This window comes from Diceros bicornis, chromosome 14 (assembly GCF_020826845.1).
Source record: "Diceros bicornis minor isolate mBicDic1 chromosome 14, mDicBic1.mat.cur, whole genome shotgun sequence".
NCBI classification, from domain to species: Eukaryota; Metazoa; Chordata; class Mammalia; order Perissodactyla; family Rhinocerotidae; genus Diceros; species Diceros bicornis.
In genome coordinates, this window is record NC_080753.1 from 63,306,633 (window position 1) to 63,378,721 (window position 72,089).

At 42.6% G+C, this 72,089-nt stretch overlaps 1 protein-coding gene across 3 annotated transcripts; it reads left to right on the forward strand.

Moving 5' to 3' along the window:
* The first annotated feature begins 18,814 nt into the window (after window positions 1-18,814).
* On the forward strand, window positions 18,815-48,524 carry SERPINB6 (serpin family B member 6). Of its 3 annotated transcripts, none has more exons than XM_058555379.1 (7): window positions 18,815-18,880; window positions 29,880-30,054; window positions 32,810-32,959; window positions 36,259-36,376; window positions 37,145-37,287; window positions 47,622-47,777; window positions 47,983-48,524. In XM_058555379.1, the coding sequence occupies exons 2-7, from the start codon at window positions 29,890-29,892 to the stop codon at window positions 48,385-48,387; spliced, it is 1,137 nt and encodes a 378-aa protein (XP_058411362.1). In that variant the 5' UTR covers window positions 18,815-18,880; window positions 29,880-29,889; the 3' UTR covers window positions 48,388-48,524. The 3 variants fall into 3 exon arrangements, with proteins under 3 accessions (XP_058411362.1, XP_058411363.1, XP_058411360.1); XM_058555380.1 differs by lacking the exon at window positions 18,815-18,880 and adding an exon at window positions 18,991-19,058; XM_058555377.1 differs by lacking the exon at window positions 18,815-18,880 and adding an exon at window positions 19,140-19,190.
* The last annotated feature ends 23,565 nt before the right edge of the window (window positions 48,525-72,089 follow it).

Below are 72,089 nucleotides of genomic sequence, written 5' to 3' on the forward strand. Positions count from 1 at the left end.
ATGTTATACTGTACTGGATTTATAATGGTAATATCTTCATTTTGTTTCTGGTACAGAGCTCCTAAATCTCTTGTAATTTCCCATATAAGAAATATAGAGGCATCCTTTGTTATGATAAGCACTTTAGTCCTAAATTCCTGGAATAACTTCAGAGCAATAAATGTGAAATTGGTGTCCTTTGTTATTCCTAACAAGACCCTTTCAACCACACCTGACTTTGTGTTAATAAGGTGACTTTTGGATATCCCCTAAGGGTGGGGACTGGTTGTCAGGGGAACAAATTGTGTGATTTGGGGGTTGGAACTTTAAACCCCATTCCCCCTCCCCACACCTACTGGGTGGGGAGAGGGGCTGAAGATTTAGTTCCATTGCAAAAGCCAATGATCTAATCAACTATGCCTGTGTAATGAAGTCCCTATTAAAGCCTAAAAGGATGGGGTTCAGAGTTGGTGAACACATGGAGATTCGAGGAGAGTGGCACACCCAGAGAGGTTCTGGGAGCTCCACGTCACTTCCCCACATATTTTGCTCTATGCGTCTTTTCCATCTGGCTGTTAAGAAAAATGTTTTCCTGAGTTCTGTGAGCCACTCTATCAAATTAATCAAACCCAAGGAGGGGCTTCTGAGAAGCTCTGGTCTGTGGCTGGTTGGTCAGAAGCACAGGTGACAATCTGGACTTGCAATTGGCATCTAAAATGGGAGGCAAAGGGTAATCCTGTGGGACTGAATCCTTAATCTGTGGGATCTGATGCTATCTCCAGGTATACAGTGTCAGAATTGAGTTAAATATGTAAAATTTCTTAGCCAATAAGGGATATAAAGTGTCTAAAGGGAAGGCACAAATATCTAAAGAGACTGTAAAATATTTGGGGTCCATGAACAACAGGGAATAGCTATAGGAGTGTTAACCCAAATGTTGGGACCCCTAAAAAGAGTGGTAGCCTATTTCTCAAAGCAGCTAGACACTAATGGTGAAAGGATGGCCCCTATGCTTGAGAGCTGTAGCTGCCACCTGCCTCTTAATCAAAAAAATCATAAATAATTGCATTAATCAGGGCTTTGGAATTGAGAAAAGAAAAAAAATAATAACAATAACCTCAGGGGCAATCTGAAATCAATAAGGGATGGGAGTGGGTGGATAAATGCCCGGGCCTTGCCATCTGTAGATGGGATAATTATGAGATGTGTTCTACATGCTTTCTTACAGAGCACCGGGTGATGCTAAGGCCCATTGGCCCACTCCTACAAAACAATTTTCTTAACCAAATAGTTTAATCATCATTTAAAAAATGTAACGGCATATTATTCCTTATGCCATTTCTACATATTGCTGGGTCAACCTAGGATGCTAGCCTGTTTATCACTTTTTGATGCCGGGCCTGATATCAGTTCCCCTACATTAAACCCAGCATATATGGGGTTAAAACCAAAAGCACTCATCCCCTTTCTCTGCTTCTCTAAGTTACATTCACATGTAAATATCAGTTTTTTAAAACCTTTGTATCCCTGAACTTCACAAGGCAAATAGAAGTTACAAACTGTTAAAAGCCCAGGGGGTCTCACACTGGGCTCACAATGACTTTTTGGCTAGTTATGGGTCCTTAGAAGTTTTGTTACTGGGAAACTGATATCCAGAGACTATCAAGATGATGAGGCTTCCCAGACCCCAACTCCTTGGCTTCCTGGCACCAGAATCCACCCTCCACCACAGAGACAGGCAACCAAGGACACCCACCCGCGGATTCCCTTATCTCACCATCGCCCTCCCGGCAAGCAGCCGCAGAAGGCCAGACGCAGGCTGGTGGGAAGGCGCCCACCAGCAAGGCAACAGGCTGCCCCTCCCTACAAGCAGCCGCATTCCTCACAACCTTTAAAACCCCTTGCCTCCCATCTTTTGGGGAGAAAGGATGAATTTGAGGGCTCATTCTCATTTCCCAGCTGACATCACCCAAAATAAAAACCCTTTCCTTGCCATAAGGTGTTCTAGTTTTTATTTGGCCCCTCTTGTGTGTCGGGCAAAAAACATGTGTTTGTGTCTGGGAGCATTTTGGTTAAATTATACTCTTTCTCCAAGATTCATCTCTGTGAACGCTCCCAGGCTCAAATCAGGGAACTGTTTGAGCGTCCCTTTGCAGTCTGTAGTGTGACTGTTTTCTCCTCTCGTTTGGCTCTTGGCACACCAGTCTTGTAATGTACTACTCTCTCCATTGTAATGTCCTACACTTAATCTTTCAGGAATAGGGGCTCTGTTTGCAGGCTTCTATAATGCATATTCATTATAGAAAAATTAGTATATATAGAAAAGCAAAATGAAACTACTTTCTTATCATGCTGTTTAAAAATAGCCAAAGTTAAGACTTGAAATATTTTATTCTAGTCTTTCTCTATGCTTGTTTTAAACATTATATGTATAGATAATGATTCTAGCCATTATGGAAAAGATATCTTATACCTATGGCTGACAAAGGTCATAAGCACCCCATATATAAGAGAACTTATTGAAAAAAAATAACTGGATGATGCATTTATTGCCAGAAGAACAATGTACAAACCAGACCTCCTGTACCTTCCCTGGCCAAAGCAACTCAAATTCGGGGAACTTTACCAGGGGAAGACTGGCAAGTTGATTTCATTGTTATGCCCACGACCCCCAGAGGGCACAAATACCTCTTGGTGTTTGTGGATACATTTACTGGATGGATTGACGCCTTTCCTTGTAGGTCAGAAAGGGTGAATGAGGTAACAAAACTGTTGTTAAAAGAAATAATTCCCTATTTTGGGTTGCCTAGACCAATATAGAGTGACAATGGGCCAGGCTTTATATCGAAAATAATCTCTGAGGTAGCTAGAGTTTTAAAAATTAAAGGGAGGCTACGTGCCACATGGAGACCACAATCATCTGGAAAAACTGAGCAGGCAAATCAAACTGTAAAGAAAACCTTGGCTACATTGTACCAAGAGATACAGGAAAATTGGCTAAAATTACGGCCAAGAGCCCTCACTCGGATGAGGGTAGCTCAAAAGGGCAAACTGAGGGCCCGGCCCCTTGGGGTAGCAGTTAAGTGTGTGTGCTCCACTGCCGGCCACCAGGGTTCAGATTCTGGGTGTGCACCAATGTACCGCTTGTCAGGCCATGCTGTGGCGGCGTCCCATATAAAGTAGAGGAAGATGGGCACGGATGATAGCCAAGGGCCTGTCTTCCTCAGCAAAAAGAGGAGGATTGGCATGGATGTTAGCTCAGAGCTGATCGTCCTCACAAAAAAACAAAACAAAACAAAACAAATGCAAACTGAAGCCTAGCCTCTTTAAAATGACCTATGGGAGGCTGTTCCCTAAAGACTTAGATTTGCTGAAAAATTGAGACCCAGAGGTTTCCATGGCAATCGAACTCATAGTCAATCTGAAGCAGGTGGTAGATGCACTCAATAAGTATGGAAACTTCTGTCTTCCCTTGCCTATGGAGGTCAAACTTCACCCATATGTACCAGGAGATTGGGTCTATTTAAAGCTTGGAAAAGCAGTTCATCCCAAGATCAGCTAAATCCTATTTGGATAAGGTCTCACTTGGTGTTACTAACCACACACTCTTACCTAAAATTAGAAAGAGTCACCCCTTGGATCCACCACACATGGGTAAAAAAGGCACCCACACCTGAACATCAAGAGAGATCGTCACAGACAATTGATGACACCGAGTTTTCCTGCAAACCACTCTCTGATTTGAAACTCTTGTTGCAGTGACACTATGCAGATAAGTAATGACTGGCTATCCACCCCAGGCTCTGCCCTGGATCCTAACCAACCCTATACCATTTAGGCACAGTATGCTTCCAAGGAGGCTGCATATTCCTGGGCAGCAAGACTAGGTCCATCAGAGAAGGATGGGCAACCCTGTATCTATACTATAAAAGAGCTGGTGGCATCTGGAAGGGGGACAAGTATGCCCAGATCCTAAACATATAATAAATGCATTGAGGCTGTAAAATTACAAATGGTTACGAACAACTTAGGGCTATGCCTCTGATGACCCACAAACTTATTTGACATTAGCTGGGAATTCTGCTCCTTTACTGGTCCCTATGACATGCCCATGCTCAGCAGGAAGTAGTTACAGAAGATAGACCTTCAACCTGTGCCCCTCAAGAATGAGTAGCAGGATAAAACTAGAGGGGGGACTTGTCACCAACTAGGTGCCTCAAGAAACTCAAAGGTGGGTTTGGAAGCAATTAACTGTTTTTCCAAATTGTTTTTTCCCCCATTTTGTTATGTTAAGGAGATGCAACTACCAACCATCCTGACTCAGACCAAGCCTCACCACAAGAGCTATGCCCATGACCTTTGCCTTATTTTTAATGCTAAGATCTCTCCAGGAGAAGCTTAGGCCTTATCACCATAACCTGAAGTGTATGTGGAAGCATGTTCTCCATCTGAGCCTGTGCAAGCAAATACCTACCTCTCCCTTTTGAATATTCATTCCCCATCCAAAATAAAAGATCCTTGCTTCCCTTTGTTCTGGGATGCCATAACTTTGGAAATGATTCCTCATGGTCTCCTATTTGCTGCAAATACACTTTACTTTGTGAGACAACTTCCACTGGTGTAGAGTCTTATTTTACTCACCAGGAGGCAAAACCACTTGGTTTGGTACTGATATTTTAAAAATGTGAATAAACCCTTAGTCCCTCCAGAAAATAAGAAGAGAATCTTTGGTGGATCAGAAAAACTCTTAGTACAAACTAAAAAATGGAAAGCTGGGATTAGTGAAGAACACACATCAAAATGTTACCAAGCCCTAAGGGACGGGTGACCCGCAATTTGGTCCTTTGCCCAGACCCATCCCTGGCAATAGAACAAGACTGGGTTCAGAATAGCAAAGTAGAAACATTATTTATTGATCAATGAATGGAGGAGGCAGAGCTTATGCTCTAAAACACCTTCTCCAAAGGGAAGGTGAGCAGGGTTCTTATGAGATGTGAAGGGGGAGGGGCCTCCACGTCATTGCTAGGGATAGGGGCACTTGGGGCACGTGCAGATCTTCCCTTCTTGCACATGGCACGTTTTGCCTGTTACCGCACCAGGTCCGTTTTTGCCTGCTGCCTAGTAGGCCAATCACTGAGACAAAGAGATTGCAGAGAGAGAGAGAGGGTTTATTAATCACAAGGCAGCCAAGTGTGGAAACGGGAGAATGAATCTCAAATCTGCTTCCCTGAAAATAGGGACTCAGGTATATTTATGGGGTGGGGGCAAGGTGGTCTGAAATGATTGGAGGTGAGGAGAGATGAGGTAATTGATGATCTGCGGAAGCGTGGTCAGCCTTCATGCCTCTTTATAGGACGCATGTTCACAAAATGGTGGTGTTAGCACGCCCTGAGGGTGGAGTTCTAACCTCTTGATGTCAAAAGGTCGCTTATTGAACATATGTTTGCGTGGGCCCAGTTGATGGGTTAGTGGTCTCAATCTGGCCTTAAGTGGATAAGGGTTCAATTCCTGAAAAAAATAGCTCAAACACCCATTACCATGGTGACTCTGGCTCCAGGGGCATGTTATCTATAGGAACCTAGTGGGAGTCAGATAGCATATTGCCTAAACAGCACAGTTAACAATGGGTAAGTTTATCGTGTAGATTTAAATCCTCGCCTTCTGTTCTGATAAGTTTCTAGGTAAGGCCATCCCCCGCTTCTTCCTGGTATGGGGAAGAAGATACATTTACAAATGGAGATTTTCTTTACAAATGTAAATATTGTCTCTTACAACGGGTAACCAGAACTAAGAATGGGCTCCGCAAGGACCCTCCAGGTACCCGGAGATGTCTATGGTGATAGCCTGTTCTGGTGGCAGGCCTCCCATCCCAAACTCCATTGGTCAGTTAGTGGGAGTGGGGACCAAATTGTCTTTCAGGTAGAGACATATTTTGAGGTGGCCAATTCCAATCCCCTATTGCTACTGGGTGCTTAATCATCAATGGCTAACTGTTTGTCGGTTTCACATGTTTCCTTTTGCGCATGGCACCCCATTGCCATCTTGGACCTTTCTGGTTTGGACTGATTCTGCCATTTGGCCACCTGGCAATGTTCTGCCTTGGTTCCTACAAGGAAGCACAACTTAAAAACAAAGGACTAGACATGGAAAATGTTTTAGGGACTTCCCTGGGTGACAAAACATTCACGGAAGGATACTGCTACAAAAAGAACTTCTCCAAGAAAACCCTAGGTCTGCGCCAGGATGCAGGTAATACTGGCTCAATATAAAGCTGACATGAGGGAAGCCGTATTGTAGAAAAGAAACCATATTGTAACTTAGAATGACCTTTGACTGACTCTGGATTTTATGGCCCCTCCTAGCTGCTATAAGTTGGTAACTTTGTTCTTTTGAGTTCCTTAGGAATGTGATGACCCCCAGGCAGAGTCTATGCTGATAGCCATCATCAATGACAATTGAAAGATCAGGGTATAGGGCATTGCTCTGGTCTCTGATGCATATCCAGTAAAACAAAAGACTGCCAGGAACTAAGACCAGATGGATGCCTCCACCCAGTAATCAGATGGATGCCCCCACTCTGGGACCAGATGCCTCCCCCAATCAGAGACCAGCCCTCTATATAACTGGCCTGTAGTCTTTGTTCTGTAAGATAGTTCTTTGAGATATTAGTCGGCCATCCTCCCCTTGCTAGCAAGCTGTAATAAAATGCCCTTTCCCTACCACCATCTTGCCTCTTGACGATTGGCTTTTGTCCTTTGGCGAGCAGATCATGCCCTTTCAGCATGTACAGGAACAGCACCCTGGTCTCAGGCAACCCATCACAGGGTTGGTGACCCCCACAGGAGTAGACAGGAAGATCAGTTCTTGTACTGGGGGCTGCCAGTCCACCAACTGAATGGCAAAACTTGACACTATTTATTTGGACTATTTTGAGCAGTCTACAGGAAAGTAGGTGATCAGCGAAACTTGGCAAGATGCACCTAGTATTTTAAAGATTTGTGTAGGATAATGAAAACTCTACTTTTCCATTGAAGTTAAATTATTTATATTGTGGGAGATCAAGATTTGGCCACCCTGAAATCTATCTCTTTACCTTGCTTGTTTTCTTTAGGGACATTTGACCTCCCCCACTAACTGCCTAAAGAATTTGACATGGTGGCTCCTTCCTGGAACAGATCTTCTATCATGATGGCTGTAAAGATAATGTAGGATAAATGTTACAATAGGAAAGGCACCAACAAGCCCATCTTATCGGAAGTTCTGTCTCTCTGGCCACATTCTCTGGATGGCCCTGCAAGGAGTTGCCAGACAAACATTTACATTTATAAGGGAAATCTCCATTTGTAAAGGTATCTCCCTCTCTGTTTTGGGAAGAGGGGGGGATGGCCTCATTTCTAGAGGCTTATCAATGTGGAAGGTGAGGCCTTAAATAATCTTACTCTTGTTTACTGTGCTTTAGTGGTAATCTCCTGTAACTGACTCCCCCCACCCCCAACATCCTCCTTTGTCGTTGGCTGAACATGGTATTTAAGATGAGAATTTCTGCTATTGTGTGGAGAAACGCAGTGTCCCTGCTTTCTCCCATGTATACATGTTATTAAACTTGATATTATTTTCTCCTGCTAACCTGTCTTGTTAATTATTTGGCCAGCCATAAGAACCTTAAGGAAAAGGGCAGAGGGAGATTCTCTCCCTTCCCCGACAATATCTTGTGTTTATTTTGGAAAGTGCAGTAAAAATGGTCTAAGGTGTAGATAAGATCTCAAATATCTAGTGAAAAACTAGAGTGGCAAAAGAAAGCTGGGCCTCAGGACTTCTACGGACACAGACTGTACACACACTGTCCCAGTCCTGGTGTGACTTGGTGTGGATCTGATGGTCTGCGGGTCTCTGGCGGTGGCATCAGGGTGGATCGCAGGTCCGATGTGATGTGATGGAGTCTTCTTAAGGTAAGTTCTGCTTATGCGGGACCGCTGACACAGTCAGTGCCGGTACCCCACTCTGACCTTGCTCACCGGCCAGCGTTGTCCTCAGTCTGAGCTCCAGTCTCTTCCTCTTCCCCGGGTCTTCCAGCCTTCTCTGGCTGATCATCTTCCCCTCTATCCCTCGCCCCCATGTGCTGCCCACCTGGCGTTGTTCCATTGTTGAGGAACCCGTGGAGACTTGGCCCCCTTTCCAGGAAATGACCTTCTAGTGGAAACCGACGACACGAATACAACTAATTAGAGACGATGGCGAGTGCTGTGAAGGAAATGAAGAGGGCGCGGTGGTAGAGACTAACAGACCGGCCTCCTTGGGGTGTACGAGGTGTGACTTGACCCTCCTCTACCTGGCCACCTCAGGTGACCCTCCTCCCAGGCCCCTTGCCCGGTGCCCTGTGTTCCTGGGCTCCCGTTCCCCCCGCCCGCCTTGGTTCCTCCCGCCCCTCCCAGGCGTGCCAAGCGCTTGGGCGCCGCGGCGGAGACCTCGGGATGCGGACTCCTGGGAGCGGGGACGGACGGGATCCTGCCAGGCCCGGCGCAGCCGGTGCCAGGGGCGCCGCGGGAGGAAAGGGCGCCTCAAGAGTGGAGGGCAGTCGAGGGACCCAGGAAACGCGGACCCCGGGGAAGCGCCCCTGCAGCTCCGCCATGCTCTGCACCCGGGCGGGAGCCGAGCTGGGGTGGGCCTGGGATTCCACCACTCCGCAGCAGGGGCTAGCCCCTTGGAGGCCGAGCAGTGCCTGCAGTTTTCAGGGTCTCTGAGCCCTGTTATCTCAGTCCAGCTCAACTCCCAGCCCTGATAAGAGCCCTTCCCGGGCCTGTCTCCCCTCCCTCTTCCTGGGAGCCCCATGCCCTGCACTCCGTGACTCACTCCCGCGTGACTCACTCCCGTTCTCTGCCCTCTGACTCAGCTTGTTGCTTGCTCTGCTTGCCAAGCCACTCCCCCCCACCCCAACACACACCAGCCTCACAGAGGTCGCATGTTCTGATCCCTCAGCCCTGGCTGGGGAGGCACGGGTGGGGCTCTAATGGTAATTTTGGCCCCTCCCAGGCCACCGGGCCACACCAGCCTCCATCCTCCTTTCCTCCAGGTCATTGCATGAGTGGAGAATTTTGGCATCTGGCTCAGCTTCCTCACCATCCATCCCTCTACGGTCATCCATCCACACCTCTGCAGCCTTCGGTGTCCTCAAGAAGACCCATCAGACTGTAGGGGCTGAGAAAATTTTCCTTCTAGGTTCTTTGGCTGGTCTAATAATTAAATTGACATGACAGATTAACAGGAGAAAAACACATTTAATTTTGTATGTATGGGAGCCCCACAAAAACATGAGACCCAAGGGCAAGTTGGGAAATTGAGGCGTACATGCCGTCCTGAACTAAGGAATGGGATAGGGGTCTGAGGCTTCAAAGAGGAGGAAGGTAATTCAGAGGTGGATAAGAAGGGCAGATGTTTGATAATTAGAAGTTTGCCCTGCCATGCAAATAGGTCTTTCAGATAAAAAAAAAAAGTCATCTCTGGTAATTGCTCTCCTTCTGGGCCAGTCTCCCCATTTAAATTCTTTTAGGCAGTTAAGGGAGAGGCAAAAGTTCTTCCTGAATCTGCTGGGTCTTGATTTTCTTCAGCTCAAAATAACCCACATGCCAAAGTGGCATATTTTGGGGTGGCATATTTTGCTCCTCTTCAAGATCCTACCCCCACTCAGTTCTAAGGACCATTACTGCTGCTCGACCACGGCCACCCACTTCTGCCCCTCATGGGCTGCACAGCTCCTTCGTTAAACTCTCTCCTCCTTTGTCATTAGTAACAGTCTTTTCTGATTCTTTTCATGTCTCTCTGGCCTCTCCTTGTCTTGGTTCTTTTATCCTCTATTCACCCTTATGTATTGGCATTCCTGGGGGTCTCCCTGCAAACCTCCCCAGCCTACATCCATTTGCTAATGACTTCCATTGACATCTGGTGCCTAGGCCTCTCACTTGAGCCTTCCAGGAGGGAAATTCAACCTCACCATATCAAAAAAAAATTCATTTTCTCCTCTAAATTCATTTGCCTTTCTGTTTTCCCCATCTTGCTCATTGTCACAGTCATTCACCCACTGGTCCAAGTCAGTAATCTGAGTCATGCTAAATTCCTCCTTCCTCACCCACACATCCAACAATCCTATATCCTATCCTTCTTAAACAGCTCTTCCTTCCAGCCCTCCACCCCTACTGCCACTGCCCTGTTTCACAACTTGGTGTCTTTTATTTGAAGTATTGCAGCACCGGTTTCCATGCCTTCTGTCTTGTTCCCATCCCATTTGTCTGCATTGCTGCAGAGCAGTCTTCCCAATACATACCTCTGATTATGTGACCACACAGCTCCAAGTTCTTCAGAGACTCGCCGCCACCATTGCCACTACCTATACTCAGGCCCAATTGCCTGTGCTCTGGGCTCCTGAAGCCAACTCATAACTGGCCCCTGCTGCCACTCTCTTCTGAATCCAATCCATCCTGAAGACTGATGCTAGAGTCAGGAAGGAAGAACAGGAGAAGAGGAGAAGAAAGGGAGGGACACAGAGAGGGAGGTAAATGAATGAATGAATGATGAATCATGTTACTCCTCTAGTTAAAATACTGCACTGGTTCCCCATTGCTTGACTGATAAAATCCAAATTCCTTCGAATGGCTTAAGGCCTCTCTCCCAGTCCAGCCCTACCCTACCAATTCAACCCTGCTTGGTCTCACTGTGGGCCACTTCCCAGCCCATGCCCTCTACCCACCCCTCAAAGTACACTATACTTTGCCCACTGCAAGCCCTTTCATACCCATGCCTTTACACACCCTTTCCTTTGTCTAGTTTATTCTTTTTCCACTCTCCGTCTGGACGATCATTCTTCCCACAAGACCCAGCTCAACTGTGTTTTGCACTGTAGATGTCTGGTAAATATTAGTTTAATTAGATTGGGTTAGCTAAGCAATTAACCTAATCATGGAAACCTACTGGGGCAAGTTTTTTTACTCATCTAAGGTCCTAGTTGACTATTTGGACACTTAGCCTTTCTTGGCTCATTCACTGTGATCTGATTGTTTAAAGGTATGGCTAAATCAATACAAATCCATCTCTACCAGTGACAGCAAGGTAGAAATGTTATCTATGAGTCAGTCCATGTGATGCGGAGAACTGTACGTGGAGAACAATAGTAGTACATAACATAAATGTCACAGTGCAATGTTTGCAGTTGTGAGGGAGCAGCCTTTCTTCTCCTCTTCTATTAGAGCTGATGTCAGCAGGACAGAAGGCACTTATTCAGGGGGATGTGTCAGTCCCCGTTCTTTGATCTGGTCATGGGTGAGTTACAGTTTCCTGCTCTAATGTCAAACCTGACTTGTGTTAAATGAGCTGGATATGGGTTGCTACCTGCTTTTTGAATGTATTTTGTCAATCTATTATTTCCAACATTTGAAAGGGGGATTATTTTCAAAAGTGAAACACAGTAAGACAAAATATTTACCTGGGACAAGCCCAAATTCATAAGTAACATGAGCTGTGTTTAGTACTCATGATCAAGATCTTTGGTTAATCTCTATTTCCAATTTACTGATTGTAAATTCAGACTGCTTTATAAACACCTAAAAGGCTCTGTTTTATGTTACAGGGAGTACTGAAATCCTTTGAAACTGAAATTGAACCAGTCCCCCATCCGGGGAAGTTTGGGAAAAGAAAATGCCATATTATCGCTGAGTGAGAGCCATATGTTTTCAGTTAGGGTTAGCAGCAGGGGCCAATTAAACTGGGATCAGAAAGAACAAGACATTCTCTGGAGTTGGATCTTTTTGTTGACATCATTGCTATATTTGAAGTGAATTTTCTAAGCATTAGAAACCAATGAATCACCAAGTACTATTGAGCATTAACTATGTGTGTGGTCTCGGCACATAGACCTGGGTACTCTTGCCTTTCCACTCTTTACAGACCTCTGACACTGTCACTACCCTCTCCTACTCCAGCCATCACCTGGGACCAAAATAGCTTAGAGACCACCCCCAAACTCAGCTTCCAAGACAACCACCTTGGGACATTCTGTGAGTGAAGGTCCAAACACTGAAAAGCCTTGAGGAAAACTAAGATGCAGACGAGATGCAGGATTTCATTGATTCATCCCTGCTTGCCTTTCCACCTGTCTCTGTGACCTGGGGTCCAGAGAGAGAGAGAGAGAGAGAGAGAGAGACATTCTCCATCAGGGAATTAGCACAAAGGGTATATCTAATGATTGAACAATAGGAATGAGGAAGGAAAGATAAGTACAGAAGAGCTCTGAGTAATGGTACAATGATAACCTTTGGATCTTCAGCCCTGAGGCTGGAGACTGGTTTGCCAGAGGTCTTTATTAAAGATTGCCAGCTTCCTCTTCCCCTCTGTAAATCAGTGGCTAAAAGGAGGGGGAAGAGGCCCTGTAAGCATTTCTAGTGATGCTCCATCAATCTGATGTTTCATGTTTGGTTATAAAAAATTGAAACCCCAGGGCTTTGTCACATGAACTGTGATCAGAGTAGTTGTACTCATCTCATTTATTTTTAAATATCTGATTACTTTTGGTTTTGATTGTTTTTCATTATAAACCTGTAAGGATATTAAGTTTACATGTGATAAGCATGTATTCAACAACTTTATGCTAAAAGAAATCTCTCTAGGAGGATGCTGAGCCTAAAATTATTAACCTACATAATTTGGAAACAGTTCTTCAAACTAATTTAAGTCCAGGAAGGATGGTAGAAAATACTGGTCTACAGAACCCCTTCCTAGGTCTCCCTGCCAAGTAACCCTACTTTTAGAAAAAATAAATGAGGTTAGCAATGACTTGTTCTTTTGCGAAGCCATGATACCTTCTTATGTTCACCTTTTTATCTTGTAAATATTAACAACACAACTAGTAAAGTAATTTACTCTATTGGAAGTATTAGCCAATGCGATCAAACAAGAGAAAACAGAGACATGAAAATTGGAGGAAGAAGTACAATATCTATTTGCAGGTGATACGATAGAGCTGTAGGACTCAAAAGACTCAACGGAAAAAAAACTAATACAAATAATAAGAAAAGGGGAGAGGAAGTCAAGATGGTGGTGTAGGTGGACTCTGAACTCACCTCCTCCTGTGGACACAGCCAATTTACAACTACTCTTGGAAAAATTACCCCTCAGAGAGAAGTGAAAACTGGATAGGAGGAACCCCTACAACAAACGACAATCCTAATAGAGGTGGAAGAGGCAGAAATTCCCTTCTGGAGAGAAAAAATGCCACCTTCACAAGCTGCAGCACTTCATGGCTGCCCAGGAGCAGCCCAAAAGCTCCAGCCTTGCCTGGAGGAGTGGGGGACCTGAGCTGGGGAGTGTGCCTGCTATAGGCATTTTTTGGACCCAGACCTAGCTGAGTGGCATAATATCTGACTTTGCTTGCTACTAACAACATTGCAGAATAGTTGCAGAAAAGCTGGTTCACAAAGAAATTAAAGCCAGCTCTTAACGGGCCCACGCACAAATTCACCCATCTCAGAAAGCAACCTCAAATCACCAGAAACAAAGGTGCACAGTCCTTTGGTGAAAAGAGACTCACCTGATAGGCTGTGAGTGCATGTTGGTGAGAGGTGAGACCTCTCTAGGGACTGGGACATTGGTGGTGGCCGTTGCTGTCAGCTGGTGTGGGTGTGCTGACACAGATGCTGGCAGATGCCATTGGAGTTCTCCTTGTGGCCTGCTAGCCCAGGCTCTGCCTCACCCACTAGAGCACAGATTTAATCCAGCTCAGCCAGGGCAGGCAGCCCACCCTAGGGACTGGCCCTACCCAACAACAAACCCTCAGGCAACTTGTGGGCCTGCATAGCTTAGTGACTGGATTCTCTACAGCCTGGCGACTGGGTCCAACTCTGTGGGGCAGGGCACGCACAAGGAGCAGGTGGAGTATGTGGGGCATTGGTGGAGTGTGTGGGGGTCCTGCCTTGGAGAGGCTGGGTCCACTTCAGGGGTCAGGGCACAAACACGGGGCAGGACTGTGTTGACTGTGTGTGTGGACTTGTGGGCAGCAGGGCTGGTCAGCTGCAGAAGACTTGTGCTTCTCAAAGACCCACATAGGGGGTTTGCCCCACCTTCCAAAGCCTGAAACAACTGGGTGCTTCCATGCCTGAGGCCAGCCCCACCCAACTGCAATCATCAGAGAGCTGACAAGAGCCTTATAGGCTGGAGGCCTACAGCAATTGTAAGCCCCTGAGCCTAACAACCAGCCATGCTGGGGGCCTACTCACTTAATAGAAAAACTGCAACAGGAATGTGCTACTAGACCTTGCAGCAAACTGTGCTGGGGCTCCCCACACCCGAAAAAGAGACTAAAGGGCCCACAACAACTACACTTAGCTCAGCATTACAATGAGCTGGACAGGGGGACAGCTCAGCCTCCCTGGGCAACTATGGGAAGAGCAAACCTGCCACAACAGGACACACGTAGCCCACACAGGGGTCCCTCCTGGAACATTTGGAACTGGAGAGGAGAGGGAAGCACACTATTCGGCCTCCTAAGGCATCACTTACATAAGGTCACCTATCCAAGAGCAGGAGATGTAACTGACCTACCCAATACTTAGACACAAGCACAGGGAAAGAGGCAAAATGAGGAGGCAAAGGAATATGTTCCAAGTAAAGGAACAGGACAAAACCCCAGGAAAGGAACTAAGTGAAACAGAAATGAGCAACCTACCCGACAGAGAGTTCAAACTAAGAGTGTTAAGGATGCTCACTGATCTTGAGAGAAGAATGGATGAACTCAGTGAGAATGTCAACAAAGAAATGGAAGATATAAAAATGAACCAATCAGAAATGAAGAATACAATACTGGAAATGAAAAATTCACTAGAGGGACTCAAAAGCAGAGTAGAGGATACAGAAGAACGGATCTGTGAGCTGGATGAAAGACTAGAAGAAATTACCCAAGGTGAACAGGTAAAAGAGAAAAGAATTAAAAAGAGTGAGGACAGTCTAAGGGACCTCTGGGACAACATCAAGCACACTAACATCCGTGTTATAGGTGTCCCGGAAGGAGAAGAGCGAGACAAAGGGGCAGAGAATCTATTTGAAGAAATAATAGATAAAAACTTCTCTAACCTAAGGAAGGAAACAGGCATCCAGGTACAGGAAGCACAGACAGCACCAAACAAGATAAACCCAAAGAAGCCCACACCAAGACACATCATAATTAAAATGTCCAGAATTAAAGATAAAGAGAGAATCCTAAAAGCTGCAAGAGAAAGACAAGTTACATACAAAGCAAACCCCATAAGGCTATCAGCTGACTTCTCAGCAGAAACCTTACAGGCTAGAAGAGAGTGGCATGATATATTTAAAGTGCTAAAAGGAAAAAACCTACATCCAAGAATACTCTACCCAGCAAGGTTATCATTCAAAACGGAAGGAGAGATCAAAAATTTCTCAGAGAAGCAAAAATTAAAGGAGTTTTTCACCAAGAAACCAGTTCTACAAGACATACAAGACAAGGGACTGATTTAAGGGGAAAAGAGAAGACCACAAAAAGGAAAAGTTATCTATTTCCATGATAAGGGGTAACAGATACAAATGCACAAAAAAGAGGTTAGATATGATATCCAAAACATAAAATGTGGGAGGAGGGGAGTTAAAGAGTAGAGCTTTCAGATAGAGGTCAAACTAAAGAGGCCATCAACTTAATACAGATTGCTATATACGTAGGTTACGTTTGTATACATTCATATACATAGGTATATGAACCCCATGGTAATCACAAACCAGAAACCTATAATAAATACACAAAAAACTAAGAGAAAGGAACCCAAGCATGATACTAAAGAAAGTCATCAAACCACAAGGGAAGAGAGCAAGAGAAGAAGAAAGGAACAGAGAAGAACTACTAAAACACCGAGGGAAACAAAAAAGTTAAAAAATGGCAGTAAGTACATACTTATCAATAGCAACTTTAAACGTCAATGGACTAAATGCTCCAATTAAAAGGCATAGGGTGGCTGACTGGATTAAAAAACAAGATCCATGTATATGCTGCATACAAGAGACACACTTCAGACCTAAAGACACTCACAAACTGAAAGTGAAGGGATAGAAAAAGATACTCCACGCAAATGGCAATGAAAAGAAAGCTGGGGTAGCAATACTCATATCAGATAAAATAGACTTTAAAACAAAAATTGTAACAAGAGACAAAGAAGGGCACTACATAATGATGAAGGGAACAATCTAACAAGAGGATATAACACTTGTAAATATCTATGCACCCAATGTAGGATCACCTAAATATATAAAGCAATTATTAACAGACATAAAAACAGAAATAGACAGTAACACAATAATAGTAGGGCACTTTAACACTCCACTTACACCAATGGATAGATCATCCAAACAGAAGATCAATAAGGAAACATTGGCCTTAAATGACAGACTAGAACAGATGGACCTAGTAGATATATACAGAACATTCCATCCAAAAACCAAAGAATACACATTCTTTTCAAATGCACACGGAACATTCTCCAGAATTGATCACATATTAGGCCACAAAATAAGTCTACATAAATTCAAGAAGATTAAAATGATACCAAGCATCTTTTCTGACCACAACGGTATGAAACCAGAAATCAACTACAGGAAGAAAAACAGAAAAGCCACAAATATGTGGAGATTAAACAAATGCTACTGAACAACGATTGGGTCAACGAAGAAATCAAAGGAGAAATCAAAAAATACCTGGAGACAAATGAAAATGAAAACACGACATGCCAGAATTTATGGGATACAGCAAAAGTGGTTCTAAGAGGGAAGTTTATAGCAATGCAGGCCTATCTCAACAAACAAGAAAAATCTCAAGTAAACAATCTAATAGTGCACCTAAAGGAACTGGAAAAAGAAGAACAAAAAAAGCCCTAAATCAGTAGAAGAAGGGAAGTAATAAAAATCAGAGTAGAAATACATGAAATAGAGACTAAAAAAAATAGAAAAAATTAATAATACCAAGAGCTGGTTCTTTGTAAAGATAAACAAAATTGACAAACCTTTAGCTAGACTCACCAAGAAAAAAACAGAGAAGACTCAAATAAATAAAATCAGAAATGAAAGAGGAGAAATTACCACAGACATCTCAGAAATACAAAAGATTATGAGAGTACTATGAAAAGCTATATGCCAACAAATTTGATAATCTAGAAGAAATGGACAAATTCTTAGAATCATACAACCTTCAGAAACTGAATCGAGAGGAAGTAGAGAATTTGAATAGACCAAACACCAGTAAGGAGATCGAAACAGTAATCCAAAACTTTCCCAAAATAAAAGTCCAAGACCAGACAGCTTCCCTGGTGAATTCTACCAAACATTCAAAGAAGACTTAATACCTCTCCTTCTCAAACTCTTCCAAAAAATTGAGGAGGAGAGGAAGCTCCCTAACTCATTCTACAAAGCCAACATCACCCTGATACCAAAACCAGACAAGGACACCACAAAAAAAAAGAGTATTACAGGCCAATATCACTGATGAACATTGATGCAAATATCGTCAACAAAATACTAGCAAATCGCGTACAACAATACATTAAAAAGATTATACACCATGATCAGGTGGGATTCATTCCAAGGATGCAGAGATGGTTCAACATCCGCAAATCAATGTGATATACCACATTAATAAAATGAAGAATAAAATTCACATGATCATCTCAATGTGCCTGCTATTGCGGACCATAGGCAAATTCAATAATCAAAGGAGAGGAACTCATGGGGCCAAAAGGGGAAAATTGGGTTGTTTTGAAGGAAAGTTCATTGGAGAAAAGCAAGAGTCCAGGGTAGTGATGGTTTCTCATCTGCTGATTGCTGGGGCAGTCTTTTCTGTTTGGGACGCAATATACATTTCTTCTTGTAATTGAGGATTCTTTCCTATTGACGACTTCTGTTGGGGTCTGTAATTGACCATCTTTCCTGTAACTGACCTGCAGTGGTACTGTGTGGGAGCTCCCTTTTCTGACCTCCTGGCTCTATTTTAAATGAAGTTTCCCTTTATTAATTTTCACACTGTTAAACATTTTATAGCGCCAGGACAGCCCTCCCACAAAAAAGATCTATCTGGCTCAGATAGTGTCCATGCTGAGAAGCCCTGACTCAAGGTAAGGATTGAGGAGGCACTAAACAGCTCACTAAAACTGAACTCATTTTTAAAAACTGGCTAGCTTTTTCCCCATCTCAGAAACAGATTTCTGTTTCTCCAAGACTGCTCCGAGATGCCAGACAGGTATTTCATAGGTATTTGTGTAATGTGTCCGTACTCTGCAGTCTTATTCACACGAGCCAGAACAGTACTGGAATCTTTGAACACAGGCGATCGCGTAGGCTTTGTCCATTTTAAATTCCTGTTCTGCACTGTCCAACTTAACCTCATGTACCACCAGCTGGCACTTTTCTGATCTGGAGGACATAATTCACAGTCTCTACAAAGACACAGTAACGCGCAGGTGGGGTCGCGCACTGTCGCCCTCGGATTGAAAACCTCCAGACGGCCAGGTCTTCGTTGGATTCACCAACCTGGTGGTTCAACGGACGAGGTCACAACTAGGACTAGAAAAGACGCGCGGCCCCTCCCGCAGGGGGAGCCGGTCCGGACCCCGCGGATCGCCGGCTCCGGGCTGCAGTCAAGGTGCAGCGGAGTATCCAGCGCACACCTGTAACCTTTCTCCATTGTCCTCTCCGCCCTCGACTGCGGAGGGCCGCCCCGGGCTCGGGGCCAGCGGCGCGCTGGTTGGCTTCCCTGGACTCGGCCCGCCTCCCGACCCCGCCGGCCAGGGCGGTGTTCGAGGCCTGCAGCGGCTCCGACGCCGCCTGCCCGCCGCTCCGCTCGCTCGCGGCCGCGGCGCCACGCTCTGGGGTACGCGTCTCCGCTGGGACCCGCTCCGGCCGCAGGGGTCGGCCCGCCGCTCCAGGGCCAGGAGAGCGCCGGGGAGGGGGGAGGGGGGCGCCGGACGGAGGGCGGGGCGGGGGCTGTGGGGGTGGGCGTTCGGCTCGGGTTCCCGGAGCTCAGCGGCTGCCGCACGTGACGACGCCCGGTGAGTTGTGCATGGCCGCCGGGGCCGGCCGGTGACGCGGAGGATCGCCCGCACCCGGGACGCGCAGCCCCGCGCCGGCATGGGGGCGGCCCCGAGCCTCCGGGGCTGCTGCTCCCGGCCCCTAGGCCACAGGTGACCCCCGCGCCTAGGGGTGACCGGCCCGCCGCGGGCCGAGAGGCCGCAGGCGCGCGCCGCTGGACGCCGGGCGTTGGGAACCCTGGAGGGCTGGAGGCCGGAGGGGAGCCGAGAGGTCAGTGTTGAAGCCGGCGCCTTTGCACTGAACGTGCGCATTGGTTCCTGCCCTCCGGGTGTGGCGCGCTCGGGAGGTTGGCTAATTCCACAGCACCTCGAGGTCCCTCAGGCCTGTGAAGATAGTCGCGAGGACCATTCCAGATCTTGTTATTTCTCTGTTTTTGTTTTTTTAAACTTAGGCAAAATATTACAAGATTTGATATCTTCAGGGCTAAGAGGACACGGGGGAAATTTTAATCATACATGGGGTTTGCGTGCTAGATGAAATTGGCACTTAAGTTACTTTCTTCCCTTTTTTTCCCCATAAAGCTCGGTTTTGGAAAAAGAGAAGCATGGAAAGTTAATATTCATATGCTGCCAGGAATACTCAGGTGCTAGGGGAAGCTGGGTCGTGTTGGCACTTTTGCTTCCAGAGCCCAGTTGCACCTGACCACAGGAATATGACCGAGGCCGCCTGCTGCTTCCTCCTGGCTGTGGTTTAGCACTGCTGTGGTGAGATGGGATGGGAAAGTAACCTTTGGGTTCAGGTCCTGCAGCACTGTATTGCAGGGGCCATGCAGTGTGCCCTGTGATTAGAGTAGCGTGAATGACTGCTGTTATCAGTATTAGGGATGTGTCCTAGTATTTCAGGACTGCTCCTGAGTAATTGCATCCTTCACTTTATGCTATCACAGAGAAAGGGTGCAATTTTAGTCATACGTGGCCACTTAAACTCAGTATTTAAAATTAGATAAGGCCAATTCCAATCCAAGACCTTTTATTACAATTCAGCATATTGCAGTTAACTCGAACCGGTAACAGTAGAGTGAAATTAGAATGAATGGAATCACCATTCTTTTCTGTCATCCTACTTCACACCAAGCGTATAAGATCCCAGGGAAGACCACACACCTTAGATTTCCAAGCTTGTTGGACCTGAGATTAGGTCTAGACATCAGAAGAAATAAAATAATGTGTAATTCTACCCACCATTTACTGAATATGCAGTGTGCCAGGCATTAGTTTATTTAATCCTCACTGTAAACTTATAGAGAGAATCATCCTGTTTACATATTAAACAACTGTTGCTCAGAGAAATTACACACACACACACACACACACACACACACACACACACACACACACGCTACATCAGAAAACAAAGAGAAAGAAAAGCAGGAGCCAAGTCTCCATTAAACCAATCTTTAAATGATTAAATTCTGTATGAAATTAAGGCCTCCTTAATCCAAGAAGGCAAGAAGCACAATAAGTAGTGACACCTTAAAAAATTATTAAGACTTGATCAGTTGAATAAAATCAATTATGAACATTAACTGCGCAAAGTTACTGGTAATACTGCAGGGAAAAATATGGTGCTAGGATAGATTTGTTAGACTTGTTTTCCATATATACACGCACATACACATTTAAAATTGATCATGGAAACCTTAATAGTCAATGTTTATGTTTGTGATTAAATATTTTTGTTTTTAAAAGGTACACTGTTATTAAAGCAGTAAATTTGAAATATATAATGAATTTTTCACATATCTGTGTGTGCGTGTGTGTGTATGAAGGACATTTTGGCTATCTTACTGAAGCTAAAGAAGTAGGGATGTGGAAAGCGACTGATAGGTGCTGAGTTTGCAATGTGCTCTCCTGTGAAATATGCATCCTTATCACTGGTATGTTCATTGAATGGATGAGAGAAATCTCTCAATATAAATTCTCATTAGATTGTTTATAATTTTTTTGATATTTGGTATATCTTAGTGGTAAACTGTTTAAATTTGGGTTTATTTTTCTTTTTTAGGATTAAGATCTCTTTAATCTTTTCATGATTGATTATTAAGAATTTATATATTATTGCAAAATGATAATGAAAATTGTTTTATGATTATGTAGTAGTGGCAGATTATTTTCAAATTCACATTTCATGACAAACGAATTTTAATAAATGTTACTTAGTGCTTGGGAATTTATTTCACAATTAAAAGAAACTGGGTAATAACTGAAGAAATGGCTCTTAAACATTAAAATATTGTTTTACTCTGCTCACAAAAATAGTTTGAAATTTGTGACCCCGTGTGTTTAGCTCCTTTCTCTCATAAAACTTTGCTAAAATGAGTCAAGAAGTCTTGTAAAGCATTAAAAACATGAGGACAGGGAAAATGAGAGAGGAGACAGAGAGTAGACAGGAGATGTCAGAGATTTTTAGGGGAGAAAAGTGACTAGAGGGGGTGGCTGGGTGCCTGTGGAGGGGAAACAGCCTGGAAGGAGCTGACAGGCTCCACACCTGAGGTTCCAGTACCTGGAAAGGCAAGGGTGAAATGCAGGGCGACAGAACAGGGCCTTGGGGGAAAGTGTGTTGACAGATGGATTTGACCCCACCTGCCATCCCCGACCCTGGCAAGCGGACAACCACCCTCCCTGCCCTACCCAGCCACCCAGAAGGCGACCAGGTCTCACCCCTACAAGATCTGATGCTCATACTCAGGGACTCCCAGGCACTGGCTGAAATGAGGGGATTATGGATCCAGTAGAAACCCCCCAGCCCCTATCCTGCCTGTTTCCAGAACACCATCAGCAGCTGGACCAGAGGGTTCCTCCATTTGCTGGTTCTTCAAAAAAGCTACTGACTCCTTGATCACACTGCAGTGAAACAGAATTTTCAGCATTGTTTTGTTTTTTCCTCTTAAACATGACTGACATCCAAGAATTGTCAGGCATTTGTGGGAAGCCTGTGTGTGAAAGAGAGACCTAAATAAAATAAAGCAAACACCAACCACAATAACAAAGAGATCACAAAGAAAGGGAGATGATGTGGGGAGCAGAAGATAACTTGATGAAACTATAATTGACGTTCTCCAAGGAACTGGAGTGGAAGACTGTGAAGATGGAACAGCAGAGAACAAGAAGTCCTTGGAAATTGAAAATATAATAGCTGAAATTAGAAAAAAATCAGTAGAGAGAATGGAAGATAAAGTCATGAATGTCTTCCAGAAAATGGAACAAAATGTCATTGTGATGGAAAATGGAAGAGGGAAGCTCAGAGCAGAGCTTTCTGCCTCTGCAGCGGGCAGCCTTGCCCATTCCAAAGTGCCATACGAACGTCAGTTTCTGTGCCCGATGCAACGTCAAGAAGCTCGGGCAATGCCCAGTGAGATCAGTCCGGAAGCTCTAGTGCCTGACTAACAAAAGGGACAGAAAAGAGAACAGAGTCAGTTGGGAGGAAACTAACAAGTGCCTCAAAAACTTTTCCCAGAGAGGAAGGGAAATTTTCTTGAATTGCTAGATTGCAAGGGCCCACCAAGTGCACAGCAAAATGAATGAACTGGACCCCATCAGAAGGACAGTTATTGTGACATTTCAGAATATCAGGGATAAGGATAAGATTTCATAAGCTTCCAAAGAGTGAGAACGGGGGTGGGTGGGGGGTGCGGATATGGAACTGGGGTCAGAATGTCATCAGACTTCTCAACGGCAGGGCTGAAGACTGGGAAGCAATGAAGCTATGCCTCAAGAAGCTGGAGGGGAAATGATGTGCAGCCCATTCTAGACCCTGCCAAACTGTCAATCATCTGGAATGGTGGAATAAAGACATTTCAGACATGCAAGAAAATCAAAACGTATGTATTCTGTCTTAGAAAGTGACTGGACAATTTGCTTCATCAAAATAAGGGAGTAAACCATGAAGCAGGAAGACTTTGCGGTCCAACAGAAAGGATATTATTGGCAGAGGGATATCCCACGGTAGACAGCAGTGCTGCACGCTGAAGAGCAGGGGGTCCAAAGTGAATAGTGTCAGATATGTGGTTGATAAACAGTGAGGTCAACATGTAAGAATGAGGAAACAGGAGGGTGGTTCAGTTGCAGCCCAGATGAACACCTTTAGGTATAATTATGTTTTAGAAAAGTCAGGTGTATAAAAAGTTCATGTGGCGGTCTCATTTACGGCATGGTGTATGAGGGACTTGACAGGAAACATCTTTCCAGCTTTGTCAGTGGTGTGGCCTAACAACAGCACCAAAACTCATACGCTGCTCAACAATTCAGATTTTGTACTTTACAACTCTTTTCCATTAAAAGAAACCAGGAGAGAGGCTGATGCCTTGTGTCTTTGGACTGGAAAAAACATTCAAAATGGGTTTGTAAGATGTTGTTGCTAGAAAGCAAGGATGTTTGAGATCAATGTCTCAAGATAAAGTAACCAACTTCAAGAGAATCTCACTAGCCCAATTATGACAATTTGAGCACCAAGAAGAAAACAAAATCAGCTAATTGAAATATGTTGTTTGTAAAAAGCCATGAGTCCATTAATAAGTTCAGATGAGAAATCAAGATGAGCTTCAAAAAGATACAAAAGAGGGGCCAGCCTGGAGCGCAAGTGGTTAAGTGCGCAAGTGGTTAAGTGCGGCGGCCCGAGGTTCGCAGGCTCGGATCCTGCCTCCGGTTTGGATCCCGGGCGCTCACCGACTCACCGCTTGGCAAGCCATGCTGTGGCGGAGTCCCATATAAAGTGGAGGAAGATGGGCGTGGATGTTAGCCCAGGGCCAGTCTTCCTCAGCAAAAAAAGAGGAGGATTGGCAGATGTTAGCTCAGGGCTGATCTCCTCACACACACACACACAAAAGATACAAAGGAATTTTAGTAATGTTTGCGGAAATGCTGTGTGGTAATTCATCTATGATTGCTATGTAAGAAGATTGATTATTCCGTTAGTTATACAAAACAACCTAAAGGCGTGAAAATTAAACTAAAAGACTTATAGCCAAGTTGTATGATAGAACTCTGGGTTATACAACCCAGGTAGAGGAAAACTCAAGTAATACTTCATTTTCAGGAAAGATACTGGTTTACAAGAAACTAAGATTTGGTGTTTGGCTGAGGCCTTGTAAATGCCCAGCAAAGGGGACATTGAAGCTCACAGCTTCTTTTCCTGCTGGAAAGTGCTTGGCTATCCAAGAGTGAGTGCCAGGCTGCGAGAAGCAGCGGGGAGGGCACAGTGATGGAACCAGGCAGCCTGTGTGGGAGGGATGGGCCCTTAAGATTAATTTAGCCCCAGAAAACCATTAAAGTAAGCATTACTGTCACCTTAGGAAAGGTATAAAAAGATACAACAAAGATAAAATAAATTAAACCCATGGTATTAATACCTTTGTGCTAGACTTAAGTACAGGAGTAGAAATAAGTTTTGTAAACATTGTACTGTTTTGTGTATTTTTAAGCATGTAGGAAAGTCTTAGGTGATTCTAGCTTACTAGATTTGTAAGTCTTAATTTAGTAGGTTTATAGAAATTTAAATGTTTACTGAGGTTTGGCTGTGAAATGTATAAGTTTGCTTTAAAAGGTGTTTAAAGCATTAAAAAAAATCCGATATATTAGAATATGTAATCAATGCTTAAATATTTAAGAAAAAATAATTTCTTTGCTGTGTAAGCAGTGTGCTTTGGTTGAGAAAAAAATATATTTTTGCCAGACTGACAAACAATTAATTGACTATTAACTAAAGTATTTTAGTAGAAAAAGTTGTTCCCTGTCTGTGAAAATTCCTCTTTGGGGATGACAATCCCTGTGTTCACCAGTCATAGACTGTGGGCGAGGAAAAGGGAGCTAGCTGGTGGATTATTCCTTGTATCTGAGCATATGAAAAAACTACTGAAAGGGTTTGAGTGACCTGTAGAATGTTTGGGGGAAAGTTGCCATAGGTACATAGAAAACAAAAGAAATGGGGGGAAGCAGTATTAACATAAGGAAAAGCAGTGTTAAGTGAAAGAAAGGAAATGTGTTCCTAGTACTCTACTTGGCTTAGCAATGAGTACCATGTAGTTACGATAAAGCAAACCCGTGGATGGAGGAAGGGAGCAGGCAGCCGTGTAAGACAGCCTGTTGTCTTTTGTAATATCTTTTAGCACCATCTGATTTTAAACTTAGTGCATGTATATTAATTTCATTAAAAAAATTAACCAAAAAACCCCCTAAAAATAATATAGGCATGTTGTAGAAAATGTGAAAAATGCAGAAAAATATAAACAAATAAAAATTACCCATAACCATTTGGTGTATAATATTTCCTTCCACTCTTTCTGTCTATAAATTATGCTCATATGTACTTTTCCTAATTTACATAGATAAGATTAAAAATTGTATTTATAGTTTTATATCTTATTTTACTTAATTTTATATATTCCCATGGTATTACTATGATTTAAAAAAAATTAATACCTCTATTAATATCTCATCATGGAAGTGACAGAATCTAAGTGGTTCTCTGTTGTTGGGCATTTAAAGATTTTTTTCTGCCGCATATGAAGTACTTCAGTAGTTGTTTTTGTGCATAATATGTTTATCAGTACCTGTGAGTTTTACCGTTAGTGAAATTTCCATAAGTGGAATTTTTGGTTCAGACGGTATGAATGTTTTCATGGCATTTTCTTTTCTTCCTTCCTTTATTTTTTACATAATTCTAAGTTACACTCTAGAAATATCAGTGTACAAATTTACAGCATCATTTGCATAGTATAAGAAGGAATACCTATCTTAGTTTGTCAGTATTGGAAATTAATGATTTTTGAACTTTCAAAGTTCATGTTTTCAAAAAGTACTTTAATTTGGAAGGCTTTTTTTTGGAAGGCTTTTTTTTTGGAAGACTGTGTGCCATAGCAATTAAGAGAGGGGACTCCAGACCCACACAGACCTCGTTTGCAGCCCTCGCCCTGATCTTGCAGCCTTATGAGGGCAGAGGCAAGATACTTAAAGAACTAAGCCTCCGTGTCTTTGCTTGTCAAACGCTGATATTCTAACCTGCCTCACAGGATTGTAAGGATCTTTTCGGAAAAGTGCTACTGTAGGACCTAGTGCATAGTATATGCTCAAAAAAGGATGTTTATTATCTTCTCTGAAGTTAAAACTTTTAAATGTAATTCTTAGCTGTGTTTTTCTTTTTTGTAAATTTGCTAATGTCCTTTGGAGTCCATTTTATATCAGTTTTAAGAATATTTGTTGATTCTGGCTCCTTTTCAGGTAGACCATCACATAGTTTGCTAATTATGCTTATTCCTCTTATTTCTGATGGTTTTCCTTCTCATTATGTTTCGTGAGTTATATTTGCCTTGGCCCAAACTATCATAACAAAGTTACACAAGTGTCACATGACAGATACCCTGTTCCTGTTCCTGTTCCTGTGTGGGAAACCAGGGAACAGCCTCTGATACTTTATCATCTGTGGTGGTGATGGCAGCAGAAGTAGATAGTCCTTGTCACATTAAGAAGTTTGGAAGTATCATTTCCTGTTTGATTTGAGGACCTTTATTCAGTTCTTTCATTATTAAGATGTTTTCTGCTATAAGATTATCCTGCATATCTTGGATAACGCTCCAGGGCATTGTTGATTTATTGTTTCTTTTTTATTTAGCAGTTTTTATAGGACATGGATATAATTTTCCATTTAATGGCCAACAGCAGTCATTTTCAAGTGAGAGATGGAGTGCTATTACTGACTTCACTGTGGACTTTGAAGATTGAGCTAAAGTTTTGCTCTTCTTTCTGCTTTAATGTTAACAATTATGGGATGTTAAGTTGGGAGGAACACAGATGATCTGGTATAGCCCCTTATAGAGGGAGCAGAAATCTAGTCATTTATTCATGGTTCCAGAGCTGGGACTGTAACCCCCCTCTCCCTCCTGACTCCTACCTTTTCCTCTGAAGCTCCTGATTTGTTTTCCCACTCAGTGTTTAAAAAAGAAGACTGCAGGTGCTTCATATTGAGTAACTATTGATCTTTCAGCTTTAAATTCCCTTGACACAGGGAAATGGGAGTCCATCGGTTTCTCCTCAGCCCCAGTAGAGCACTTGGGCTGGCCAGGCTGCTGCTTACCAAGTGGGAGAGGGAGGCAGTGTGCCTTTTTGAGATCAGTGCCTGAAAGGTCAGAGCCCAGAACAAATTCGTTGGGGACGTTATCAGAGACAGAGTGCTTTATTAATGGCCTTTCTTAGGTTGGCATTTCCATTTGAATTAATACTCCTTCAACACTGGAGGGGACAATGTATGTGGCTGGTAAAATAGGATCGGGAGCTTTCCTTGGCCAGTTGAACTTGCAAGAAACCTGACATGCCCAGGGCCCTAATCCTCTGTCCTCTTCCAATTCACCGGGGCTGTGCAGCCTGGCAGCCTCTCTGTGTGGGCTGAGCCATCTTAGGGGCAAAGCCGCAAGTGTCCCTGTTTCCAGGCAAGAGGAAGACTGGTGCTGGGGGCAGGGGGTGGGGCGGGGGGGCGTCCACAGACACTTATCTGAGTCTTGACGTTTGATTGTGTCAGGAATGCTCAGGACTGTGCTCTGGTTTTGGAGTGCCTCCTCTTTTCCTAATTTTTGATTCAGCAGTTTCCCTGTTTTACCGCTTGTTTCTCTTAAAATCAGCTTTTGCTGATCTAAAATCCAAATAACCAAAAATGTGTGTAATTTTGTGTCAGTTTCATATAATGGCTACTTTTGTTTATATTGATGTTCCCAAGGCTCTGCAAAATGCTGAAGTTATTTCTGTATCATCAAAGAATCAGTTATATAAAGAAGAATTTTAGTAATGTGTACGTTCTATTGTACTTCCATTAAAAATTAGTAATCTAAGGTGTGTATGGAAAGTCTCAGCAAACCAGGGCTGCCCAGGACCCAAGATGTTGTCTATAATCAATAAAGAAGAGTTTGAAAATAAAATGTTTCAACAAGGACAGTATAGAAAATTTATCAGGTATATTCGTTATTGTATTTGTTTCCTACATCTCTCGTAATAAATTGCCACATACTCAGTGCGTTTATTCTCTCACAGTTCTGGAGGCTGGAAGTCTGAGATAGGTTTCACTGAGCGAAACCAGGGTCGGCAGGGCCTTGCTCCTGCCAGAGGCTCTGGAGATCTGTCCCCTTGCCTTTTCCAGCTTCTAGAGCTGCATTTCTTGCATGCCTTGGTTGTCTCCCCTTCCTCCAGTTTCAAAGCGGCAGGGTAATGTCTTGCTTCAGTCCTCACGGTGCTTTCTTGTTTGGTCAGATACCCCTCTGCTTCCTCTTCTAAGGATACATGTGATGACATGCAGGGACCGCTTGAGTAATCCATAATAATCGCCCCATCTCAAGATGCTGAATTTAATCACATCCGCACAGTCTCTTTTGCCATATAAGGGAACATTCACAAGTTCTAGGGGTTAGGACGCGGATTTCTTGGGGCCCTTCTTCAGCCGACCACAGTTATGACGTACAAGCATGCTCGGTGAAGAATGGGTAATTCCTCCTTCTCTTCTCAGGTCTTTCAGTTGGATACCTCCTTCCCCCTCCCTTCTGCTCCATGAAAATATTTACTCTTGCCTTTTCCTTTCCTTGTTCTGTAGGTTCCCACCCCTGCTCAGATGAGTCATTTCCTCCCCCTCTAACCGTGGACACAGTAGATTGTAAATGATCCCAGAGCAGACAGGCGCTGCCCCCCCAGAGTCACTTCCTTCCCAGCCGGCTCTGCTGCACCTGTGGCTTCCTGACAGATTGGGCCCTTCACTGCCTCCTGTCCTCTCACCTGATTCCTCTGTCCACACCCTTCAGGCTCTTCCTGAAGTAACGACTTTTAGAGCAGCAATCAAAAGACAGGCGTTGGCCCTGAGTTCAGCCCCTCTACTCCTTAGCTTGGATATGTCGCTGCACCTCTGTGAACTCCAGGTTCCCCACTGTAAAATGGGAAGTCGATAATGGGTCTCTTTGAAGACCTGTTTTGCTTTAACGGGCTTGAAGATTCCTCTACCCCACCCCATCCCCAACCACCCAGCAGTATTCCTGTTCTGGACCCTGCCAGATGCCCTACCTGGCAGGGGCGATAGACCCTGACCCCTGACCTCTGAGGCCTGTGTCTAGAGGTGGATGTGGGCATGCATCTGCTGCCATGCATCACCAGGTGCCCTCGTCAAGAACAGGGGGCAGGAGGGCCTGGGGAGCGTGGTCTTAGACCTGGGCTTTGTCACGTGCATAGATTTCCTAGAGGGAGAATTGAGGGTCAAAAGTACTTGTTTTTAAGGCTTTCATACACCTTTGTATGTGGTTTGAGTTATCTTTTATCTTAAGGCTTCAGGTCATCCTAAAATGGGGTCGTCTCTCCCACATTATAAAACATTCAGCCATCTTTTCTTGTATGATTTGGTGATTAGATTTCTCATTTTGAATAATTTTTAAATTATAAAATAATATGTATAGGCCCGTATAACACACCAAACAATACAGAAATGGAGAAGCCAATACCCCTTTCCTCATACCCCCGGCAGTAACTAGGGTGAGCAGTCGAGCATGTGTCCTTCCACGCTTTCTCTGTGTCACACACAGGTGTACAGATACAAGTCGCCCTGGTTTCCTCCCCCCACAAAACAGGATCATATTATCAACTTAATTGTTCAGTTTCTTTTCACTTAATAGTAGAAACACACAAAATAACCTTGAGGGTCCCAAAAAGAAATAGAGTTTTGTGTGTGTCCCTATTTCCTCAGTGAACCAAATAATGGAGTGAATTGCAGTCAACATGTAAGCCCCTATTTATGCGATACTGATTTTAAATCCATTGTTTCAGGCTCACCGTCATGGATACCCTGTCGGAAGCAAATGGCACCTTTGCCTTAAACCTTTTGAAAAAGCTGGGTGAAGACAACTTGAAAAATGTATTTTTCTCGCCCATGAGCATCTCCTCTGCCCTGGCCATGATCTTCATGGGGGCAAAGGGAAACACTGCAGCCCAGATGTCCCAGGTATGTACCTGAAGCCATTTCTGGGCAACAGTAAATGCTATTACTTTGTCAGTTGACCTGGTCCTGCAGGTTTTAAATCCCAAAGGACTTGCTCTTGCCAGATATCTCCGCTGGTGTTGCAAGGGTATGGACAGAGTTGTTAGGGAAGGACATTGAGCCCTGGGGTGGTCCGCCGGGTTGGGTGCCTCTGACATGTTAGGGAAGGAGGGTGCACTCCATTCAGAAGAATGAGTGGTTTCACCTCCTCCTAGTAGTAGCTGGTACCCAAGTTTGTGAGTAGATGTAGAGTCAAAAGGTCCAGCCTGAGTCCTGTGATATTCTTTGGATGTTGTCACCTGCTTTTCAATTGTTAGAAATTTCTATCTTAGTTTTCTCATTTAAGTGTAAAACCTTAGGCTAGCACTTAGCCAAAAATGTTTTCAGTAGTGTTTCAGTTATTTGTTGTTGAGTAACCAACAGGCCAAAACTCAGCGCCTATGATGACAATTTACGTAGCATGACTCTGGGTGGATTGGGCAGTGCTTTGCGCCTCTTGGCCCCGGCTGGGTCACTGGTGTGGTACCGTGGCCTCTGCCGTGTGGCCTCCTCCAAGTGCTGCCCCGTCCCCTGGGCCTTCCACATGGTGTCTCTTTGGCAGGGTGGCCTGGGCTTCCTTACAGCACAGTCCCTGGCTTCCAAGAGGACAAGCTTGAATGTGCAAGTGCTAATCAGGCCTCTGCTCTGTCATGCTTGTTAATGCCCCACTGGCTGAGGCCAGTCACGCCGCCAAGCCCAGAGTCAGCCCGAGAGGGGCTGCACGAGGGCGTGAATGCCAGAGGCATGGCTCCTGGGGACACTGATGACTGCCATAGTCTACCTGCTAGCCCCTAGTGATTCACAGTCCTCCCACGGGTGAGGTACACTTATCTCCTCCTGCAACCCCAGAGTCTCATCCCGTCCTGGGCCAGGCTCGGGCTTGAAGTCCAGGAAGAACAGGGCTCTCGAGGCTTTCAGATGCGGCTGCTCGGTATCGTTACTTGGGTGCAGAGCTTTGTAAACTAAAGAGGCAAATTATCTGCCCCGCCCCCGCCCCACCCTCCCCAACATACAAAGGTGAGATGGAGAGGGATAACCGCAGGGGACTCTCCCTTCAGAAATGATGGAGGAGGTCTCTTGGTTTGTTAGAGCTGCTGTAATGAAGTACCACAGCCTGAGTGGCCGAAACAACAGAAATTTATTTCCTCACGTTTCAGAAGGCTGGAAGTCCACAATCCAGGTGTCAGCAGGGTTGATTCTTCTAAACCGTTGTGGGATTTCTGTATGTCAACTTAGAATCCACTTCATTGGACAAAAGCACACGCACAGACCTGTGTAAGGCAGGACTCTCTGTGCGGGATGGGATGGGAGTCAGAGTGCTGGGGGACAAAGTCCTTAAGATGCTTAGAAGCCTCTTTGGCCGAGAGGGTTTAGGAGGCACTTCCTTAACCTTTTTAAGGTTTTAACAAAGAGGATCTGGATCCTGCTCTTGAGATCTGTGCCTGAGATTTGATCTCTGTCATGAGGCCATTTCTTATTTTTGGAATCATATGCCAGTGGGAGAGGCTGGGAATGAGAAACATTTTTATTTTCCACCCAGCAAGTCCTAGGTTGGAAATATTTCCTTTAAATTCTGCTTGAAAATGAAATAGTTCCTTCTTTAGCTCATCTTTCTCTTCCCATACTTTATCCCAGGCAGCTAAAAAGCCGCGTTCTTGCTGGACATCTCCTTAGCCAGATCCACGGTTCACTGGGGAAATGCCCAGCCTTCCCCTCACTGCAGGGGCCAGTCTCCGCAGTTATTCTGCTGGTTCATGCCGTGAGCTCCTTCTCTCCAGCCTCCAGTAGTAATTTCTTCCCTGTCCTTCCAGCCTCTGCTCACAGTCTCCTCACTCCCTCTCCTTCCCGTCTCTGCTAGCTGTCTGGGTCCAAAGCCAGCGCCACATGTTGTGGATTTTTGTTATGTTTTGTGAGAACTCCACATCTAGCTCGATGCATGGATCTTCTATGGCTGCAGAACAAACCTTCCCAAAACTTAGTGGCTGGAAATAACAATGATTGATTGTTTCTCAGATTCTGTGGCCTGACCCCATGGTGCCAGCTGGGAACCCTCATGATCCGAGAAGGCCTCTGTCACATTCTGAGGCCTTGGTGCTGGCTGTTGGCTGGGGCGTCTGTCCTCCCACAAGTGCTCTCCCCATATGGTGTCAACTCTCCAGGGCCTTCCACGAGGCCTCCAGCAGGATAGCTTGGACTTTCTTACACCGTGGTGGCTGGGGTTCAAGAGAGCGAACATGGAGCTCCCAGGCCTCTCAAGGCCCAGCCTGGAACAGTGTTACTTCTCCTGCATTTTGTTGGTCAGAGCAAGTCCCGGGGCCAGCTGAGACCTGTGAACAGTGGGTAGAGGCTGCACCTGTTGTGTGCAGGAGTGGCCTGTGTTTGCAGAGACGGGAGGCCCAGATGGCAGCCTTATTTGCAGACAGACTACAAGTAGTGAGCACACAGAGCCCAGGTTTGCGCAGGGGCATTTCTGCTCCTGCCCATGCTGTCAAGGCTCTGGCTCCCTCAGGAAGTGTTTAGGGAGGGAGACTGGGTGGCTTTCAAGATCTTTCGGTCTTTAATTGGATGAATCTTCTTTTAAGCTGTAGTGAGGATCTGGACAGATGTTAGGCTGAGTTCAGTGTGGTTTCTATTTCCTGACGTCGAGCGTTATGCATTTTTATTCTGTTTTCAATTTCAGGTGCTTTCTTTAAGTAAGAGCGGCAGCGGAGGTGGAGATGTCCACCAGGGTTTCCAGTCGCTTCTCAGCGAGGTTAACAGGACTGACACGCAATACTTGCTTAGAACCGCCAACCGGCTCTTTGGAGAAAAGTCTTATGATTTCCTCTCGGTAAGTTACCCTGCTGTTTTTCACTGTATAGTAGAAGGCTTGTGGGCTGTGACTTCACTCAGGTGGGCGTGAACTCAGGGCTCCAAGCGCTAACCGCACGCACTTCCTTTATCTCCGTTTCAGTTTTATCGTCTGTAAAATGAGCCCTTTAACAAATACTCTCCAGATTTTTGTGAAGCTTAAATGAGATAATTATAAAAGAACTAACATGGAGCATAGCACAATTCCAGATGAATTGGCCAAAACAAAGAAGTGATCAAAAGGAATATTTCTAATTATTGTTTTTCACATATTGGTAATTTTTTGTGCATTGTGAGACTTGTTCAACTTTTTAGACATGTAAATATTTTGTTTTTTCCAACACAGATTTTTTTTAAAGTTTTTATTTGTCTAAATATACTAGTTCTGTTTATTTACAATGCTTTCATGATTTTTTCATTTTTCAAAAACTACTCAGGTAATATGTAAGTGTTCTTGTTATATAAAAATGCAAATAAAGCAGACAAAGCTAGAGTTCTCACACCCTCTTTCCATATGCCATCTCTCCCCTCCTCAGTATAAGAACCATTGTAGCTTTGGTGTATATCCCCCTGTACATGTAAAAATGTGTTTTGTGGGATTTTTCCTTAGGTAATGTCATTATACCATACATGTTGTTTTGTAATTTGTTTCTTTTCACCAAACACTATGTCTTAAATTCTTTGCATCTAGTATATGTGGATCTACCTCCTTCTTTTGACTGTTATCTAGAGTTCTAAGTACGGATGTACTGTGACGTATACGCCATTCCCCCATTGATGGCATTTAGGTTGCACCCAATCTGGGCCATGCAGACAGTGAATATTCTTGTCTGTGGTTTTGTGCCGGGGGAGATGTGTTACTCCAAGATGGATTTGTAGAAGGGAGAAGGTGGTGAAGCCTTGAAGTTTTCATGAATGTTGTCAAATTGTCCAAAACGTTATAGCCATTTACATTCTCTCCGGGGATATTAGCAGAGTGCTCATTTCCACCCACCATCAACACTGCATGTTGTTAACCTTTAAATTTTGATTATTAATGAGATTGAACAACTTTTCTTATGTTTGTTGAACATTTGTATCTTTTTGGAGAATAGACTGTTTATATATCCTTTGTACATTTTTCTTTTGAGCTATGCATTTTTTTCTTATTGATTTATGAGTTCTCTATATGTTTAGGATATCAGTCGTTCTGTTATATGATTATTTTTCTAACTTGTTTCAGACTCTACATTAATTGTTTGAAAACAATTGATGTATAGTAACTTGTCAGGCAGGGGGTCAAATATTGGTAAGATTTGTACACCACAGTGTGATTGTTTTTACAACTTGTTTGACTTATTTTTTTATCAGTCTTAGCTACCATCTAGGTTATTCTTGTCTTTTTATAAGTCTTAGATAAAGAAGAACAAAACTTCCAGTAAACACAAAGAATTGGCTGATTTTCTTTAATATTCTTTCTCTTTTGGTAGATATTTTGAGAAAAGCATTGGTATTTAAAATGTTATTTTGATATTGGAATATAAAATAAAGAGATTAGAAATATTTGTTGATTATTTTTCATTAATTTAGTGTCCTAAGAATCTAATACCAATTACAGCATATAATTAGATGTTCCTTTAGTCTGATTAGTCCTGGCTTATAAAATAGTAACTTAAATAGCAGACAGTTGTTTTCAGATGTGTTTAAAAGTTATAGAGGGGGCCGGCCCGGTGGCGCAAGCGGTTAAGTGCGCGCGCTCCGCTGCGGCGGCCCGGGGTTCGCTGGTTCGGATCCCGGGCGCGCACCGACACACTGCTTGGTAAGCCATGCTGTGGTGGCGTCCCATATAAAGTAGAGGAAGATGGGCACCGATGTTAGCCCAGGGCCATCTTCCTCAGCAAAAAAAAAAAGGAGGAGGATTGGCGGATGTTAGCTCAGGGCTGATCTCCTCACAAAAAAAAAAAAAAAAAAAAGTCACAAAAAGTTATAGAAATCCCCCAAGGGTGTGGTGAGTTGTCAATACGTGAGTGACCAGTTTGCTTCCAGACTATTTCCTTAGATTGAGAGACTGAAAAATTTTTCAAAAGCATTGATCAATAAGCAAAGCAGCAAAATTGATAAAGCATGAACTATGTGAGGATAAAGTGAAATGATACCCCTAGATCACCTAGAACGGTGTCTGCAACATGTGGAGAATTCGGTAATGTTACATGAAACAGTGCTAATGACAAGAATTCATGTGGTCCTCAGAGCAGCCATCTGAGGGGGGCTGCTGCTGTGTCCTCATTTACAGGGAGGATGAGGAAGCTTAGAGAGACTAGGGGACTTTTCTGAGGTCACACAGCTAAGAAGTCGCAGGACTTGTGTTCTTGGCTACCGTGCTGTGTTGCCTGTCTAATGCTATACTGAAGGGGAAGTGTGAAAAGTTGTAATATAAAAACAATCCTGAAAAGGGGAATTAAATATTTAGCCCTAAGGAGTTCAAAGGAAAGACTGGGAAACCATTCCATAGTGCACTGTCAACATATTGGTTATTTCAGTCCATTTATTTTCCATCAAATTTTCTGCTTTTATGTGGATAATGTAGGTGTTCATTAATGTCACTGTCATTCATAGACTCTATTAACAAACTGTAGTTTAAACCTTCTTTGAGTCTCACTCACACTTTAAAACTGAGCCATCCCAAACGGGGACACTGGACACAGGTGGCCACTTAAATCTCAGCGTCGTCCTTACATTCAGTGTTCAGTTCCTCAGTGGCACTGGCCTTGTTTTGAGTGCTCAGTGGCTGCAGGAGGCACAGTTTTGAACAGTGCAGACTCAGAGCATTTCCATCATCACAGAGAGTTGTGGGGAGTGGTGTGTAGAATTACACGTGTCGCGTTGTACGGACAGCAGGCCCTGGTCTACAGTCCGTTGTTTGGAAGTGTCGAAGGCTCGTGCTCTTGCTGTGCTGGCCCTCACTCAGCAAGTGCTGGCTGGTCAGGAGGGACAGGTGATAGCTGCTGAGTCCAGGTGTCTTGGTTCTTACCTCGCTGAGTCACAGCTACTCCCTTAAAGGAGCCAGCAGGTCATGACCTTTATTTGCTATTCAGACCACTATGTTACTTGTTTATAAGCCAAATTAAATGTAGCTGAAAACTGAGAAATTGGATTTTAGGTTAATTCCTCATGTTTATTTGTACATTACATATGTAAATCATAAAATTATCCATGTTCTGATTTGGCATAATGCAGAAATAAGCTGTTGGTATTAATTATTTTTGTGGCCGTGCAATTTTGTCACTCTGTATTTCCTAGTCTTTCAGAGATGCCTGCCACAAATTCTACCAGGCAGAGATGGAAGACCTTGACTTTGTCAGCGCTGCAGAGGAGTCCAGACAACACATCAACAGCTGGGTAGCCAAAAAGACAGAAGGTGAAAATATGTTGTGATTCTATTTTAATAGCGTTTTAATCAATCTTATTATAGTTCCTTCACAGGACCAGCAGATGTAAACAAAAATGGTTCTTTTCTCCAAATCATTGTAAACCTACAAAATCTGCTTCTGAAATATTGTCGATGTATGATATTTTCTCTAGTGTTTCCCTGTTCTCATCACCAAATCTGTGATGTCTCTCAATATTTGGTATACATTTTCCAGAACAATCCACACTTGAATGTTTTTGTTGTTAATGTTAAGAGTCTTTTCACACATCGCATAAAGAAAATATTGCATTTCAGGTTTCAAGCTGCCTCCCTGCCCACCTTGCTCACGCTCCACAGATCACCGTGCGTTACTGCAGGACCCTTGGCGCAGCCCTCAGCCACCTGCGTCCTTCATTTAAACTGTTACACTGGCTACAACCTCTCACCTTTTGACCATCCTTTAAGTTTCTTTCTTCACACCGTAGGCACCAAGCAGTCCTTTCTGTTGTATGTGTTATGAATTTATCCTGCACATATTATTGTGTTCATTTTGTGTTTTATTCAAGTGATGGTATTTTTCTTACGAGAGCTTTTTAAGTTTTTGTTGCTGCGGTTGTTTTGAGGACAAATATCCTTTTACATGGTATATTTGGGGGACCGTGAACTCCTTTATCTGTGCTCTTGACTACCTAAGGAGATGGCCCATTCTCAATATCGTCCCCGATGCATGCATCAGGAAACTCTTTTAGCTAACTGGTTCTTTCATTCTTCTTTTAGGTAAAATTACAGAGTTACTGTCTCCAAATTCAGTGAATCCATTGACTAATCTGATTCTCGTGAATGCCATCTACTTCAAAGGAAACTGGGATAATCAGTTTGACAAACAGCAGACCAAGGAAAGACCATTTAAAGTCAGCAAGGTGAATGTTTTGCAATATCAAAGGAGATTCTTGGAAACAGTCCCTATGTTCATGTTGGTTTTGAAAACATGCGAGACGGGTCACCTCAAGTAACTTGTGCTTCTGTATGGCCTTAGGCAGCCCAGCAGCTGACTCCCCAGCAAGCTTGAGGCCTTTCTCTCGCCCTTCTCCTTTGCTGTGTCATCAAAGGTGGCTACGTACTCCTCGGCCCGGCTCCCCATGTCACCTGCCATACTGTTGCCAGGTGTTCTATCTGTATCGCAGATCGGATGGTGTAGCTCTCAGGCTTAAGGTCCTTCTTGGCTTCCCAGAACTTTTGAGATAAAGTTCAAACTCCAAAATATGGTGTATGAGGCTCTTTGTAGACCTGGATCCGACCCATTTCTCCATCTTCATTCCCATTGGTACCTGTATACTCCTTTCCTCCCAGCAGCGTCAGGAAGGCTTCCATGATGGTCCTCCTCCCCAGTCGGGTTTCTGTACCCCTCCTCTGAGCTGTCACCCGCCCCCTGTGGGTCCCAATGGCAGCATTGCAGTGGTTACATGACTGCTTTCTCACTGCTGAGCACCCTCGGAGGGCAGACTACTGTCTTACAAGTGCCTGGACATAGTCGTCTCAGTAAATACTGAACAGATAGGTGGTCTGCAGTCTTCTTTGATAATAAGGATAATACAAGCATGATTTTTTTTTTTTTTTTTTTTTGCTGAGGAATATTTCCATTGAGCTAACATCTGTGCCAATCTTCCTCTATTTTGTATGTGGGTCGCCGCCACAGCATGGCCGCTGACGAGTGGTATAGATCCACGCCCGGGAACTGAACCTGGGCTGCCAAAGTGGAGCGCACCGAATTTAACCACTAGGCCACAGGGCTGGCCCCAAGCACAATTTTTTTTTTTTTTTAAAACAAGCAAACAAAAGGGCATGTATGTAGGCTAGACACTGAGTTGAGCTCCCTCCAGCTTTGAGGATGTTTTTTGCTGATGGTCCTTTATCTTTCACTCACCAAATCCAGTGTATTCTTTCTTTTTTGTTTAATTGTAGAGATTTTTGCACATACACCAAAGTAGACAGAATAGATTGATTACAGCCTATTCTTGATCATTGACCATAAGTTAGATCTTCCAGGCTGACTTGAGCCTCAACCTTCAGTTTCTTAAGAAATACATTTTCTTTCAAGCTTTATTCTGAAATGAATTGTTGTTATTTTCCCCTGACTAGATTATTTCTCTCCTTTATATTAATTTTTAACAAGATGTATGTTAGGACTTCCTCCAAGTGCAAGTACCAGAACACCCAGTTCACCATAGTTTAACTCACAGATGTTCCTCTCCCCTAGCAGGAGGCCTGGAGGTGGGCAGAGAGTGGGGCTGATGTGGCCCTGGGGGGACGCACTCAGGGAGCTGGCTCTCTCTTCCTGCTCTGTCATCCTTAGCATGTGACCTTCTGACCTTCTTCCTCACAATCACAGGATGGCTCAGTCTTCACATCTGTAGTCCAGGCAGGAGGAAGGGGGATGGACACTGGGCGAGAGCAAAAGCCTACTCCTTTGGAGGTTCTGCTGTCTATTCAGAAAGAGAAACCTCTCTTGTATGTCTCATAGTCCAGAACGATTTCCTGTGGCTTCTGTTAGCTGCAGGGGGTGAGGAATTCTGTCCTGCTTTCCCGTCCCTGCAGTAGACAAAGACAAGGGGGAGAGGGGTTGCAGTGGGTGCTGAGTGCACCAGCCTATAGGGGAGGGTGTGCCTGAAAGGAAACAGATTTTGAGTTGATACAGGTTTTCTTTTTAATTCCTTTATTTCTAAATAAGATGAAACTCATCTACACAATTGTATATTTAGTGAATCATTCAGTTACTAAGATTGGATCCTTATATATATTTATATTTTTTTATTGAATAAATTTGACATGTAACATTGTGTAAGTTTAAGATGTACAGTGTGTTACTTTGATACATTTATATACTGTCATGCATAATGATGGGGATACGTTCTGAGAATCTCATCATTAGGCAATTTGGTGATTGAACATCATAGAGTGTACTTACACAAACCTAGATGGTACAGCCTACTTCACACCTAGGCTCTATGGTACTAATCTTATGGGACCACCGTCGTATATGCAGTCTGTGGTTGACTGAAACATCATGTGCCACATGACTATATTGTAATATGATTGCCAACGTAGTGATATTTATCACATTATATAATTACATACACTATTATTGTCTATATTCATTATACTGTGCATTAGATCTCTATGGCTTATTTACTACTCGTTACAAGTTTGTACCCTTAAACACCATCACTCTTACATATTCCCTGATAACCACCATTTTACTCTCTGTTTTTTACAGGTTTAACTTTTTTAGATTCGACACATAAGTGATATCATACAGTGTTTGTCCTTCTCTATCTGACTTATCTTGCTTAGCATAATGTGCTCAAGGTCCATCCATGTTGTTGCAAATGGGAGGACATCTTCCTTTCTCCTGGCTGAATAATATTCCATTGTGTATATATACCACATCTTTTTTATCTGTTATCTGTTGATGGGCATTTGGGTTGTTTCCATATCTTGGCTATTGTGAATAACGCTGCACTAAACATGGGAGTGCATATATCTCATCGAAATCCTGTTTTCATTTCCTTTGGGTATGTACCCAAAGGTGGAATTGCAGGATCGTATGGTGGATCTATTTTTAATTTTTTGAGGGATCTCCATATGGTTTTCCATAGTGGCGCACCAATTTACATTCCCTCTGACAACATATAAGGGTTCCCTTTTCACCACATCTTCATCAGCACCTGTTACCTCTTGTCTTCTTGATGATAGCCATTCTAACAGGTGTGAGGTGATATTTCATTGTCGTTTTGATTTGCATTTCCCTGATGATTTCATGTGTCTGTTGGCCATTTTGATGTCCTCTTTGGATTTTTCTGTCCTCCTTTAATTCTTCTGCCCATTTTTATTTTTTTTTTAATTTTTTTTGGGGGAGGAAGATCAGCCCTGAGCTAACATTCAATGCCAATCCTTCTCTCTCTCTCTTTTTTTTTTTTGCTGAGGAAGATTGGCCCTGAGCTAAGATCCATGCCCATCTTCCTCTACTTTATATGGGACACCGCCACAGCATGGCTTGACAAGCGATGTGTTGGTGCGCGCCTGGGATCTGAACCTGTGAACCCCAGGCTGCTGAAGCGGAGCGCACGCACTTAACCACTTGTGTCACCAGGCTGGCCGCTTCTGTCCATTTTTAAATCACATTGTTATTATTATTATTATTTTTTGATAATTGAGTTGACTGAGTTCGTTACATATTTTTGTATTCTTGACTCCCTTGTCAAATATTAGTCGACCATATATGCCAGAGTTTAATTGTGGGCTCTCTGTTCTGTTCCATTGCTCGACGTGTCTATTTTTATGCTAGTACCATACAGTTTTGATTATTGTGGCTTTGTAGTATAGTTTGAAATCTGGAAGCAGGATACCTCTGGCTTTGTCATTTTTTTCAGGATTGCTTTGGCTATTCAGGGTCTTTTGTGGTTTCACACGAATTTTAGGATTGTTTCTTCTATTTCTGTGAAGAATGCCTTTGGTATTTTGATGGGGATTGCGTTGAAATGAAAGATAATTTGGGTAATATAATCATTTTAACTATTTATTCTTCCAATCTATGAGCATGGAATGTCTTTCCATTGGTTTTTATCTGCTTTGATTTCTTTCAGCAAAGTTTTGTAGTTTTCATCGTACAGATCTTTCACTTCCTTGGCTAAATTTATTCCTAAGTATTTTATTGTTTATGATACTATTATGAATGCGATGGTTTTCTTTATTTCTTTTTCACACGCTTCATCATTAGTGTAAAGGAACGCAATTGATTTCTGTGTGTTGATTTTGTATCCTGTGATTTTTACTGAAATTGTTGATTAATTTCAGCAGTTTTTTGACTGACTCTTTGGGATTTTCTATGTATGGGATAATATCATTAGCAAATAATGACAATTTTACTTCTTTCTGATTTGGATTTCTTTTATTTCTTTGTCTTACCTAATTACTCTAGCAAGAATTTCTAATACTATATTGAATAGGAGTGGTGAGAGTGGGCATCCTTGCCTTGTTCCTGATCTTAGGGGGAACACTTTCAGTTTACCTCCATTGAGTATAATGTTAGCTATGAGTTTGCTGTATATGGCCTTTATTATGTTGAAGTATGTTCCTTCTATGCCCGGTCTATTAAGGGTTTTTATCATGAAAGGGTGTTGTATTTTGTTAAATGCTAATTCTGCATCTATCGAGATGATCATGTGATTTTTATCTTTCATTTTATTGATGTGATGTATTATATTTATTGATTCATGTATGTTGCAACATCCTTGCATCTCAGGGATAAATCCTACTTGAGTGTCTAATCGTTTTAATGTGTTTTTGAATTCGGTTTGCCTATATTTTGTTGAGAATCTTTGTATCTATATTCATCAGTAATATTGGTCTTTAGCTTTCTTTTGTATCCTTATCTGATTTTGGTATCAAAGTAATGCTGGCCTTATAGAATGAGTTTGGAAGTGTTTTTTCTTCCTCAATATTTTGGAAGAGTTTGAGGAGGATTGGTGTTAATTCTTCTTTAAATGTTTGGTAGAATTCTCCAGTGAAGTTTCCACATATTTGTAGATCTTCTCACTTTTCTCTTGTTGTTCATTTTTAATTTCGTACCATTGTGGTCAGAGAAGATAGTTGGTGTGATTTCAGTTTTCTTAAGTTGGCTAAGATTTGTTTTTTGGCCTACCATATGATCTATCCTGGAGAATGTTTCATGTGCACTTGAGAAGAATGTATATTCTGCTGCTGTTGGATGGAATGTTCTGTATACATCCGTTAAGTCTGTTTGTTCTAAAGTGGTGTTTACTTCCAACGTTTCCTTGTTGATTTTTTGTCTGGATGATCTATCCATTGCTAGTAGTAGGGTATTGATGTCCCCTACTATTATTGTATTTTTGTCTATTTCTCCATTAAGATCTGTTATTAATTGCTTAATATATTTTGGTGCTTAGGTGTCGGGAGCATATATACTTATGATTATTATATCTTCTTGATGTATTGACCCCTTTATCATTATATAATAACCTTCTTTGTTTCTTTTTAGCCTTTTTGGCTTGAAGTCGATTTTATCTGATATAAGTATGGCTACCCCTACTTTCTTTTTGTTTCTGTTTGCTTAGAATATCATCTTCCATCCTTTTGCTTTGAGCCTATGTGTGTCTAATTTAGAGCTGAAATGAGTCTCCTGGAGGCAGCATATAGTTGGGTCTTGTTTTTTTTATCCATCCAGCCACTCTGTGCCTTTTGATTGGTGAGTTCAATCCATTTACATTTGTGGTGATTACTGATATGTTAGGACTTACTACTGCCATTTTATCTTTTTCTTTCTAGTTATTTTATCTGTCTGTTGTTTCTTTTTCCTTCTATTTCTACCTGCCTATGTAAGTTCATGGTTTTCGTTGGTTGTTTGCTCAGTCTCCTCTTTTTTTTTATGTTTTGTGTCTCTGCTCTGGATTTTTGCTTTGTGGTTACCATGAGGTTTACATGAAACATCTCATAGATAAAATAGTCCTTTTTCTGCCAATAGCAATTTATCTTTATTCACTTATACAGGTCCTATCCTTTTACTCTTCCCCTTTTATATTTTTGATGTCACAAATTATCTCTTTTTGTGCTATGATTTTGTTACCAAGTTGTAGTAGCTATAGTTATTTTTAATGCCCTTTTCCTTTAACCTTTATGCTATAGTTAATAGTTTAATATGCTATTCTAAAAAAGAATTACACTATTCTAATTCTGACTATTTATCACCTTAATCAGAGTTTCACATACTTTTTTCTTTTTGTTTCAGCTTGACAAGCTCCTTTCAACATTTCTTGTAAGGCAGGTCTGGTGGTGATGAGCTCCTTCAGCTTTTGTTTGTCTGGAAAAGCCTTTATTTCTCCTTCATATCTGAAGGATGACTTTGCTGGATAGAGTATTCTTGGATGGCAGTTTTTATCTTTCAGTATTTTGAATATGTCATTCTACTTTCTCCTGGCCTGTACAGTTTCTGCTGAGAAATCTGATAGCCTAATGGGGGTACCTTTGTAGGTTACTGCCTTTTTTTCCCTGGCTGTCTTTAAAATTCTTTCTTTATCATTGGCTTTTGACAGTTTTAATATAATGTGCTTTGGAGGAGGTCTTTTTGCATTGAGATAATTAGGAGTTCTATGAGCTACATGCACTTGTGTGTCCAGTTCCTTCCCCAGGTTTGGGAAGTTCTCAGCTATTATTTCTTTAAATATGCTTTCTGCTCCCTTATCCCTCTTTTATCCTTATGGGATACCTATTATTCTTACATTGGCTCTTCTAACGGAGTCAGATAGTTCTCGTAGGGTTTCTTCACTTTTTTTTTTTTTAAGAGCCATGAGTGGTGCTGGGGCTTTTGAAAGGATGGGGACAGGCTCTGGGGGCTTCTGGATCTGGGTGTGCTGAGGAGCCCAGGCCCCCATGGTGGGAGCGCTGAAGCCAAGGGCAGCTGGACTGGGGTGGCGGTAGTGGTGCCTTGCTGCTGGTGTGAGTCCATTGGTTCAGTTCTCCTCACAGCACCCAGAAGAGGAGGGTACCCAGGCCACCAGGGTGTGCACTGGTGTTGTATGCAGGTAGTAAGTCACACATGAGCAGAGGAAGGGGTAAAAGCTGACAAACCACAATAGAAGAAGCCTCCTCGGAGGGGCCCCGTCCACGCGCACAATGTCCTGTCTGCAGCCGTACATACACATAGCTAGCTTCACCCTGCTGCACCCTGACCTCACCCACCTCACCTTCATTATACTAAAATCATAATAAATTTACATTGTGGTTTTGACCCCCCCTAGTGGGGTATAGATGCCATGACAGATCTTCTAGGGACCATCTAAGGGAAAAAACTCCCCCTCTGGACATGAGGGGGTAGGCAACAAGCTAATTGGAGGGACCCCTTCAATCTCCTCCTATACCCCTTTACCACCCATATAACCTAAAAATTACTCAAGCCCCAGTGCGGGCGCTCACCTTGAGCCTGCCTGCTCCCTCTCTTGGAGTGTACTTTCACTTTGCTAATAAACTCCTGCTTAAAACTTTCTTGCATGTGTTCGCTAACAAATTCTTTTGTGACACCAAACAAGAACCTGGAAAATCCAGCCAGCCCACCCGTAACAGTGGGATGTTGTTGACCCACTTCCCTCGTGTAGCTCGCCCATTGGCCCCAACAGTGCCTCCCCCACCAGAGCCTCACTGCGCGCAGGGGCTCCTCTCACTGTTTAAAAAATCTTAGTCCTCCTCTTCCGTCTGAATCATTTCAATGTTTCTGTCCTCGAGCTCAATAATTCTCTCTTCTGTCTGACCTGCTCTATTTCCAATGCGTTCTAATGTATTCTTTATCTCATTTGTTAAGTTCTTCAGCTCCAGAATTTCTGTTTGGTTCTTTTTTAGAATTTCAATCTCTTTGGTAAAGCACTTCTTCTGTTCATTAATTTTATTCCTGAGATCATTACATTTCTGAGTTTTCTTGTAGCTTGTTGAATTTCTTCATCACAGCTGTTTTAAATTCTTTATAAGTTAGATTGAAATATTCCGTGTCTTTTCGTTCAGTTGCTGGAGAATTGTCATTTTATTTTATGATATGTTATTACCATGATTTTTTCATGGCATGTGATGAGAAGTGCCTCTGCTGCCACATTTGAAGTTGCAAACATCTTATTTAGGAAAGGCTTTGTTTCCTTGATTCCAACAGTTCAACAGGTTGGTAGTTAGGAGCCTTCCTTTTGTTTTTCAGCAAGTGGCACTGTAGCACCAAGTTTTTGGTTTCTCTTAGCTGGTCAGGTTGGGTGCACATGCAGAAAAAAAAAAGGAAAGGGTGGTGGCAGAGCCAGGGGAGGTGTGTACTTAGCACCTGGGGCTTTGGGTGTGCCCATGGCCTGCTAGGAGGATCCTCAAATTGGGGTGGTCTCAGAGGCTGTGGATGGTCTTCTTGCCTCCTGGGGAAGAGAGCAGGAGATGCTTTTCTTCAGTTCTCTTTGTCTGCCTACTGCCCTTTCCTTTCTCTACCCCGGGTCACTGTAGTCTCTCCTCAGAGAGCACCTGGCCCCTCTAGCTGCAGCATGCATGGCCAGCCAGACCCCAACTCACCATCTTTACCCTCTACCTCCTCTGCCAGATAGGTTGTGCTGGCTCGCTGCCAGACTGGCCACTGCCTTTTGTGCTGCCACCAGCTCCATTGCCACTTCCCTCGCTCTGCTGTCTCCTCTACCATCCAATCCACCCACTTTTTGGTGCACAGATGGATGGATCCCTCAGGTGTCCTGGTGTGCTGTGCAGAGGCACTTTTTTTTTCAGTTATAGATGTCCCATTAGTTGTAAATCAAAGGGGAGACAAAAGGGAGCAATACGTGGTGCCTTGATGCTGACGTCACTCTGGATCCTCATATATTACAAGATTGGAGTCTTTGGGCCCTGGAGGTGTAGTGGGAGAAATTGCCTAACAGGGGTCAACAAACTATGGCCTGCAGGCCAAAGCCAGCCCACTACCTATTTTTTTAAAATAAAGTTTTATTGGGACACAGCCATGCTTATTTGTTTATATACGTCATGCTGCAACTGCAGAGTTGAGTAGTTGTCACAGAAACTGTATGGCCCACAAAGCTGAAAATATTTACTATCTGGCCCATAACAGAAGAAGTGTGCCAATTGCTGGCCAAGGAGGTGAGTGAGGTGGTAAAGACAGGGGGCCATCATGGCTGAGGCTAGTTCAGGTGAGCCTCCATGAGGCGCAGACAAAAAGCTGAAACAGAAACGTCTTTGGTTTCTTCTGTTTAATACAGAGTAACGTGCTATGCCAGAGAACTGGAGACTATAGCCTGCCTTCTGCTGTGCCTGCCGCACGGGGTTCAGTAAATTCACGGGAGCTAGTCTTACCTTACACAGGAGTCAGGAGCTGAGGAGGACGGTTGGGTAGGTTGTGGTCACTGTCCTCAGGCCTTTCTTACGTTCTGGCTAGGAATGCATTGGTGACAAATCCAGTTTTTTTCTAGTAAGATGTGTTAATTGTCCCGGCCCTTTCAGTTACTCCTGTCCTTTAGCTGTTTATTCATTTATTCAGCAGATGTGGGTTGAGGGCCTACGATGTGCCAGGCTTCATGCTAGATGCTATTACAGTGTGTACAAAACCAGCAAAGCATCCCTCTTCTCATGAAGCTTAAGTTTTTCTGGGGGAGAGACAGTAAGCATAAAGAAGAAAAGAGGAGCATATGAGATGGGGGGAGTGACTCAGAGGAAGAGCACAGTTGAGGGTGCAGTTGCAGGGTAGGGTCTTCACTGAGCGAAGACTAGAATGTGGCAAGGGGGTGTTGTCTCCAGGTTCTGGGGGATGAGCTTACTGGGCAGAGATGGAATGGCCTGGTTTGCCCAGGGAACCGTCAAGGGGCCCACGTGACTGCAGCAGACGAGCAAAGGGAGATGGGAGTAGAGGGCACGGGGGATGGTGAGCTCTTGTCACCATGATGGGTCACTTTAAGGACTTCAGCTTTCACTCCCTCGGAGTAGAGGGGGCGCCACGGAAGGGTGTGCAGCCAAAGAGTGACGTGACCTGACATAACGATTTGATTTGCTGGGTCCCCCCGGCCAGTGTGCTGAGAACAGCCGTGGGAGGAAAGCTCAGGAACAGGGAGATTACGTAGGGGGTTGTTGCGATGACCCCGGGCTCGGCTGACAGAAGTGGAGGTGGAAGAACAGGTCAGGTTTTGGTTGTATTTTAAAGGTAGAGCCAATATAATTTGCTAATGAGTCAGATGTGGTGTGTGAAAGACAGGGGTCAAGGATACGCCAGGGTTTTGACAACGGGGTGGATGGCATCATCGTCAACTGAGATGGGGGAACTTGTAGATGGAGCAGACCTGGAAGGGAACCCGAGGAGCCGAGTGTGACGTGTGACATTGGAGGTCTCTTTTATGTTCAGATGCAGGTATCAAGTAGGCAGTAAAATATGAGTCCAGATTCAGGGGAAGAGGTCTGGGCTAGAGATGGAGATATGGGAATTCTATGTAAAGTCATGAGACTGAATGAGATCACCGAGGGCAAAGCAACGTCATGATTGAGCCCTGGGTGCCCCAGGGTTTGGGGGTGAGGCAGTGAAGATAAGCCAGTAGAAGAGGGGGCTGACGTGGTGTTCTGGAAGCCAAGAGAGTATGTCTAGGGGCCCAGAGTGGCCAGCTCTGTCACATTTGTCCCTTGCGTCAACTGGGTCTTGTTTCAACTTAATATTGATCCATTTCTTTTACAGAATGAGGAGAAACCTGTGCAAATGATGTTTAAGAAATCTACCTTGAAAATGACCTACATAGGAGAAATATTCACCAAAGTTCTGATGCTTCCCTATGTCGGCAAAGAGCTGAATATGATCATCATGCTTCCGGATGAAAACACTGATTTGAAAATGGTAACGAGTGCTAAGCAGTAATCGTGCCGTGATGGCAAGGGAATCACGTCTGAACTGCTGCTTAGCAGTTCTCCCCACTTCCCAGTGAACTAGCTCTAGAGCTAGCATCCCTGCCCGCCACTGCCATCTCATACCGCATGGCGTAGAGCGTTCGCATCGTAGCAGCACCGTCCTAGATCTTACATCTTCAACTCTCTTCTTCTAGGTGGAAAAAGAACTTACTTATGAGAAATTCATAGAATGGACGAGGCCAGACATGATGGATGAAGAAGAGGTGGAAGTGTTCCTCCCTAGATTTAAACTGGAGGAGAATTACGACATGGAGGATGTCCTTCGAAGTCTGGGCATGACTGATGCCTTCGAGCAGACCAAGGCAGACTTTTCTGGAATGTCATCCAGGAGAGACCTGTATCTGTCCAAGGTCGTACATAGGTCCTTTGTGGAGGTCAACGAGGAAGGCACAGAGGCCGCAGCTGCCACTGCTGCCATCATGATGATGCGATGTATAAGAATCATCCCCAGGTTCTGTGCTGACCACCCCTTCCTTTTCTTTATCCAGCACAGCAAGACCAACGGTATTCTATTCTGTGGCCGATTCTTCTCCCCGTAAGGAAATGGTCGGCACTGTGTGGAGCCCTTCTCCTGTTTCCTAACGACCCCCTTTTCCTCTGACGCTTCACAGTGTGCCTGCAACCCAAAGTGACCTTTGGTGACAATCTCAAAATAAAGGGCCTATCTTTGAAATACTGTGTTCAGCGCTGTTGTGTATTTGTGTGTTTGCATGTTACGTGTTTTCTAGCATATGAAATTGCCGTTCAGGGAGTCTGTGGTCACCTTGGCAGGGGCAGCACTGGCTGCTTAGCACATCCCCTGCTCTGAGAGCTGCCGTCTGTCCCCTCCACCCTCACACCCATGCGAGGCCCCCTCGTCTACATCTTGGGCAGAGTGAGGCTCTTACAGCTGGCTGTGTTGCTCTTCTCCAGGCCCAGGAGGATAAATGGTGCCCCTCTCTCTCCTCTACTCAGTGGCACTGCTAGTGGGAGGCCACAAGGAGCTGCAGGGAGCAGGTCTCAGAGACACTCAGGGGGAACTCTATTCCAAAACTTGTGAGCTTTCCGGAAGCCAGCGCAGAGGCAGGGAGACCAGTTAACTCAGACCCATGAGAAATCAGTCCCATTTCCCCTGTGTGTTTCTGCTCTTATCGTAGTTTGCGTTCATGGGGATCTGTGGTCACATACCTGTTCAAATGCACAAGGATCCACTTTCCCTGAAAATTTAAAATTGCTAGCAAAGGCCAGAGATGATTAGACAGGTTCTGTTCACAGGAATGCAGTTTAAGACAACTTCGGGAGTATACACCAGATGACTTGCTATTTTACTGCGAGTATTAGAAAAAAAGAAGCGGCTAAGGTTTCTGCAGCCATTTGTGTTACTTTCTGGAAATGTGATCACCATGCTTAGCGACACGGGACCCAATTGATGCCTGAGCTTCAAGTGGGAGAGCTGTGCTGTGCTCCAGGGCGCAGCCGCAAGGACTTCTTCCACTGACCTAGTCACGAGCGTCAGAGCCTGGGCTCCCTCCCGTGTGACCCAAGCCAGCAGCTCAGCCACGGAGAGAGACTGGGACTGAGGAACCATTGATGAGTTATGAGTGGGATGAGAAGAGGAAAGAGGGGCTATGAGGGGTGGCTGGTTTCCTCACTGTCATCCTTCTCCCCGTCTGCACAGCACTATTTGTGTTTGCGTAGTGCAATAGTTTCAAACCACCAGGTGTCAAGGGGTCTGTCTTCCCTTTCCCTGGATGAGAACTTTCAGGAAATCTGCAGTAAGTTAGAAAAATGAATGCCAGTGGTCCTATCTGTTAGAGACCTCTAACAGTAAAACCGTGGCCGTGTGAAGATCGTGATGCACGTAGAATAAACAGCAGCAGCCGCTATAAGAGGCTCTGCGGGTCTCACTGAGTTACGTCACTTTAGCGTCTGTTAAATTGCCCTTGAAGATTTATCACTTGATATACGATTTCAGTAAGAAGCACAGTGGCGTGAAGGATGCTTCCACATCTTTTCTGAAATGGCACTAGGACACATTTCCATTATGTTGTGCAGTGTTTCTTGTAAGGATTTCCAACATAAAATCCTCCTGGGATTTAATTTTAGGAAAACGTTGGTCTCATCTGTTCACTAATGTTCACCCAGCACCTGCGTTGTATTAGGTTTTATGTGGATGATTTTATTTAATCCTCAGCAATGAGTAAACCCAGGAGCAATCTGAGCCCAGGAGGTTAAGTAACTTAACAGGTTTTTGCAGCTAGCAAATGGGGAGAACCCGGGTCTAAGGTCAACTCCCAGTCTCGCCTCCTTCCAGGGGCTGAGCAGCTTGCAGACAAGGCATTTCGGGGGGCCGAGTGGAAACCGCAGCTCCCACCAGTAGGGCAGGGGCGGGAAACGTCTCTGCCCCTACAGGAAGTCTCAGTTGTCTCTTTCTGGTCTCCCATTTGAGAAGTGGGGCTCGGTCGTTTCTATCACCGAAGGCACGTGAAACTGGACCCCGAACGAGGGTGCTGGATGTAGAGCTCGGGCCAGGTGTAGCCTGCTCTTTGAGCCCCCGCCCGCTTGGTGGCCCCTGCAGGGTCGCCCCCGTCTCTCCGCGCCGCGGTTCTCAGAGTAGGGGCGGCAGGACAGCGGCCGAAGACGGGGCCCGGGCGTTGGATGCGTGGGGGCCCAGGGCAGACAGGCAGGGGTGGCCCGAGGCGCCGGGCGGAGACCCGTGCCCGCTGCGCGCAGACCACCGGCAGGCGGCGGCCAGACCGCAGAGCCCAGGTGGAAGGGGATGGAGGGCCGGGGGCTTGTGCACAAGCTGACCCGACCTGATACGCCGGTGAGTGGGCAGCCCGGAGCTGGGTCCCCAGGACTCGGCCCGGGGCGCCCCTGCCAGAAGGGGGCGGGAGGCAGGGCACCGGGGGTGGAGAATCTCAGGAAGGGGTCTGCACAGGAGCTGGGATTTGGACGCACCTCCAGAGGCCGATGGGGTCTGTGCCCAGCTGGGCTCCCCACTGGGAGGAAGGCCTGTTCGCAGCGCACAAGACTCAGGCTCAGGACGCGGGGCATGTCTCAAGTACGTGGCAGTATTAGGGGTGGTTTTTGCTTAATTTTTTGGATGTATATACTTTTGTACTTTTAAAATTTTCTACAATGAGCATGTATTCTTGTATAATCAGAAAAAAATATTATTTAAAAACTATGTACAAGAAAGAAAAGCTTTCTGTTATATTTAAATATTGTGGAATTGTGTGGGGCGGGGGGCTGTGTCTGTTCTTTCTTTTGTTTTTTTGACTGTAGTCACCATGCTGTGCATTACATCCCTAGGACTTATGTATCTTATAACTGGAAGTTTGTACCTTTTGACCATCTTCACCCATTTTGCTCACCTTCTCCCTCCCCACCCCCTCCATCTGTCCTCTGTATCTATGAATTTGGGTTTTTTTTTTTTCATTTTTTTAAATTCCACATATAAGTGAGATCATACAGTATTTGTCTTTTCCTGTCTGACTTATTTCACTTAGCATGATGCCCTCGAGGTCCGTGCATGGTTGTCACAAATGGCAGGATGTCCTTCTTTTTTATGACTGAATAAGTAATGCTCCTTGTCTTAGGTATTATAAATAATGCTGAAATGAACAAGGGATGCAGATATCTTTCCAAGATAGTGTTTTGTTTCCTTGGGTTCAGTACCCAGAAGTGGAATTGCTGGATCACATTGTAGTTCTATTTTTAATTTTTTGAGGATCCTCCATACTGTTTTCCATAATGGCTGCAATAATTTACATTCCCACCAATGGTGCACAAGGGTTCTCTTTTCTCCACATCCTCACCCACACTTGTTATTTCCAGTCTTTTTGATAATAGCCATTCTAACAGGTGGGAGGTGAGAGCTCATTGTGGTTTTGATTTGCATTTCCCTGATGATGAGTGATGTTGAGCACCTTCTCATGTACCTTTGGTCATCTGTATGTCTTCTTTGGGAAAATGTCTATTCAGATCCTCTGACCATATTTTATTGGATTGTTTTTTTGCTATTGAGTTGTATGAATTCTTTATGTATTTTGGATATTAACCCCTTATCAGATATGTAATTTGCAAATATTTTCTCCCATTCCATCGGTTGCCTTTTCATTTTGTTGATGGTTTCCTTTGCTGTGCAGAAGCTTTTTAGTTTGATGTAGGCCCACTTGTTTGTTGTTGGTTTTGTTGCCTTTGCTTTTGGTGTTAAATCCAAAAAATCATCACCAAGACCTATGTCAAGGAGCTTACCATCTATGTTTCTTCCAGAAGTTTTATGGTTTCAGGTCTTACATTTAAGTCTTTAATCCATTTTGAGTTGATGTTTGTGTATGGTATAAGACAGTGGTCCAGTTTTAATCTTTTGCATGTGGACTGTTCAGTTTTCCCAAACGATTTATTGAAGAGACTGTCCTTTTCCCATTGTATATTCTTGGCTCCTTTGTCATAAATTAATTGACCATATGTATGGGTTTATTTCTGGGCTCTCTATTTTGTCCCAATTGACCTGTGTGTCTGTTTTCATGCCAATACCATACAGTTTTGATTATTATCGCTTTCTAATATAGTTTGAAATCAGGAAGTGTGATGCCTCCAGCTTTGTTCTTTCTCAAGATTGCTTTTGCTATTTGGGGTCTTTTGTGGTTCCATACAAATTTTAAGATTTTTTTTTTCTATTTCTGTGAAAAATGCTGTTGGACTTTTGATACAGATTGCACTGAATCTGTAGATTGCTTTGAGTAGTATGGACATTTTAACAATATTAATTCTTCTGATCCATGAGCACAGAATATCTTTTCATTTATGTGTCTTCTTCAGTTTCTTTTATCAGTGTCTTATAGTTTTCAGTGTACACGTCTTTCACCTCCTTGGTTAAATTTATTCCTAGGTATTTTATTCTTGTTGATGCAATTGTAAATGACGTTAATTTCTTAATTTCTCTTTCTGATAGTTCATTGGTAGTGTATAGAAAAGCAACAGATTTTTGTATTGATTTTGTATCCTGCAACTTTACTGAATTTGTTTATTCTAACAGGTTTTTGGTGGAGTCTTTAGGGTTTTTATATATATATATATATATATAATATCATGTTATTTACCTTTAGAGACAATTTTACTTCTTTCCAATTTGGATGCCTTTTATTTCTGTTTTCTTGACTAATTGCTTTGGGTGAGACTTCCAGTACTATGTTGAATAAAAGTGGTAAGAGTGGGCATCCTTGTCATGTTCCTGATATTAGAGGAAAAGCTTTCAGTTTTTCACGTTTGAGTATGATGTTAGCTGTGGGCTTGTCATACATGGCCTTTATTATGTTATGTTCCCTCTATACCTAGTTTGTTGATCATTTTGATCACAAATTGATGTTGAATTTTATCAAGTCCTTTTTCTGCATCTATTGAGATTATCATATGATTTAATCCTTCATTTTGTTAATGTGGTGTATCAGATTGATTGATTTGCAGATGTTGAACCATCCTTGCATCTCTGGAATAAATCTCACTTGATCATGGTGTATGATCCTTTTAGTGTATTGTTGAATTCAGTTTGTTAATATTTTGGGAGAAGGTTCTTTCCTTTTAAGTCATCATAAATACCTGCAAAGGTTTTTTTCTCTCTCACATTTCTCCCATCTCATCCCCCTTCTCCCAGAAGTTTTATATCAATTTATTCTTCTTTGAAACTACTCAGCCTGAAGTAATCAGTGCAAGCACAATTCTGGTCTGGATAGCCCTCCCAGAACTTAAATTCCACATAAGTGAGATCATACAGTATTTGTCTTTTCCTGTCTGACTTATTTCACTTAGCATGATGCCCTCAAGGTCTGTGCATGGTTATCACAAATGGCAGGATTTCTCCTTCTTTATGACTGAATATAATGGCTGACAGTGGTCATGCAGATGGTGGCCAGAGCCAAGGAATGAGATCCCTGTCCTTGGACACATTTCAATATCTTTATTTTCAGTAAAATGCTTTGACTACTTATTATTCTTTCTGAAGCTTTAATGCCTAATCTGAGGAAAGGAGAGTGGAATTTAAGTTCAGGGCAATTATGTTACCAGTTTTCTTGAAATTCACAACTATAAAATTATACACATGGGAGAGAAAACATACATTTTAAAGAAAAGGGTAAATATAAACAGAGAAAAGCTTGGATTCTCTTTTCCATGTCATTTGGAGACATTTTGAAAGAACATGTCAGCCGTCAGGGGAAGTAATCACGTCTATTCAAGACTGTTTCGTTGGCCATGTGCACAAATTCTAATTCAACTTTTTGCAAAGTTGAAAACCCTTTAACTTTATGTACGTCTCTAGTAAAACTTTCTCTTTCTTAATTAAAATAAACCTGCTAATTTAGCACTTTAAATACACTATCTTGGTGGTCAAAGGCAGACTGGATTTAGCTTCCACAGGCTCTTGATTGCACCCCCATCTCTGCACAGCAGTCCCTGAGGAAGCTCTGGGTGGCTGGATGCATGCACGTGTTACTTTGCTAAGAGGTTGGGGGCTTAAAGGGAAATGAATGCTGAAAGTAAGTGTTATGGCTTCTCTGTGAAATTGCAGGTCATGTAAAATATCCTTTTTTAAAAATACATTTCCTTTTCTTCCCTCATTCTTAGAGGAAACAGATAAACACACAACTGGATTGGATTAGAGAACAACTTGCACGTTTTTCGGAAAACATAGTTGGAATTGGTATTTTCAGTGTATGAACCCCATTAACACCTATACACATCTATGTAACATGAAATATTAAAGTGCGAAATCACATGTATTTGCTGGGTATGTAGTGTGTCCAAACTGGGACACCTGACAATGAAAGGGGTTCGTGAAAATAATTGCTTGTTTTATTTTTAAAAATTTATTTAATGACCTCCAGTTTGTTTGTGTTAATGTGGAACTAAAAATGATTCTTGTCAAAATGGTTTTTAAAAATATATTTAAAAAACAGTAATAATGTGTATACAAGTCACTTAGCATAGTGCCTAGCAATAAATTGTTTGTATTAAAATAAATAAATATTTTTAAAAAGATATATAACATATCTGTATAAATTACGGCAAAATTTTAAAAATGTGTTCTCTAAATGTTTAAAACGTATATTTTAATCTGTTTCTTAGCTGAATTTTCCCCTAATAAATGCCACTGTTACTTCTTCTCAAAAATATATTTTTCAAGATGATCTTATTAAAAATTTTTAATAAATTTTCCCATACAACTTTTCATGCATTATATTGTTAATACGTTTGAAATTACTGTCATCAGTTGGTGCGTGTCTGCTGACGAGCACTTGTGGTTTTGTGGGCGTGGGAACTGTGTAGCCGCGGGGCCCCTCTCAGAAGGCCCACTCGTGGTTTAATGCTCTTCTGTCAATGTCTTGAAATTCTTAATTTTTGAACAGAGGGCTCTAGGTTTTTATTTTGCACTGGACTTTCACATTATGTGGCTAGTCCTGCTGTAGACTATGGTGTTTTTTATTGAGGAAACATTCTTTCGTCAGGTACTGAGGGACTTGGTAAGTTCAGAGCAAATTCTGAGAAAAGAAGGATCTAGTCAATTCTATTTTTTTCATATTAAAATGTGTAAATATTTTGGTTTGAATATTTCCATCGTGCAGTCTTTTCCTCTCCATACGGCATGTGTTTCTTTAGCAAATACTTTTGCTGGATAAAACTTACCAAATGATTTATCTATATAATTCTTTGGAAGTTTCCCCAGATTTATACTCTGCAAAAATTTTGAACTTCTCACTTTCATTGTATTCTAATATAGAGTATAAATTTATCCAATTAAAGATGGGAACTCTATCTAAAGATTCTTCCCACAAATCAAGATGTCCCAAAATTCAGTGGAATTTCAGAATTAAGTCCTGTATACCAGAGTCATGTTATTTAATTTCTTTAGTTCCTCCCTTGTTTTTGTATGTATAACTTGGAATATCTTCCTGTTTGCAAATTTTGTTTTTTGATGATTTCAAGTAACTAAAAGCTTCCAGAATTAAAATTTGGGTTCTCCACTCTTTGAATATTTTTAAGTATTTCTAGCTGATTTTGATCAAAATGCACCTGAAATTTAGAAGACTCAGTTCAACAAAGGTTAATATCATCGTAGGACATTTAAGCTGATTTGAAATCATCCTTCAGAAGAGCACATGTAACTATATTCCAGCCGCTGATCGGCAGCAAAGAGGAAAAGCATGTACTGGCATGTTGACATATATTTTGCATTAATCAGCTTCATCACAAATATTTTGTAGTTTTGATTATATAAAGAATGCTTATAAATTTGGTCAACTACAGATTCTATTTTGATTGGAAGAATATTGCAGTTTGGTTACTACAGTCTGAATTGTTTGTATATCATAACCAACTCTAAAGTCATTTCTTCTCCAAAGGTTTTTAATTTAGTAAGAATATTATTTTTACACAGGGTTGTGTTCCATCAAAATTTGATTCATATTGTCACTGCAAAAATCTTCATTCATTCACACTTTAACTAAATTTATAACAGCATTCATTCACAAAGTATTATACATTTCACCTCTGGGAGAGAGGACTTCTAAAAGCTTAATTTTGATTCTGTCTCTGAATTAGATGAAAAACTTACACTGCTTCTTTATTTGAACCATTTGATGAAACTGGCTTGAACAGAATGAAAGTTTTTCTTCTGCTAACAGAGCCAACACTTTCACATATTGCTTTACTTTTTTTTTTTATTGTGAAATTTTTGTTGTACATTATTGTTTGTCAGTCACCATATAAATGCATCTCTCCACCCCTTGTGCCCACCCCCCACCCCCCTTGCCCCTGGTAACCACAATACAGTTTTCTCTGTCCGTGTGTTGGTTTATCTTCCACATATAAGTGAAATCACGCAGTGTTTGTCTTTTTCTGGCTTATTTCGCTTAACGTAATACCCTCCAGGTCCATCCATGTTGTTGCAAATGGGATGATTTTGTCTTTCTTTATGGCTGAGTAGTATTCTATGGTATATATATACCACATCTTTATCCAGTCATCAGTTGAGGGACACTTGGGTTGCTTTCATGTCTTGGCTATAGTGAATAATGCTGCAATGAACATAGTGGTGCATAAGCCTCTTTGGATTGTTGATTTCAGGTTGGTTGCGTAGATACCCAGTAGTGGGATAGCTGGATCATAAGGTATTTCTATTTTTAATTTTTTGAGGAATCTCCATACTGATTTCCATAGAGGCTGCACCAGTTTGCATTCCCACCAGCAGTGGATTAGGGTTCCCATTTCTCCACAGCCCCTCCAGCATTTGTTGTTTTTTGTCTTGGTGATTGTAGCCATTCTAACGGGTGTAAGATGATATCTTAGTGTGGTTTTGATTTGCATTTCCCTGATGATTAGTGATGTTGAGCATCTTTCCATGTGCCTATTGGCCATCCGTGCATCTTCTTTGGAGAAGTGTCTGTTCATTTCCTCTGCCCGTTTATTGATCGGGTTCTTTATTATTTTGTTGTTCAGTTGCATGAGTTCTTTATATATTATGGAGATTAATCCCTTGTCGGATATATGGTTTGCAAACATTTTTTCCCAGCTGGTGGGTTGCCTGTTCATTTTGATCCTGGTTTCATTTGCCTTGTAGAAGCTCTTTAATCTTATGAAGTCCCACTTGTTTATTTTTTCTTTTGTTTCCCTTGTCTGAGTAGATATGGAATTCGAGAAGATCCCTTTATGGTCCATGAAAAATAGTCTACTACCTATATTTTCCTCCAGGAGTTTTATAGTTTCAGGTCTCACCTTCAGGTCTTTGATCCATTTTGAGTTAATTTTTGTGTATGGGGAAAGAAGATGGTCTACTTTCATTCTTTTGCAAGTGCCTGTCCAGTTTTCCAGCACCGTTTATTGAAGAGACTTTCCTTTCTCTGCTGTACCTCCTTAGCTCCTTTGACAAAGATTAGCTGGCTGTAAATGTGATGTTTTATTTCTGGACTTTCAATTCTGTTCCATTGATCTCTGTGTCTGTTTTTGTATCAGTACCACGCTGTTTTAATTTACTCTCGCTTTGTAAATTTTGAAGTCAGGAATTGTGATGCCTCCAGCTTTGTTCTTCTTTTTCAGGATTGCTTTAGCTATTTGGGGTCTTTTGTTGCCCCATATGAATTTTACTATTTTTTGTTCTATTTCCGTGAAGAATGTCCTTGGGATTCTGATGGGGATTGCATTGAATCTGTAGATTGCTTTAGGTAGTATGGACATTTTAACTATGTTTATTCTTCCAATCCAAGTGCATGGAATAGTTTTCCATTTCTTTATGTCACCATTGATTTCACTCAATAATCTGTTATAGTTTTCATTGTATAGGTCTTTCACTTCCTTGGTTAAATTTTTTTTTTAATTTTTTGTTTATTGCAGTAACATTGGTTTATAACATTGTAAAAATTTCAGGTGTACATCATTATACTTCTATTTTTGCATAGATTACATCATGTTCACCACCAAAATACTAATTACAACCCATCACCACACACATGTACCAAATTATCCCTTTCACCCTCCTTCCTCCCCCCTTCCCCTCTGGTAACCACCAATCCAATCTCTGTCCCTATGTGTTTGTTTATTGTTGTTATTATCTACTACTTAATGAAGGAAATCATACGGTATTTGACCTTCTGCCTCTGACTTATTTCACTTTGCATTATACCCTCGATGTCCATCCATGTTGTCACTCCTTGGTTAAATTTATTCCTAGATATTTTATTCTTTTTGTTGCAGTTGTAAATGGGATTGTCTTCTTGAGTTCTCTTTCTGTTAGTTAGTTTTTGGTATAAAGAAATGCAACTGGTTTCTGTAAGTTGATTTTGAATCCTTCATCTTTGCTATAGACCCTGCATCTTTGCTGTAGTTGTTGATTATTTCTGATAGTTTTCCAATGGGTTCTTTAGGGTTTTCTCTATATAAGATCATGTCATCTGCAAACAGTGAGAGTTTCACTTCTTTGTTGCCTATTTGGATTCCTTTTATTCCTTTTTCTTGTCTAATTGCTCTGGCCAGAACCTCCTTCAACTGTGTTGAATAAGAGTGGCCAGAGTGGGCACACTTGTCTTATTCCTGTTTTCAGATGGATGGCTTTCGGTTTTTCCCCATTGAGTGTGATGTTGGCTGTGGGTTTGTCACATATGGCCTTTACTATGTTAGGGCACTTTCCTTCTATACCCATTTTGTTGAGAGTTTTTATCATAAATGGATGTTGGATCTTGTCAAATGCCTTCTCTGCATCTATTGAGATGATCATATGGTTTTTATTCCTCGTTTTGTTAATGTTAATGTGGTGTAGCACATTGATTGATTTGCAGATGTTGAACCATCGCTGTGTCCCTGGTATAAATCCCACTTGATCATGGTGTATGATCTTTTTAATGTATTTCTGTATTCGGTTTGCCAATATTTTGTTGAGGATTTTTGCATCTAGGTTCATCAGGGATATTGGTCTGTAGTTTTCCTTCTTAGTATTTTCTTTGTCTGGCTTTGGTATCAGGGTGATCTTGGCCTCATAGAATGTGTTGGGAAGTGTTCCATCTTCCTCTATTTTTGGAATAGTTCGAGAAGGATAGGTATTAAATCTTCTTTGAATGTTTGGTAAAATTCTCCAGAGAAGCCATCTGGTCCTGGACTTTTACTTTTGGGGAAGTTTCTGATTACTGTTTCAATCTCTTTACTTGTGATTGGTCCATTCAGATTCTCTATTTCTTCTTGATTCAGTGTTGGGAGGTTGTATGAGTCTAAGAATTTACTATTTCTTCTAGATTGTCTGATTTCTTGGCATATAGTTTTTCATAGTATTCTCTTATAATCCTTTGTATTTCTGTGGTATCTGTTGTAATTTCTCCTTTTTCATTTCCAATTTTATTTATTTGAGCCTTCTCTCTTTTTTTCTTGGTGAGTCTGGCTAAGGGTTTGTCAATTTTGTTTATCTTCTCAAAGAACCAGCTCTTTGTTTCATTGATCCTTTCTACTGTTTTTTTGATTTCAATTTCATTTATTTCTGCTCTGATTTTTATTATTTCCCTCCTTCTGCTGACTTTAGGCTTTGTTTGTTCCTCTTTTTCTAATTCTGTTAGGCTTAGTTTGAGGTTGCTTATTTGGGCTTTATCTTGTTTGTTAAGGTGGGCCTATGTTGCTATGAGTTTCCCTCTCAGGACTGCTTTTGCTGCATCCCATATGGGTTGGTATGGATTACCTTCATTTTCATTTGTCTCTGGATATGATTTGATTTCTCCTTTAATTTCATTGAGATCCATTGGTTGTTCAGTAGCATGTTGTTGAGTCTCCACAGCTTTGTCACTTTCCCGGTTTTTTTCTTATAGTTGATTTCCAGCTTCATGGTGTTATGGTTGGAAAAGATGCTTGTTATGATTTCAATCTTAAATTTATGTAAACATGCCTGCTTTCCCAACATATGGTCTATTCTTGAGAATGTTCCATGTGTGCTTGAGAAGAATGTGTACTCTGCTGTGTTTGGATGGAGTGCTCTCTCTATATCTATTAAGTCCGTCTCATCAAACTTTTCATTTAAGTCCATTATTTCCTTATTGATTTTCTGTCTGGATGATCTATCCATTGATGAAAGTGGGGTGTTAAGATCCGCTACTATTATTGTGTTGTCGTTAATGTCTCCTTTTAGGTTTGTTAATATTTGCTTTATATACCTTGGTGCTCCTATGTTGGGTGCAGATATATTTAAAAGTGATATGTCTTCTGGGTGGAGTATCCCTTTTGTCATTATATATTGCCCCTCTGTCTCTCATTACCTGTTTTATGTTGAAGTCTACTTTGTCTGATATAAATATGGCAACACCTGCTTTCTTTTGTTTACCATTAGCTTGGAGTATTGTCTTCCATCCCTTCACTGGGAGCCTGTGTCTGTCTTTAGAGCTGAGATGTGTTTCCTGGAGGCAGCATATTGTTGGGTCTTGTTTTTTAATCCATCCCACTACTCTGTGTCTTTTGATTGGAGAGTTCAGTCCATTTACATTTAGGGTAATTATCGATATATGAGGGCTTATTGTTTTTACTTTATCGCTCTTTTTCTGGTTCTTTTGCATTTCTTTTGTTTCTCATCCCGTGTGTTTTGGACTACCAATTTGGTTTGGTAGTTCCGTATGGGGGTTCTCTTAGTTTTCTCTGTCTTTATCGTGTGTGATTCTGTTCTGATTATTTGGTTGGTGGTTACCATGAGGTTTGTATTAAAAATCTTGTGGATGTGATAGTCCATTTTTTGATGGCATCTTATTCCCTTAGACTAAGTCGATTTGATCCCTTTCCTCTTCCCCTTCTAAGTTGTTGTTGTTACATCTTATTCTTTCTTGTGTTGTGAGTTTGTGTTTAATATGATGAGGTTATATTTATTTTTGATGCTTACCTTTCCTTGATCTTTGGTTTTATAATTAAGCGTTTGCTAATCTATTCTGATAGATAGCTGCAATTTTTCTGGTTTTGTCAACCTATTTTCCTCCTTGTTCAAAACTTTGAATCCCCTTTCTCTTCTTTTTCTCAGGCATGAGGGCCTTCTTGAGCACTTCTTGTAGTGGGGGTCTTGTGGCAATGGACTCCCTTAGCTTTTGTTTATCTGGGATAGTTATTATTTCTCCATCGTATCTGAAGGATATTTTTGCTGGATAGAGTATGCTTGGCTGAAATCTTTTGTCTTTCAGAATTTTGAATATATCATTCCACTCTCTCCTTGCCTGTAAAGTTTCTGTCAAGAAATTGGCTGAGAGCCTGATAGGAAATGCTTTTATGTTATTTATTTATTTTTTTTGTCTAGCTGCCCTTAATATTTTTTCTTTGTCATTGACTTTTGCCGGCTTTTCTACTATATGCCTTGGAGAGGGTCTCTTTGCGTTGATATATTTAGGAGATCTGTTTATTTCATTCACTGGTATTTCCAGCTCCTTCCCCAGGTTTGGGAAGTTCTTAGCTATTATTTCTTTGAACAAACTCTCTGCTCCTTTTCCCCTTCCTTCTCCCTTTGGAATACCTGTAATCCTTATGTTGGATTTCCTAATTGAGTCGGATATTTCTCAGAGAGTTTCTTCAGTTCTTTTTAGTCTTAGCTCTCTTTCCTTCTCCATCTGGAGCATTTCTGCATTTCTGTCCTCAATATTGCTAATTCTTTCCTCCATATTGTCAGCCCTGATGCTTAAGGCTTCCACATTTGTCTTTATAGCCTCCATTGTGTTTTTCACCTCTAAGATTTCTGATTGGTTTTTCTTTATAGTTTGAATCTCTTCTGTGAAGAAACTCCTGATTTCATTGAATTGTCTATCTGTTTTTTTCTTGTACTTCATTGAGCTTTTTTATGATGGCTATTTTGAATTCTCTGTCATTAAGGTTATACATTTCTGTGCTTTCCAGGTTGACTTCTGGGTGTTTGTCATTTTCATTTTGGTCTGGAGATTTAATATATTTTTGCATAGTGCCTGTCAGTGTTGGCTTATTTTCCCTCATAGTGAAAATATATGGTTGCAGTTTCCTCTTGCCACCGCTGGGTGGGAGTCAAGGGCTGTGTATTCTGGCCTACCTCAATCCACGGGTGCTCTGGTCACCCCCTGGCTGAGCTGAGGCATGGCTGAGTTGAAGCATGGCTGATTTGAAGCATGGCTGAGTGGAGGCTGCTGGGGGTGAAGCGTGGGAAGAGCTGGGACTGGAGCGTAGGTAGGCCAAAGCAGCTGGGGCTCAGGTACGGGTGGGTTGAAGCAGCTGCAGCTGAAGTGCCGCTGGGGTGAAGAAGCAGGAGCTGGAGCACCACTGGGCTGAATAAGCTGGAACTGGAGTGCAGCTGGGCCGAAGTTGCTGGCGCCAAGTCAGCAGGAGCCTGAGCATGGCCAAGCCAAAGCAGCTGGAGCTGGGGGCGGGGGGCAGTCGAGGTGAAGGTGCTGGGGGCAGGGCACAGTTGAGCTGATGCAGCTGGGGCCCGGGTACAGTCGAGCCAAAGGAGCTGGGGCCGTGGCGCGGTGGAGCCGGGGCAGCTGGGGCCGTGTTACAATCCAGCTGGAGCAGCTGGGGCTGTGGTGCAGTGTGGCCTGAGCTGCCACCACCTCTGGTGCAGGGGCACAGGCATGCCATGCCACTGGTGGGGGCCAGGTGCCTGGGGGCCGGGCACAGGTACACCCTGCCACTGGTGGGGCCTGGGCACCTAGGGGCCGCCGTGGAGCTGAAGCGCTGCTGTGCTGAAGCACTGGTGGCTAGGCCAGGTTGGGATGGGGCACTTACTTTCACCTCACTTATCTCAGAAGTCTCTCACCTCGCTGTCACTCTCTGCTCTCCTGGGGGGCTAGCTTGTCGAAAGTACCCTCACAATAGTTCTGCTCCCTCTTTAGGGGGATTCCCCATGGGCTGTGAGGGGTCTTGGAGAGTGCCAGTTTTCCAGTGGAGAGCCACCCCTCCCCGCCTCTCTGAGAGCCACGTGGTCTCAGTCTCTGGGTCGCAGTCCTTGGGGAAGGAAAGGAGCTCTTCTTACCTCCTTCCACTTACTCTGGGGATTCCATCACCTCAGTCCTCGGGTGTACGGCTGTGTGGGTGCCTCAGATGTCCCCTGTCTTGTGTGAATAGCTTCTGTTGGAATATGAATGTCCTTTTTGTTGTGTCTTAGAGGGGGAGAGTTCGCTGGGGGAAGCTCACTGTACCATGATGCTGACATCACTCTTGCTTTACTTTTTGAAAATGACAGAAACACATTTAGAATAACAGTCATTTGATCCAATGAAAAGTCTGCTTCACAGAGTTGTGTATAAATGCACCCCTGCAGCTGCATCTGTTAGATTATTGTCTTTGGATAGAATTTTTGTAAAATAACTACTAATTTTGAAGGAAATGCTGGTGTTTCCTTATAGATTAGCATCTTCTGGTCTTCCCGTGGTCAGAGATAACACTATGCTACCAATGGTGGGTGGTAAATAACAACATTTTGTGCACATTACACATTCTATTTCTGGAGATGTGAAAATTCAGTACTTAATTTTTGAGCTCACTGTTTGCTGACAGGATTTATTACAAAGTAAAAAACGTATAGCCAAACAATAAAATAAATAAATGGCTGTAGATTTTCACCCTACAATGAATGATAAAACCAGTATTGCGAGAGAGTTTAGACTTTTTTCTCTAATACCCTATAACTGGATTTTATATGATACTCCATAACTGGATTGGTGGGCTTCTCTTTCCCTGTACATAGTTTACATACGCCTAAACCATGATTTTCCAATTGCCCCTGCCAATTGGTGGGTTCTCTTGAGCTACAGCATGAACTAGCACAACCAAGTGGCTGTTGGCGAAAGCAGCGTCAACTACTTCTCCCACCAACACTAGATACCACAAGGACTTAGTTGTCCCTAGTTGCTATGACCAAGCAAGCACATGTTTTATCAGTGAGTTAACTCCTTATATGCTTATATGCTGTTCTAAGGCCATCGCTAAGGTAGAAAGTTCTTATCCATGGAGTAAGTATATTTCTTGGAAGAGAACCAGGATGATAGTGGTGAGGCACAGTTCAAAAGTTTACATTCTACCTGGGTAGAGATATGTGTAAGCCTAATGGTCTCATGGCTCCATTTTAGGTGCCCTTGATGTATGTGACTCCATTTTGTAATCACCTTCCACAGCTGCATAACTGGTATCATCTTTAGACTCATTCATCTGCATTGAGGCCTTATCACTATACAACCAAGGCTCAAAAGCAATTAGGCCTTTGCAATATGGCGTATGTGTCCCTTTACCAGTTGAGGGTTGAGAGAAGCAAGAGCCAAGTGCGTTGGGTGACCTGTGATTATTTCAAAGGTGAGAGTTTATGAATTTTGAAAGGGGTAGACCTGAGATTTACAAGGACCAATGAAAGCGCTTTTAGCCAGGGTATCTGGAGGGTTTCTACAAACTTTGCTAATTGGGTCTTAATAATGTTAGTATGGTCGATCAGCCCAGAGGATTGAGGATGATCAGCACAGTGGAAGTGCTGTAGAACCAGCCAAACAGCACAGACCTGTTGAAGTACTTGACCTATGAAATGAGTTCCTCCATCGCTACGAAGTTCGAGGGTGCTTCCCTAGGTAGGGATAATCTTTTCTAACAGAATTGTAGCCACAGAAGAAGCAGTGGCCTGTCTACAAGGGAAAATTTCAGTCCAGTGAGAATACATACAGACCATGACCAAGACATATTTATATCCATGAGATGGGGGAAGCTGTATAAAATTTATTTGCTAAACTTTAAATGGTCCATTGGGCAATTTAAAGTGTCTAGGAGTGGTGCAGACAGGATTTCTTGAATTGTATTTTGGGCAGGTGGGGCAAGTGAAATAGGCACTGTTTTCAGCTTTATTAATATTTCCCCACCAGTATTGGTGCATAAAGATTACTATTTCTTCTGTGGGCCAATGATTCAAGTCATGTACAGTGATTAGTAATGGGAATTTTAGAGTCTCCAGTAGGACTGGGCTGTCATTTGGCCTGAACCAGAGCTTTTTCTTTTTGTCAAATAAAAAATTATTGAATTACTAATGTTGTCTTTTTTTTCTGAGGCCAATTGTGGGCTTCTTTAGCCAGTTTTCCCAAGCTATCATTTGGAGAGTCATCCCTTTGGACCATGACAGAGGTTTGGCTACAATTTTCTCCTTTAAGAACAGAATTCTTTGCAGTAGCATCAGCAAGGTGATTTCCCCTAGCTTCCAGAAACTCAAATTTAGAATGCCCTGGGATCTTAATAATAGCTAAAGCAGCAGGGAAGAGTTTTGCATCCTGTAGTTCCTGAACATAAGGACTGTTTTTAATTTTATCTTTGCAGGAAGTAAGGAAACTACATTGTTTCCACAACATCACAAAGTCATGGGCTACTGGAAAGCATACCTACTATCAGTATGAATGTTGGCAGTCTTTCCCTTGGCTAGGGCCCACATAAGTGCATACAGTTTGGCTTGTTGGGCTGTAGTAGCCAAGAGCCAAGGTGTTACTCAGATTACATCAAAAGGCATTGATCTTGCATATCCAACACAATTTTTACCATTGTCACTCTTTAAATAAGACCCATCAATAAACCATGAGATGTTGGCTCAGAAGTGTTTCTTGTAGGTTGTCACAAGGGGTCAGGAGGTGGTCTGTCAAGTGTTAAACAGCCATGGAGAATCTCATCAGTAGTGGAGGGGAGAATGGTGGCAGGCTTAAGGTTATTGCAGCAAAAAAGAGTAGTGTGAGGAGCAGTTAGTAAGAGGATCTCATAAGGGGTGAGATGGCTGGCTGAAAGATATGTGTGGTGAGAATTTAGGAGGGCTTTCACTCATGGGGTACAAAAATGGTTAACGGGGATCCCACAACTATTTCCTCAGTGACAACCAAAAGGGTGGTGGCAGGCATGACTAAGACAGGGAGGGTATCCTTTTGCCAAAGGGTTCAGTTGATGACTGTAGTACCCTATGGGTCGATGGTGGTCCAGTGTTTTTGTGTGAGCACCCCAAGGGCACTTCCTTCCTCTCATGCACTAAGAGGAAAAAGAGAAGCTGGTAGTTTGGTTGCTCAAGGGCAGGGGGATTTATTAAGCTCTTCTTTAAGACTTTAAAGGCTATGTTGTTTTGTTCTCCCCACAAGGTCATGGTTACTGTTTTTTAATAAGACATACAAGGTTTTGGCCATAAGAGAAAAATTTGGAATCCAATTTCAGTGGTACCCAGCGAGCCTGGGGAAACCTTGTAGGTGTTGAGTTTTGGGAAGCTCAGGACATCATGAAAACTGTTTGGATATAGGTGTAGCCCTTGTTCTAGTAGGAGGTGCCCCAAATACCAAACCTGGGTTTGCACAAACTGCAGTTTCTCCTTGGGGACCTTGTATCCTTTTAGGGCTAAAAACCTTAGTATGTGGATGCTGTTTTCCTGTGAGGAGGCCTGAGAGGGAGAGCAAAGAAGCAAATCGGCTACATACTGGAACGAAGTAGAATCACTTAGAAGCTGTACGTCAGCCAGATCAGCCTTCAGGACTTGTGAAAAGAAGGACTTTCAGTAAATCCCTGAGGCATCACTGTCCAGTGAATTGTTTTCCTTCCCAAGTGAAAGCAAAGAGGAACTGGCTGTCCTCATCACCTGGGACACTAAAGAACGTGCTTCACAGATCAATTACAGTAAAGAATATGCTTTCAGTTGGGATAGACTCCAGCAGCAGCATATGAGGGTTAGGAACAACTGGGTGCCTAGGGATGACAATGTTATTTATTGTTTGGAAGTCCTGGCTGAATCTCCATCCTTGGCCACTGAGTTTTCTTACAGGTAAAATAGAAATATTATAGGGACTAGTACATGAGTATAAGACCTTGGGCCTTATACTCTTCTATTATTGGCTCAATGCCCTGCGTTTTTCTTGATTTATAGGATATTGATTAATTTTAGGGCAAGGCTTTGAAGGATCTATTTGAATTTTGATAGGAAGTGAACTGTGGATTCTGCCAATATCAGTTTCGGAGTTTGCCCATAAGGAGAGCAGCAGCTGATCTAATAGAGAGAAATGTGTAGTGTGTTTAAAATCAGTCTTACTGTCGTCAGAGATGGAGCAATTAAAAGATATTGAAGGGTCATTTAATTCACCTAGTTAACCATTTGGGTTGCTGCTATCACTGCTGCTATCAAATTCTAGAATTATTTTCCCCTTTTGGGAGAAGGAAATGCCAGTAGGGTATTTCTCCAGGAACTCTTGGCCCAACAGATGAATGGGAGTGGAGGAACTTAGGAGAAAAGAGTGAGTGTTCCTCAGAGGGTCTAAACCAAAGGCAATGGGTTTAGAGACAGGGACCTGTTGAGGTTTGTCAGAGACCCCACTGTCTGAGCTGTTTCAGTTCTCTGAGGCAGGGGCTGTTAAATAACAGTGGGGTTGAGCATCAAGAGTGTAGCACCAGTGTCAATAAGTACAGAGAAAGAGTCAATCCCAATCTAGAGAGCAGTTTCCCCAAGTTGATTAAGGGAAAGAATTTGGAAAAGCCCCTGTGGTTTCTCAGAACCCCATCACGGGATTGGGAGGGCATTGGAAGTATCGGCAAGGGGGCTGAAGACCCCTGGGGCTTTTCACTTGCAGCAGTCCTTTATCCAATGCCCTGACTCTTCACAGAAATGACAGAGACTGGGAAGTTTCTGGTTCTGTCCACTGGCCTCCATTTGTTGGAGTTGAAAATTTAGGATTTTTATGGGTTTTTTTTCTGGTTAAATCCTCTACAATGTGAGCGAGCAGATTTGCCAAATTGACCAAATCTGGAGTAGACATGGTCTTCCACTCTCTCCAGGTCCTCTTCACTAATAAGGAAATGTCCTGGTTCAGCCCATTAACAAACATAGAATTAAAAGCTACCCGAGTGTCAGAGAGTGACGTCAGCATCACGGCAGAGTGAGCTTTCCCCTTACACTCTCCCCCCGCATAAGATACAACAAAAAGGACATTCATATATCAACAGAGGACATTCACACAACACAAAAGACGTCTGAGAGACTCACATAGCCTTACTTCTGAAGGTGGAGGTGCTGGTACCCCTGGAGGAACTGGAAGGAGGTAAGGAGAACTCCTCTCCTCCCCGAACGACAGTGGCCCTGGGACCAGGACTGTGCAGCACTCAGAGAGGGGGGAGGGGGGCCTTCTGCAGGAAAACTGTCGCTCTCCAAATTCTCTCACAGCCTGTGGGAAGTTTCCATACAAAGGGGACTGAACTGTTCCAGGGGTGCCCTCATCGAGCTAGCACCCCAGGAGAGCAAGTAGTGAGGGAAGTGAGAGAAGCCCCTGGGATCAGGTAGGTGAAAGAAAGACCTCTCCCCCTGACCAGAGTGCCAGCACAGCCAGTCAGCTGGAGCACCTGCAGATCATGGTGGGCTCAGAATACACAGCTCTTGACCCCAGCCCAGTGGTGGCAGGTGGAAGCTGCAACCAGATATCTTCAGAATGAGGAAAAATAAGCCCATGCCCTCAAGCACTATGCAAAAATATGTTAAATCTCCAGACCAGAAGGAAAGTGACAAGCATTCAGAAATAAATCCTGAAGGCACAGAAATTTATAACCTAAATGACAGAGAATTCAAAATAGCTGTCATAAAAAAGCTCAACAAACTACAAGAAAACAGGTAGACAATTCAATCACGAAAATTTTCAGAAGAGATTGAAACTATAGAGAAAAACCAATCATAAATGTTGGAGATGAAAAACACAATGGAGAAGATAAAGAAAAATCTGGAATCTTTAAAGAACAGAACTGACAATATGGAGGAAAGAATTAGCAATATTGAGGATAGGAATGCAGAAATGGTCCAGATGGAGGATGAGAGAGAACTAAGACTAAAAAGAAATGAAGAAATTCTCTGAGAAATATTCGACTCAATTAGGAAATGCAACATAAGGATTATAAGTATTCCAGAGGGAAAAGAGAGGAAAAAGGAGCAGAGAGCTTGTTCAAAGAAATAATAGCTGAGAACTTCCCAACCTGGGGAAGGAGCTGGAAATACAAGTGAATGAAATCAATAGGAGTCTAAATATATCAACGTGAAAAGACCCTGTCCAAGGCATATAGTAGTAAAACTGGCAAAAGTCAATGATAAAGAAAAAATATTAAGGGCAGCAAGACAAAAAAAAAAAAAAAAAGTCATGTACAAAGGAATTCCTATCAGGCCTTCAGCTGATTTCTCAGCAGACACTTTACAGGTTAGGAGAGAGTGGAGTGATATATTCAACATTCTGAAAGACAAAAACTTTCAAGGACAGACCATATGTTGGGAAACAAGGCAAGCTTCTATAAATTTAAGAAGACTGAAATCATAAGAAGCATCTTCTCTGACCATAATGCTGTGAAGCTAGAAATCAACTACAAGAAAAAAACCGGGAAAGTGACAAAGATGTGGAGACTAAACAACCTGCTACTGACCAACCAATGGATCATTGAAGAAGTTAAAGGAGAACTCAAAAAATATCTGGAGACAAATGAAAATTAAAATACACCATGCCAATTGTTATGGGATGCAGCAAAAGTGGTCCTGAGAGGGAAACTCATAGCAATACAGGCCCACCTGAACAAACAAAAAAATCTCATATAAACAACCTTAAACTACACCTAACAGAAGAATTAGAAAAAGAAGAACAAACAAAGCCCAAAGTCAGCAGAAGGAGGGAGATAATAAAAATTAGAGCAGAAATAAATGAAATTGAAACCAAAAAAACAGTAGAAAGGATCAATGAAACAAAGAGCTGATTCTTTGAGAAGATAAACAAAATTGACAAACCCTTAGCCAGACTCAATAAGAAAAAAAGAGAGAAGGCTCAAATAAATAAAATTAGAAATGAAAAAGGAGAAATTACAGCAGATACCACAGAAATACAAAGGATTATAAGAGAATACTATGAAAAACTATATGCCAAGAAATCAGACAATCTAGAAGAAATAGATAAATTCTTAGACTCATACAACCTCCCAACACTGAATCAAGAAGAAATAGAGAATCTGAATGGACCAATCACAAGTAAAGAGATTGAAACAGTAATCAGAAACTTCCCCAAAAGTAAAAGTCCAGGACCAGATGGCTTCTCTGGAGAATTTTACCAAACATTCAAAGAAGATTTAATACCTATCCTCCTCAAACTATTCCAAAAAATAGGGGACGATGGAACACTTCCTAACACATTCTAAGAGGCCAAAGTCACCCTGATCCCAAAACCAGACAAGGACAAGAAAAAGAGGGAAAGTTGCAGGCCAATATCACTGATGAACGTAGATGCAAAAATCCTCAACAAAATATTGGCAAATGGAATACAGCAATACATTAAAAAGATCGTATACCATGATCAAGTTGGATTTATCCGAGAAATCAGGGACACAGGGATGATTCAACATCCCCAAACAGAACAAGAAATAAAAACCACATGATCATCTCAATAGATGCAGAGAAAGAATTTGACAAGATCCAACATCCATTCATGATAAAAACTCTCAACAAAACAGGTATAGAAGGAAAGTACCTTAACATAATAAAGGCCATATATGACAAACCCACAGACAACATCATACTCTATGGGGAGAACTGAAAGCCATTCTTCTGAGAACAGGAACAAGACAAGGGTGCTCATTCTTGTCACTCTTATTCAACATAGTACTGGAGGTTTTGGCCAGAGCAATTAGACAGGAAAAGGGAATAAAAGGAATCCAAATAGGCAATGAAGAAGTGAAACTCTCGCTGTTTGCAGATGACATGATCTTATATACAGAAAACCCTAAAGAATCCATTGGAAAACTGTTAGAAATTATCAACAACTACAGGAAAGGTGCAGCGTACAAAACCAACTTACAAAAATCAGTTGCATTTCTATACTCTAATAACAAACTAACAAAAAGAGAACTCAAGAATACAATCCCATTTACAATTGCAACAAAAAGAATAAAATATCTAGGAATAAATTTAACCAAGGAGGTGAAAGACCTATACAATGAAAACTATAAGACATTATTAAAAGAAATCGTTGATGACATAAAGAAATGGAAAGATATCCCATGCACATGTATTGGAAGAATAAACATAGTTAAAATGTCCGTACTACCTAAAGCAATACAGATTCAATGCAATTCCAATCAGAATCCCAATGACATTTTTCAAGGAAATAGAACAAAGAATACTAAAATTCATATAGGGCAACAAAAGACTGTGAATAGCTAAAGTAAGCCTGAGAAAAAAGAACAAAGCTGGAGGCATCACAATCCCTGACTTAAAATATACTACAAAGCTATATTAATTAAAACAGCATGGTACTGGTACAAAAACAGACACACAGATCAATGAAACATAATTGAAAGCCCAGAAATAAAACCACACATCTATGCACAGCTAATCTTCGACAAAGGCACTAAGAACACACAATGGAGAAAGGGAAGTCTCTTCAATAAATAGTGCTGGGAAAACTGGACAGCTACATGCAAAAGAATGAAAGTAGACCATATTCTTTTGCCATACACAAAAATTAACTCAAAATGGATCAAAGACTTGAAGGGAAGACCTTAAATTGTAAAACTCCTGGAAGAAAACATAGGCAGTACACTCTCAACATCAGTCATAGAGGGATCTTTTCAAATTCCATGTCTACTCAGACAAGGGAAACAAAAGAAAAAATAAACAAGTGGGACTTCATCAGACTAAAGAGCTTCTGGAAAGCAAATGAAAGTAGGATCAAAATGAAAAGACAGCCCATCAGCTGGGAGAAAATATTTGCAAATCATGTATCTGACAAGGGGTTAATTT

What these genes read in the sequence shown, in the direction of transcription:
- SERPINB6 (XM_058555379.1), top strand. Translation starts at nt 29,890, where the DNA reads ATGGATACCCTGTCGGAAGCAAATGGCACCTTTGCCTTAAACCTTTTG. An exon ending in AGTCTTATGATTTCCTCTCG is followed by an intron (nt 32,960 to 36,258) that starts GTAAGTTACCCT and finishes TGTATTTCCTAG; the next exon opens with TCTTTCAGAGATGCCTGCCA. An exon ending in AAAACACTGATTTGAAAATG is followed by an intron (nt 47,778 to 47,982) that starts GTAACGAGTGCT and finishes CTCTTCTTCTAG; the next exon opens with GTGGAAAAAGAACTTACTTA.